At 47.2% G+C, this 69,297-nt stretch overlaps 4 protein-coding genes across 9 annotated transcripts; 1 reads left to right on the forward strand and 3 right to left on the reverse strand.

The window, feature by feature from the left end:
- Positions 1-9,089: 9,089 nt before the first annotated feature.
- On the reverse strand, positions 9,090-24,769 carry CLCN6 (Cl-/H+ antiporter 6). Of its 2 annotated transcripts, XM_086476020.1 has the most exons (23): positions 24,686-24,769; positions 23,743-23,802; positions 22,638-22,703; positions 22,019-22,084; positions 21,254-21,320; positions 20,733-20,839; positions 20,367-20,493; positions 19,688-19,755; positions 19,521-19,579; positions 18,731-18,863; positions 17,700-17,813; positions 17,272-17,438; positions 16,223-16,349; positions 15,737-15,863; positions 15,240-15,393; positions 14,980-15,139; positions 14,728-14,834; positions 13,934-14,120; positions 13,142-13,299; positions 12,151-12,307; positions 11,322-11,429; positions 10,539-10,664; positions 9,090-9,187 (listed from the first exon to the last, which is right to left on the reverse strand). In XM_086476020.1, the coding sequence occupies exons 1-23, from the start codon at positions 24,767-24,769 to the stop codon at positions 9,107-9,109; spliced, it is 2,610 nt and encodes an 869-aa protein (XP_086332146.1). In that variant the 3' UTR covers positions 9,090-9,106. The 2 variants fall into 2 exon arrangements, with proteins under 2 accessions (XP_086332146.1, XP_086332147.1); XM_086476021.1 differs by lacking the exon at positions 22,638-22,703.
- Positions 24,770-24,976: 207 nt separating this feature from the next.
- On the forward strand, positions 24,977-35,882 carry MTHFR (methylenetetrahydrofolate reductase). 4 transcript variants are annotated; one of them, XM_086475953.1, is made up of 12 exons: positions 24,977-25,007; positions 27,646-27,897; positions 28,994-29,232; positions 29,546-29,656; positions 29,841-30,034; positions 30,512-30,762; positions 31,461-31,595; positions 31,896-32,076; positions 32,468-32,650; positions 34,061-34,162; positions 34,394-34,513; positions 35,034-35,882. In XM_086475953.1, exons 2-12 carry the CDS (start codon positions 27,656-27,658, stop codon positions 35,229-35,231), a joined length of 1,956 nt encoding a protein of 651 aa, XP_086332079.1. In that variant the 5' UTR covers positions 24,977-25,007; positions 27,646-27,655; the 3' UTR covers positions 35,232-35,882. The 4 variants fall into 4 exon arrangements, with proteins under 4 accessions (XP_086332079.1, XP_086332080.1, XP_086332081.1 ...); XM_086475954.1 differs by lacking the exons at positions 24,977-25,007; positions 27,646-27,897 and adding an exon at positions 27,992-28,807; XM_086475955.1 differs by lacking the exons at positions 24,977-25,007; positions 27,646-27,897 and adding an exon at positions 27,992-28,807 and having other exon boundaries at positions 28,994-29,226.
- A 1,264-nt stretch (positions 35,883-37,146) lies between these two features.
- C20H1orf167 (chromosome 20 C1orf167 homolog) lies at positions 37,147-51,423 on the reverse strand. Its single transcript, XM_086476256.1, has 20 exons — positions 50,383-51,423; positions 49,801-49,844; positions 49,016-49,235; positions 48,664-48,839; positions 48,084-48,181; positions 47,529-47,715; positions 46,918-47,099; positions 46,402-46,588; positions 46,017-46,230; positions 45,245-45,426; positions 44,956-45,079; positions 44,437-44,579; positions 43,714-43,922; positions 42,806-42,950; positions 40,204-40,471; positions 39,524-39,632; positions 39,059-39,290; positions 38,815-38,950; positions 37,934-38,044; positions 37,147-37,206 (listed from the first exon to the last, which is right to left on the reverse strand). Exons 1-20 carry the CDS (start codon positions 51,421-51,423, stop codon positions 37,147-37,149), a joined length of 4,068 nt encoding a protein of 1,355 aa, XP_086332382.1.
- Positions 51,424-57,837: 6,414 nt separating this feature from the next.
- On the reverse strand, positions 57,838-66,560 carry AGTRAP (angiotensin II receptor associated protein). 2 transcript variants are annotated; one of them, XM_086476217.1, is made up of 6 exons: positions 66,534-66,560; positions 61,324-61,358; positions 60,999-61,110; positions 60,212-60,410; positions 59,938-59,985; positions 57,838-57,986 (listed from the first exon to the last, which is right to left on the reverse strand). In XM_086476217.1, exons 1-6 carry the CDS (start codon positions 66,558-66,560, stop codon positions 57,883-57,885), a joined length of 525 nt encoding a protein of 174 aa, XP_086332343.1. In that variant the 3' UTR covers positions 57,838-57,882. The 2 variants fall into 2 exon arrangements, with proteins under 2 accessions (XP_086332343.1, XP_086332344.1); XM_086476218.1 differs by lacking the exon at positions 59,938-59,985 and having other exon boundaries at positions 57,838-57,989.
- Positions 66,561-69,297: the final 2,737 nt, after the last annotated feature.

Consider the following 69,297-nt stretch of genomic DNA (forward strand, 5'->3'; position numbering starts at 1 on the left):
CAATCCACTGCTTATGGAGAAAGTGAGGACATCTGAAAGCTAAACGGCTCTCTAGAGCTATATTGATCGCTTTCTAAAGAGGGTACAGAAAGCCTGTGGCCAAGGGGATGCATGTAGAAAACATAAAAGGCTCCACTAGGAACTTGCTTTCAGTGAGGCCCGGAATTTCAGCCTGTAGGTGCAGAAATGAAGGGTCCTGGAGCAAGCTAGTGAGTGAGTTAATTTATCCCTTGTTTCCCAGAACAGCCACATACACTGTGACCCAGCAGTATCAATGGCAAGTGCCACAGCTCTGTTCTTCACTGAAGGTCAGCAGGCTGACCTTTACTGCAGGGGCAAAAAAGAGGCACAAGCAGTTACCCCAGCATGGGATGCATTACACCTTCATGCTCTACCTTACTTTGCAGCAACCTGGACTTGCGTTCATGGCGCAAAGATTCAAAGGACAGCCCTGTCGTCCCATACACACATCAGCTGCTAACCTGACAGCCTTCTATTTCTCCCACTGCTGCTGTCACTGCAGTGGATTTGCACAGCTGCACGTGCTATCCATGAAAGGATGCAGGTATTCCTTTTAACTAGGCCCTGCTCTTTTCCAGCAGTAGCCAGTTCTGCACAGACCCATGTCTAAATGTGAGGTAGCTTCCTTCAGATTTGTAGTGGATGTGCCTTTGGTGCCTGTAAATTTGGGAAACTAATCCTGGTAGAACTTTTTGGAAGAAAATACGGGATTTGACTGGAGGAAAACCAAGCAGTATCAGATATTTGTGAGGGCATGAACTGAAGATACGTTACTCTTCAGTTGTGCATTAATTCCTACTAAGTCTTCACACCTATCCAAGACACATCTCAGTCTTCTACAGAAACTTCCCCGAGAGGAAGGTAAGGTTGGTGACATGTCAATAATAGTGTAGGAAAGAGGCTAGTGGCCATGCAATCAAACAAGCGCTTCAGAGGTTTGCTCTAGGAACTGTGCTGTGAGTTGGCCCCAGGACAGGGAATCAGATTAGTTTGTAATTGTGAACAACTGCAACGCAAGAGCTGATGTCAAAAACAGCTAATGCAGGTTAGGTTCCAAGTAATTATTCAGCACTGAGCATGGGGCAGGGTCTGGAAATCCCACCCTGCCAGGCACCAGAATGCTTTATAAACCTTAATCAACCCCTCCGCAATACATGACCCAGGATGCATCCAAGTGCTGTCATGCTCATTGTGCAAAGGAAGAAATACCCCAGCGGGATCAGAGAAGGACCAGGCTAACATCTTCCACGCAGCTCTAATGACATTTGCCACCTCCTGCAATGCCAGACTTCATGCTCACTTCCTAACAGCTTCTGGCAGTAACCCCGAGCAGCAGTGTCTAATTCAGCAGCTTTGCGTCCTTTGAACTTTGAAATACAGTAATTACACTAGCACGCTTCATGCACCCTGTTAAGGCATGAGCCTCATTTGGAAAAGTGGTCTGGTTGGTGCGGGGTCTTTTTGCAAATTAGATTTGAGGGTTTCTGTCCCCCTCAGACACGGCACTATCCCTTTCCAGCTTCCCACTAGACGAAATGTTTCACTGAAATCCCAGTCTGCAGGCAAGAATGCCAAGAGGAGCTGTCACCGCTGCTTTGTTTCTCTAAGAACTCTTACGTGAAGCATAGGGCACACATCCTCCGCTGCTGCAGGGAAGTGTGGAGCTGGGCCAATTCGCCTAACAATCTGGCCATAACCAGCTTGCTCGACTTACTTTCACTGAAGCTTGCCCCTCAAAGGCCTTTGCTGATGGACATCTGCTTGATAGGCATGTCCCACTCATCCTGAGAAGAAACTCTTTACGGACAATAGTACATGGGCATCGTGCCCAAAGACAGAGGCTACCAGCAGGATGGTCATACAGTTCAGAATTTAGCAGGAAGCCTGTTGACAACTCTGCCGTGCTGAGGACGGCCTCTCCCAAATCTCCCGCGTGTTCACCCAGAGGAACAGCTCCCATTAGACAGTCGGCACCCAGTTGTCCAATACTTGTCTCAATTTTCACACCAAAGAAGGAAGAGTCCAGAGGTGTTGCTGAGAGATAAAGGAAGGGGAATCTTTTCTGGTGCTTTTCTCACACCTTCGAGGTATGAAACGTCTTGAAACAAATCAAGAATGTAAGAAACAATGTAAGGCAGCAGATGTCCCTGTGCTGTCATTCCCTGCTGAAGCTGAACCATTGCCACCCCAGTGACAGCTGCTACGGACAAATAACTTTAAAAGGGAATATTCTGCTAGCTCCAATCCCCAATCCTTTACCAGAGCAAATGATAGAATGCAGTGGGCTTTGTTCTTTGAGATTTATTCCTGCCATCACTGCAAGTATGAAGAGAAGAGCTCTCAAGATCAGTCTCACAGCGAGGAGACAGAAAACACCAGAGTGAAACAAGAAGGCAGGAAGAAACTTTTAAGATCACAGGGTGGGCTCTTGTACCTCGCTGCTGGCAACCAGAAACAGCTGCTGCCTTTAGTCCTTTTCACTGATCGCTGGTAACAGTTTCCGAGGCCAGCCTTCCCATCACCCCTTCTGAACAAAACAAAAGGAATTACTACGACCGGGGTTCCCAGTTCAAAGAATCCTGAGCACGTCAGCTCCCCTCTCAACAGCACAACTTACCCTTTGTAAACAGAAGTTTATACCGTGCCTGTTTTCTGTTTTCCTAGCAGCAGACTCTACCTCTCAGTGATATACTTCCACAAAAAAAAAGGAAAAAAAGGACACAAACAAAGCTTACAGTTGTGACCATGGTTTGGGGTCTTTTATGCGGGAAGGAAGGAGGATTTGTAAGACCTTTGCCCTACCTTCCCATCTCCTGAATGCTCTCTTGGAAAATGAGCAGGATCTCATATAGAAAAAGAAGTGGACTTGAGAGCAGGGGAAGTTTTAAGAAAACAGAACGCAGTGAGGAGGCAGCTAGGGTCAGGCCTGCTATGCTGGGAATTGGGAAGAAGCAAAAGAAAGATAAAATCAATGTGTAAAGTCGGCCATTCCACAGAGATATTCTCTAGTGAAAGCACCAAGAAGCTGCTGGGGAAATCAGCAAGGGTCTCAGGGTTGTCCTCTCTTTTCTGTTCAAGTCACAAGTTCTTCAACACAGTATTGTTTTCTATGTTCATCTATTCAAACTGGTATATATGGGTTCCAGTCTCCTGCTCCTAGATGCTTAAGAAACACTAAAATGAGCGTTAAACCATACAGAGACTCGTGCTTTTATTTCTGCAGTTTTCAAACAGCCTGCAGAAAGGGACATCCTGCTCACTATTAAACAATGATCTCAACGTCCAAACTTCCCAAACGGATACCCCTCACTTCCCAGATGGTGGTGGAACTCACCGCCATCTCATTGCAGCTATGAACATGCTTTTCCCACACACACTGCACTTGAAAAGCTACAAGTGGATGCTGAAGAGGCTGAGTGTATCCCACTGCCGCTGAAAACCGCTTCAGCACCCTGGACAAGAAGATCAGCTTCATTCTCTCATCTTGCACGCGAGCACAGCCAAAGCTCATGGTGGCCGTCCTCTGTTTCCTCCTGTGCATGCTGCATGAAACACCCTGTATGTGTATGCACACACGCTAAAGTAGGCACCTTGTATCCTGCCAGCAAAGCAAAGACTAAAAAAAAAAAAAAAAAAATCTCACTGTACAACACTAAATTCTTCTGCTAAATACAGTTTACAGGTACAGGGATCATGACACACAATTGGATTTAATGAGTCTATAAACCTTGGCAGAAAGTGATTTTAATCTAAACATGAAGTTGGTTGCTTTAAGCATGAATGTATCACACAGCTTTTCTAGTAACCACCTCTATCACCCATGATAAAATGCACAACAAACGACCACTTATAACTGGTTTTGATTCCTCCTCCTTCAGGCAAGAAACTTTACTGCTCTTATTCCCTGCAACAGGAATCACCTTGCATATAATCTTGACAGTCAAAGCAGCCCTAAAGCTGACAAAGGCTCTAACCAAGTGTCTGGTACCTGCGTCAGTCCAGCTGGCTGCTTTAGTAGGTTTGGCTGCAAGGAATGGCCGTTTAATTTCAAGCTGCACCTGTAAGCACGGACAGACACACCCCTCCCACCCCTTTTTTGAGGGGGTGGGAGGCAAGAAAGCGGACAAAAGACAGTCTGTTTCCTCCTTTACTGTTATGGTGAAGTGGTAGTTGATGTACCTCAGTTTCAGGAAGGAAATGCTTCTCTCATCCCCTCCTACGTTACTGCATTTATGACTGAAGGCAGCAGCAGAGCTGAAGCAGAGCTCCCCCAGCTCTTTCCTCCTGGTGACTCTTTTCTACCCCAATTCCTTGTTAGGAGCACAGCTTAATTAAGACCACCATAGCACTTCTTATTTAGTTCCCAAACACGAATGTTCCATCATCCCATAGATGCTTTTTATCTATTTCAGGCTCTCCCTGTCATTACACACATACCAAGCGAGAGAGTGAGGGTAGGAGGCAGATGAGCTGCTGGCTAACTTCCTGAGAGTGCATCAGGGAGCCGCTATGTGCATCTTGTACACACAGCCACCTGATCCAGAAAATCAGCAAACCTGGAAAGGCAGTGAGCTCTTGGGTCAGATATTTCTCCAGGGCTCAAAGACCATACTTGCTCACATTTCTGGCCTGTAAGCACGTGATGAAAGGTCAAAAATCATCACAAGTTCTTTTCTGTAAGGCAGACAGCAGGATAAGGCAGGAAAAATAGCCACACGCTAAATAAAAGCTAAAGATGAAATCAAGATTTTTCACATCCTGGAGAAGCTACCTGTAAAACAAGAAGTGCAACACCGCACTCTAAGTGTCTTTCACTAACTTACTGAGAGGAAGGTGGAAAGCAAGAGTTCTCAGGTAAGAAAAGCAGCAGTCACCTCTAGCACAACGTGCACAATTCAGCTCTTTTATCAAACATCTGGTAACTCCCTCCTTTCGAACAGCTGTTGTGAGACAACATGGGACTACAGTGGTCACAACCCAAAGGATTACATTAATTCCTATCTTTGCCCAGCCTCAGAGCACCTTCTACACAAACTGTTAGATCCAGACAGCTCATAAATAGCAACTACTCATCTAGCTCAAATCATGTTCTTGGATATCGCCATGTTCTATTTGTTTTATTATAAAGGGCAAAAATAAGACAACACTAGAAACATCAAAAGGCCTTGAAAGTGCTGAAGGAGACACACAAACATTTTACTTTCAGACATGTTATGGTTACATGAATACTTCCCAAGTGCCGTAGTTCAAATAAAAATATATTCATACAAATTTAAAAAAAATACAATTTATATACACTGTGGAATTAGCTTACATCATTTCATAACAAAAAAACAGTGCAAAAAAACAAATGGAAAGGTAAGTTGCTACCATTGGAACGGCTCACAGTAAGTTAACAATTCAAAACCGCATCATTAACACCGCACAGGAAATGAGGCAGGGGAGAATGTCCCATACTACCCCCTAACTTTTGCCATCAATACTAATCCAGTTCTTGGTTACTATTCCTTTAGTGTTGCTCTGAGTAAAAGGTTACAGGCACCTATGCTAGAATTAAGTTTCTCGGTAAATCACTAAACAACCAGAGCCAGAGTAGAAGCAGTTAGTGTGTTGTAGGAAAGGAATTAAGTGACCGAAGTGTGAGAACAGGACTGATTCAACACAAGCCCCTTTGCATCAGTCCTTAGCAGAAGGGAAGTGCTGCATTTCCAAACATCAGACAAACTTGTAACTCCCTTTCTGCAGGCTACACAACAGCGATTGCAGAGATTTCCCTTTAAAGCAGCTGAAAGGGTCACCCACCATCCTCATTTAAAACTTTGTTACTGAAGGAGCGAAAGGGGTGTGTTTTCCATCCGAAACGTTTGAATAAGATAGATGCATAGGCAGAGCAGACAGTGCTGACAGCAGGCTGAAGGCAAGCGGCCTTCTCATGGGGAAGCACAGCTGGTGCTCAGACAAGCCTTGAAAAAGTTTTTCAGCCTGTCTTGTCTGGATTGCCTAACTCCAGGCCTCAGCAGCGATGACAAGACATCCTGCAGCAAAATACACCGCTGCAGTTTGTGTACAGAAATAAAACGGGACACGACCAGCTCAAGGCAAACAATCTAAGTAGCCCTACTCATGCGTAGGAAGAGAAGGAACCTTCCACACACAATCACTCAACATGAGCAAGAGGAAAAAGATTTGTCATGGAGAGATATAGGGCATTCTTGCCAGCTGCTCTGACAATATGGGATTGCTCATTCCATGTTAGAGTGATCTGAAACCCCATCAAAAAAGGATTCCTGTGATTTGTAACTGCCCACAAGCACAGATCCTTTGAATGAAACGTAGGTTAACAGAAGCATATTTCAAACCTACCGTCCAGCTCCAGGGAATGCAAAAGGGTGCTTGGAGCTTTGTGGGATAGCTCAGTGCAAGACCTCAGGGAACACAGGCATTTTAGAAATCATCCACAGACACTATCCAGAGAGAACAAACATCCTTACTCTACTTACAGGGAAAGAACTTACATCCAGAGCAGTAGCCGATGCAAACTCATACACTCTAAGGAACACGCCACACCTGTCCGAGCTAAGGAGTCCAGGTTGATGGCATGAGATGGACACTGTCCGTAGGAAAACACCTTCGCTTTATTCTTGGAAGTTTAAGAGCTTGCATGCCTTACTTGAAACGGAGCCAGGATACTCAGAGGCCAGCAAAACTGTTCTAGTGGAGACCAGAGCTGTTGCTGCAAGTTCCACAGTAAAAAAGGGAAAAGAACTAACATATTCCCTGCTCTTTAGATAGGTCACTTCCAAGCAGCCCTGGGAAGTGGCCATAGTTAACAAAGTGTCCTGGGACACACAGAGCTTCCTTTGCAACAACTGCCATTGCATGTACCACAGCCCGCTCTCTCCTTTGTGGAAAAGGTCTAAATTCATTCTGGAAAACAAAGATCTGTCTGTCCTCTCTTAATAAGGCAGCAGGTGGGAAAGAACACTAAGTGGAAAAAAAGCCTACAGATGTCAATGAAGAGGAATAAAAACTAAAATCTAAGTGTTTACAACCAGCTTCGCTAAAACCAAACTTTCCAGCTGAGCCATGCCACACACTGTATGACAGGGACAAATTCTACCCTAAAATTTGGCCTCAGGAACCACCTGTAACACCAAGTTTTCTCTCATCTGCCAGACAAAATTCAAGAGCCTCCCATGAGTTAGCTGTCTTTATTGCAAGCACAGCCCGAGAATACATCTGTCCACCAACTACCAAGACTGCAAAGACTCCATGAACATCCGAGAGGCCCAGTGACTTAAAGAGCCCTACATCAAGACCATGGCTGGTGACCTGGGCACAAAACCTCCGCCTGACCCTAACTGTACGAGGGCTCAGCAGACAGCAGTTTGCCCTGGAACAATCAGCTTCCCCAAAATCAGTTAAAGAGGCTGTTTTAAGAGATTTAGTGTTTTGATACATGTAAGGAAAGGCTTAGTCAGGAAATTCTTCGCTATAGATGAGTTCCTGAATTCAGAATACAATAATGTCCGATTTCTTTCTGCCACAACTCTCATCTAGCTAGCGCCTTATGGCAGACAACAGGTTAACTGGAGTGCTCAGAGTCTGTGTAGAAGCTTTTCTGGGATACATTCCCCATGTTACTTGGCTCAGTCTCTTGGCTGAGAGAATGCTCTGTGCTTTATCAAGCCAATCAGCTCTGCAGCCCCTGGAGGCACAATGCTGGCTTCCCACTGAGGGTTATCTGTATGCAAAACTCAGGAGGGCAGGTGCCTGCTGGAACAATACAGGTGCTGGCCAGGATGGTACCTGCTAAAGCAGTGAACTGGCTGCAACTGGCTTCTAAGTGCTGATTTTACCCTTATTCAGCAGTTGCAAACACTATCCCAAGCATTTTTAGAACAGAGACAGCTCCACTTATCACCCTGCAGCAGATCTTCCCTGTTAGACACCAGCACCAAGTATCCCTCCTGTACAGCAGCCTGAAGTTACACCAGCTCCTCTCATGACACAGAGACAATTCAACCAAGCCCAGAGACAAGGTATCAGTTCTATTTGCCTCCAAAAAGCAATACTTCACCATGCTCTGAGGATGTGGGGTTCCCTGGTCTATAACCCTAGCTGGAAAGGTGTCCCAGGCTCTCACCGTTGGATCAGTACAAGGACAAAGTGCCTACAAATGCCAAGAAATGCAGGAGTGTCAGGGTAGTGACAAAGTATAGCGCCACAAAGTGCCTTAGAAGGGTCTCTTACAGGGAGATAATAGCCACAGCTAACAGGGAAAGAGATCTCCCTTCTCTGAGATGCTCTGCAAATGTATTAAATATTTATAATCTCAAACATTAACTGGAATTGAACTGTTTTGAACTCTTGGTTTGCTGAGCTGCTCTCAAAAACATCACAACAGGGACACTTCCCCATGAAAGAAGGAGAGAAATTAGGAACAAATGAAGCCAGAGTGGAAAAACATGGGCAACCAGGAGCACCGGCAAAGAGAGGTGTATTTCCAAAGAGTTGGATTTTTTTAATACTGCTTTTGAGAAAAGCCATCCTCCAGAGCAGCTATTTGATAACTGCAAACTTCAACATCTCCTCTCAGCCTTGACAGCGACCCCCTTCTCACGCTAATAAGGCAACAGTTGCAGGATCAAGGGAGGAAGAGGAAAAGGGAGACGTACAGAAGGGCAGGGAAAAGATGCTGCAGTTCTCTGCACAGGACACAGTGGAGCTAGATGGTTCTTTTTCCTAACCCTTAAAAAAACCCCAAACCAAAACAAAGTAGCAGAACAGTCAGTGTCAGGACAACATCTGATGAAAGGAGACAACTGGGGCACAGGAAAAGAAAAAACCTGGCTCAAGAGTGGTCAAACCAAGTGCCTGAGCCCAATCAACAGCTCTGGGCTCAGGCAGCTCCTCTAATTCTCTGGCTAGCAAGATGTTTTCCAGCTCCCCAGGCTTGATATGCACGTGAGAAGCCAAACAGCAAGTCTTGGGCCTTGTGGGGTCCAAGCAGAATGCGAGCGCGTGTGCAGGCTTGGAAGAGGGAGGTAGCCACACCGACAGTGGGGCAGGGTGGGCAGGTGCATCAAATGGTCTGATAGTGTTGTCTCAGTCTTGCCTGCAGAAATTCGTGGGTCAGGTTGTGCCGAGTGATTATCCCAACAATCTAAAAGAGGAAAAAAGATACAAGTCAGTATCACAGATGTGCCATTACGAGACGTGCATGGTAGAGATGTTGATCTTTCCAACCCCCAAGAGGAGGGAACCTGCAAGCAGTTCTTGACCCATGCTGAGTTAGAGTGGGTTCGAGTTCAAATCTCTCCAAAACAAAGCCCCTCCCTCTCCCAGCACTTATCTACAGGCAAGACACTGCTTTAGCTACACCCAAACAGACAGCCTAACTGCTGCTATCATGTCTGGAGACAGCAGTCGTTAACCCTGACTAGGAAGGGAAATCCTGTCCATGTTAGGCAGCATACAGATGTAACTAAATCCTTTGGAAAGGGAAAACTGTAATTGGAAGTAACAAAGCTGTCTCTTAGGGCTTATTCAAAGCCATTTCTGGTATCCCACATGACACAACTGCAGTTTGCTGTATCAGGTATGTTCTAGGAAGCTCTAAAGACCGAAACAGAGAAATGATAAAGAGTAGCTCGGTGGTGGCTGCACACTGGCCATCACTAGCTGGCAGGTCACAAAAGGGAACCTCTCCCAGCCTGCTGAGGGAACAAACCACATGTTTCAGCTGATGAAACACCTCAGTGATTTTAAATATTGAAAGAGTTTAGAACTACACTGATCTCTAGTACTGCAAGAGCATCTTCTGTTAAACATGGAACGAATCAACATGTCTTGCTTTCAACCAGCAGTCTCTGCAGAGTAGCTATTGGGAACCCCAAGAGGCAGAAAAAGCACTGCTGTCTCATTGGGACAGACCAATTCAGGCTTAAGGGAAATAGTTTCTCATTATGTTTACAGGAAGTTACTGACACCTACTGACTATTCCTGATCATTGTAGATGGCAAAGAGACAAGTACAGTGAATCAAGCACAAATCATTCAAAGACTCCTTTATTTTGCTGCTCCTATGAGCACGAACAGAATGCAAGTTCCCTTCCAGCAGAAAAACCTCCTGCCCCAACACACAGGAAATTCTGCTCTTGGCCTTGAATAAAGCTGTCAAAGTGGAAGCCAAATTAGTGGCCCCTGATGAGCTCAAGGCCTCTCAACAGGTACAAGACGGTAAGAGCTTCCACATGCTGCCAACCCGAGACAGGAGAGAGGCTGCATGTCCTGCCCTTTGCAGGGAAAGCAGGAAGCAGGCCTGGGCACAGCAGATAGTAACAAAGTCCCAGTAATCAACAATGCTTCAGGGCCTTAAGAAGATCCCATTCTGACCTCTTTAAAGCATTTTTGTTTGACGTTAAGAGATTTTAATTCTCCCAAAAGTGGAAAGCGTTGCAAAAAACCACAGTGGCTTCCTTGCTCAGCCAAGACACAGTGGAGATAAGGACTCACCTCTCCAACTGCGTTCACAACCGGTAAATGTCTGAGTCCCATTGTCCTGAACAGGTTGAAGACTTGTGACACATGCATATTTGGAGAGACAGCAAAGGGTGACGGGTTCATGTATGGGGTGACATCCTAAGAAAGAAAAACTGTATTATTTACAAGAGGCATTTTCACTGTCTCTGGGAATCACTAACAAGTAATTCCTACAAGTCCTCCAATGCACTGATCTCTGGACAGGGTATTGGACTGTGGGCATCTTCATTTCTCCATAAATACGAAATTATTTCAGGAACCTGAATTTGTCGGTTTGTTTGAACACTGCAACCCACGATCTTAAGAGCCCAATGCTGCAGAAAGCCTCTGAGCCAGGTAAATGCAGGCCCATGAAAATAAGAATGGCTTTTAAAAAAGCACTTTGGCCTCCACAGCAATGTTCCTGTCACAAAGACAATGACGGGCCTGCCACTGACTGAGCTGCCAGCACACAGAGTTCCAAACAGATCTAAGCAGTTTGCCTGTCCAATCTCACTCAGGCAGGAGTCTAATCTAAAGGAAGTTAAACTAGACAGGCAGCGTCTTATTCTGAAAGCAAAGCACACGCGTGACGTTCCCTCACAGCAGGTATGAGGATTGATTTCCACGTGCAGGCAAGGCTGACCAAACACATGAGAAGTACAGGATGTTGGTCACTGCCCCCAAGGGTGCACTTAAACATGCTCTCAGCCTTTTTTAAAGGACAGTCCTAAACATAGATCAGAAAACACTGCCACGCTGCAGTGCATCTCTTACCACTATCATGCGAGGGTTCAGCAACGTGAGGTCCAGGTCATGGATATCTGGGTAGCGGGGGTAATCCTCTGACATCTCTGCATGGGACAGACGAGGCTGACTTGCACTCTACAATTAAAACAAATCCCACTGAACCGATGTGTCACCATCCCAGGCAGTACATGGGCCGCAAGCAGCGCAGCAAATATGCCTCCCAACCGCCCACCCAGATCTCCTCCTCCTCTCACGCCCATACACAGAACTTCTGCAGAGGCACTCCGAGCAGCTCCTCTCAGAATGCAGCAGTGCAAGCCCAAACCTACACAGGCACTTAGCTGAGAGCGCACCAGATCTGCTCTCCAACCTCGGACAGAGTGTAGACTCAACACTGGAGGGCAGCAACAAATCGGCCTCGTGGAAGACGGGCCTCAAACAAGTGCTCCCACTGATCTCAGTGATACAGCTGACACTCCTCTGGTAAGACCTTGGCACGCAGCAGTAAAAACACACGTATACACTGCTGGTTGCTCTATCTCTGCTTAATGTCTGCCCTCCATTCGCCCTTTCTGACAGGACTGCACCTTTATACAAACGGGTCTGTTGGTTTATTTTTTTAAATAGCTGCTGTCCTCTTTTCCTGGGGATACTCAAACAGAAATTCAATTCTCTTTATTCTAGAGCTGCAAGGGAGAATCCACATTACCCCTCTGCAGCTTTTAAAACTCGGATGCATTCCTTAAAGTGTAAAAAAAGGTAAATTCTTTTTGGCGGCCCATAAATACTGTTCCCAGCCTTCTCAGCTGAGAGGGTAGGGATGTCTCTGCTACAATCCCTCATTAGGAAGACTCACCGACTGGGTCTCAGAGTAACAAACACCCCTGACAAGCAGGGTGACCAGCTGTGAGCGCAAGATCAAGCCATGGAAGGTCAAAGGTCTGAAGCGCTCCTCCATGGTCCACTCTTCACTGGGAGACTGGTCAGGGTACAGGTTGGGGTAGGGAGTGTATCTGTGAAAGATTTAACACGACATGTTATGAGCTGCCTGAACTTAAGGAAAGACACATACCCTCGTCCCCAAAACAAAACCAGCTATTTCAGTTCTTTGCAACCTTCTGAACATTTCAAGGACTCTTACTAGAGATAAGCAAGTGTTTTCTCCACCAAACGAAATAGCAAAGAGAGGTCAAGAACTATTACCACCGACAGAGTATGACAACAGCAGCAGAATGGAGACAGTCTCCTAACTCTCAATTTTAAATCACTTGCTACTAAAGCAATTGTTAGTGCTAAATTATTCAGATTGTAATAAAATCTGAAGCATCTGGCAAAACATCAGGCTCAGGACTCCACTCACAAAGTCACAATCACTAGGTTAGAAACGGATTCACTAGACTGAGCTTCTGCTTGGAAGCAACTGCAATACGAGCCTAGTCATTCAGCCCAGTTACCAGAAAGGTGGTACCAGTATTATGGCACCGGGTCACTAGCTTCTCTCTTGGGAGAAGTGAGCTTTGCCGAGTTTTTGCAGACAAGAGGGCACTGATTTCTACAGACAAGACATTTCCCCAGGTGTTCCATCCTCTCCAGGAAGTATTTCTGGATAGGTGTTTGAAGGAAAGTTCACAGGTTGGACACCATCAAGCCATTAGCCTAGGACCTGGTCACAGGTGTGAGCCCCAGCACTGGCTGATGAGACCTGACAAGTCACCTCCCCTAAAACACGGACACTAGCACTGTTCCCTCTGACATGTGGAATGACGGGGCCTGTATGAAGCACCACAACACATCTCAACATATGGAAACACCCTGTTTCCAGATGTCTGTGCCTACCCGGATCTCACCTTCTCTCTAGCATCTGTTGCAGCAGATCCTCCTTTTCTGGTGGCTCCTCCGTTGCTATGTGCTCATCACACATGTTACGCAGTTCACTTGAAGGGTAGGATTTCATAGACTGACTACGCCTGCGCTGCTCTCCGGCTCGGGTGAGGATGCTGGATTTCTGGATAGAGAAAACAATTTTCAGATATTCACTAAGCAGGTCAACAGTTATCTAAGAGCGACTATGAACTATTTGATCGTAGCTTCATGTCACCAGATAAGGTGTTCCTTAGTCAGGGCTGCTGCAGTACCTGTAAGAATAGCCAATAGGACTGTACTCTCTCTGGACAGAGAACCTGGAGTTTAGGAACTTGGGCACCTTTTTTTGCTAGAGCACAAGTATGCCACAAGCACGTTCATTATTCATTCTGACCTTAAATTTTAATTTTCCCAAGGGACTAAAGCATCTACTCCACTCCCCTCCTACAAACGAGAGAAGCATTTAGGCATCTACTACTGATCTCAATGTTGGGTTCAGTACTTCAGTGCCAAATGCAAACTTTTCCCATGTCTATTCTAAACAGGTTACCTAGTCCTCTTAACTTTTACATCTAGAAATGCAGCCCACTCTTCTGCCCTTACCATGGCCCAGAGAATGGAATGAAATTGAGTCTTTGAAAATTCTGTATTGCAGTAGGTGTTTATCTCTGACCTGAATTCTACACAGACAAAAGCCTAGATAACAAAAGAAAGGGCCTTCCACCTGCAAAACAAAGCTCTTTACCCTTCAACTTACCAAACAAGCAACTTTTTACCTTGAATTTGATGTTGTTACTTATCAGCTGATTTCCCTTCATGAACTCCCTCTCATTGCCCCGGTTCTCAGTCACTACAGGGAAGGCGTGATGGACAGTTGTGCGCAGGATGCTAACAAGGGACTGGATCCTGGTGTGTGGGTAGACGTATGTCAAGTTGGGTTCCATGATGTCGCTGGCTCGTAGTCTGAGGAAACAGAAATCCAAGATTCCTGCGTGCATCACGTCAGCGACAGAAGGCTGGTGATGGACAAACAAGGAAACAAGCCAGCCCCAGAACGAGATCCTGAAGGAGCCTGCTGCAGTTTAGCTCTGCCAGCTCCCTGTACCTGCGTGCTCATCTTCCCGGTGCTATTAGCAGTGCCAGCACAATAGATTTTTGTTGTTGTTTTCAACATAACATTGCATCAATGACGCACTATAGGCAAGGAAAAAGGTTCCAACTTATAACATAGAAAGTGTTTAAACACTACTGGGAAAAGACGACAGGTGGGAAGAAGATGAAATTCTGCAAGAAGCGAAATCCAATGGAACATTTCCACGGAGTTCTTGCTGAACCTCACAAATCTGCTCCTCAGATCTCCACCTGGCCAGCCCTCCTCAGAAAAGGCTCCAGCACCTCTCTCCTGCCACAGGCCTGATGCACGACTCAATTCCTCTCACAGCTGCTCCTCTCAGAGCAGCCAGGTTTGTTGGAGATGAAACATCATCCCCCTGCATTACAGCATTCCTTTCTGAGCAAGAACCCTACCACAGACTCTAACCCACAGCCCTGCCAAGAGGAGCAGCCTTACTTATCCATTTCCACCTCTGTTTCCCACTCCAGAAGAGGCACTCCTCGCAAGTTCACATGGATGTCGTAGATGCCTTTGTTGAAAAAGTCTCCTGTCCATTTGGCTACCTGCAGAGCAAACGGAAGGTCTACTGAGTTGTTGTTCCAAGTACGAGACTCCTTGGCTTATCACAGCCCTGGAAGGAACAGAGAGTTGGGGCTGGCAGATGTTCAAGCAGTGTGCAAGAAGCCAGAGCGAGGACCCTGCACTCACCATGAGGGTGATCATTATTGGGAGCCCATAGGTGATCTCGTTGGTGGATTCAATTAGGATGACAGTCAGGCTAATTGTCATGCGGACCACTCCTCCCAGGAATGCCGCTGCCCCAATCAGTGCAAAGGTTCCCGAGTAGATGTGATCCAGGCCAATGTAGCTAGGGCGAAACACAGAGCCCCCAGGTCAGAAGAACGAGACTGAGAGCTCAGCGTGCGTCTGCAGCACCTCTCTCGCACACGTACGCACACTCAATGCACCTTTTGAGGAGGTTGGCGACCAGGCGTCCGAAGGCAGCCCCACAAAGCAGTGATGGCACAAAAAGACCACTGGGCACAGAGATCCCATATGTCCAGCAGGAGAGTAAGAAATAGAGAAGGAAGAACAAGGACAGTGTGACTGGGCTGAAAGTACCTGCAACACAAGAAGAATCATGACTAAAGGGGCACAGGTCTGTCGGACCAAGACAGTAGTGTTGCACCATCCACCCCTCAGCTCACAGCAGGCTCATTTCACATCAGCTACTTAGTCTCCCAGTCCACACACACATGAAAACAATGAATAAATGAAAAAGAGAGGAAAAGCAGGCCTTTCTTCCCATGGAGGAGGCTTTCACCTGTTGTACTAGCAGGATCCCAGAGCTATGAATGCCCTGAGGATGCTTTCAGCCTTGTGGTTCTTATGACAAGGCTGTTTCAAGCAAGATGAAGCTCTGAAGCCTAAGTGCAGGATGAGGCACTGTCTCCTAGGTACTCACCGTCCTGGTGGAAAAGCTGCAAGATAGCTGACTCCTGAGGGTTGAAAAAGAGTGTGGCCATGTCATTGTAGGTTTCATTTGGGCAGAAAAAAGTTTTGATGCTTGAATTCACATCCTCTGACATACCCTAATGCAGGACACAAAAGACACTAACAGTTAAAATCCACTCTCTCCTACATTAGCCTTTGGGCAGAATGGGAACCCTCCTGTATAGGGCTGACAGCTCACACTTTGGGAAGTTCAGAGCAAACATCAGCAGCAGAGACGGGGCCTGCAGCATCAATTCACAGCCAGAGCTGCTTTGCCAAAGTACGAAAGCACAAAGGGTAGCTTTCATTACGACCCTAACCTCCTGCAACTGTCCACAGGCTTTCACTGAAGTTCTGTTATGTACTGCATGCTGTCAAAGCCTCATTATGTGCCTGTGCTTCTCTGGAGGGTGAACAATATGATCAGGACATATGATCTCCACATAAGATGCCTCACCTGCAGGCTCAGAGTATCATTGCCACTATGACTGGTGGAAGACTTCTGCCGGCATTCCCCCAGAACCATGGAGGCTACAAAGACCACGACTGTGGTAGTCAACGACACCAGCAGGCTCTCCAAGACTCTGCAAGTACACAATAGAAACCATGCACCGAAGCTGCGCTGAGCCCTGTAACCCAGTCCCAGCTCTGCACACAACTTTGATAAGGCTGCAAGAAGCAGTAGTCACCACAGCTTAAGATCAGAAGCAGGGGGCTCTGCAAGTCAAGCTGAACTATGACTTAGTTGCCAGGGACTGAGTTAGCTCCCGTTTTTAATCACCCACCCCAAAAAGGAGCTATTTCTGCCCAGAGAACACACAACAGTCACTTATAGAAAGCCACAGGGAAGGGTTCAATGAGGAGGCTGTTCACACGGAAATGATGTTCTGTAGGTCCTTACACGGTAAAAGGCTAGACAGGACTAGACAGGTTGATGCATAGTCTCTCAATCTCCCTTTTAACTGCTGAAATATCCTTCTTTTTTTAAAACCTGGGCTTCTTAGGTAGGAAGTGTCTAGAGCAAACAAACGGCTATTTCCAGAATTACATGGCAGTTCCCTCTCTGAATATCACAGATATTAGCTCGGTTCTGAATTTAATTAACCAAGTAGTTTAATATTTTTTTTTTTAAAAAAAGAGTGGGATCAGCTATTCCTCCCACATTTGTTTGGAGAAGACAAAAAAAAAAAATACGGCATGGAGACAAAGCTCCGGTTTGTTCAGCTGTAGCCTTTATTATAAAGAGCTCCCTTCACGGCCCTCGTAACGGGGGTTGCAGCTCTCTCTGTACCACCAGAGTAATCACAAAAATGCACAGGGACTGTAACATCAGGTTTCTGGTGATGACTTTTAAGTCCTACGGAGGCTTTGTTTTGCGATTTCAAAAAGAATAGGTCTGGGATTTACTCCAGTCCCACTCACTGGGTCTTCTAGATTGATGCTTTTGTTTTGAGACACTGAACACAGATCAGAGATCCTGCACAAACTCAAAGAGAGCACGAATACCTGACCAGCTTTGGCTTGGGATGCACATTCCGCATGCGGTACTTCGCAAGTCTCTTGTTCAGGCAGTTGAAGGTGGCTCCGAGAAGGCCTCCTACAATCCCCATCAGAATGAAGAAGCCCAAGTCCACAGCCGTCCAGAGGTGGCATTTCTTATCAGACTCAGAGCACTACATGCAGAAAAGGATTTAAAAAAGCACATTACAGTAGTTGCTGCAATTTCCTGCCAATGCTTCTGTCTCCACAGCAGGAGACTTTCAGCAGCTATAACCAAAGGGGAACAATTCTGTCTTAGGCTGCCAATGTATTGCAGCTAAATAGCAACTGTCCTTCACTGAAATACAAGCACGTGTCAAAAAAACCACAGAAAAATACCCACTGAACTGACAAGAGACTGGCATGGGATGAGAAATAACAGCACTAAATCTTACCTTAAACTCCCCAAAGTTCAGCAGCCCAGGAAGCTGGAAAGATCCCCAACTTCCAAACTGAATCCCAGAGCGGAAAAAATTCAGAGTGAAGGTGGCAGCCATGGAACAGAACAGCTGAGAAAGTACAAAAAAAAATAAAAAAGGAAGTAAAGACTCCCAAAATTACGATTGACATAGTCAGCTCTTCCTTGAGATTTATGCCAGGGCAAGGGAACCTCAGAGCCTTCTCAGGCTTAAGGAAAATAATCCACTAAGGTTTAACACCCATTCCCTCCTGCAAAAGAGAGCAGGGCTAGAATGAACGACTATAATCATCCAATTTGGTTTCCCACACAAAAAGTTAGGAATTTCACCTAGTAATTCTTGCAGGGAAAGCTCTTTTTAATTTTTTTCCAGATATGCTAATTTGCAGTTGCAAATCAATTACAAGAGACTAACACAGTTTGTTTAGAGTTGGAATTGAGGTCTTCATTGGCTCTAAGAGAGTCGCTATCTTGGCAAATCCCCTGGCTCCTTTTATCGTTTCTGAGAAGAAGCAGACTAACCAAATCCCATGAACAGGACATTTGACATAAGAAATGCCAAAAGCATCACGAAACCCATTACGTTTTTAGTGTACTGTCAACTTCAGGAAAGTAGACATTACAGGCAGAGAAATCAACAACCTGAAGGCATAGGGCATTGCTGCAATACAGTTCCCCAAGGCAGAGAAAAGTAAAAAGAAATCCAGCAACTGCCTACTCTGTCTGCTCCCAACGGATCAGACAGCAAAGAGCCCAGGCACAAAAGCCCCTTCTCCCAGGTACACTAAGTCTGCTGCCCCACAGAGTTGTCCCTTAGTTCCAGATAGTACCAGACTCATCCCTGCCCTTGACTCTAGTAACTCTGGAGCACTGATAGAGCAGGCAATCTCTCTCTGGCCAGGAAAGCTCAGGAGGAGACAGGATAATCTAAATGCCCTCATGGACAAGCCCCCCCAAAGGTGCAGCTCAAGGAAGACACACACAGAAAGAGCTGGAGGCATTACTCACCACTTTCCATGTAAGTCCTTGGTTCCAGAAAGAGGAACCTTCTTCCAAGCTGAAAAGAGTGCCCCCAATTGGGGCTCCAAAGGCAGCTGCAACCCCTGCAGCAGCTCCAGCAGATACAAAATCCCTTTTATCCCTGAAATGAAGAGGAAAACAATCTCAGTTTAGCAAAGTAGAGCTCTGGATGTGTTTAGGTTCTGTAAAGTAAGAGACCATTCCCATTTATGGACATATCCCAGGGATACAGGAATGACACCTGGAAAAAGTGCTGGCCATGGCAGTCAACCCCATTTATTCAGTAAGTCACTGCAGCATCATGCTCTTTCTCTAGAGCACCAACACAGAGCAAAACTCTAGCACTACACAACTGCCCAATATATGAGGAACCATTCCAAACCGTGAGACTCCAACATCACTTGAAAGAAGTACAGAGAGGGAAGGGCAAGATTTTGTTCACATTCAGGTGAACCAGCCTCCTCTGTAGTATATCTTGGTCGTAAGTGGTAAGTAACCGAGCTTGTTCCCAACAATGAACCCATTTAACCATTCAGATTAAAGGTTTTAAAGGGCTGGAGAATTGCTGAGTAGCACAAAAGAACATCAATGAACATGGAGACCACAGCAGCATGGAAGAGTCAAGTCCTAGTGTTGTCTTGCTGCAGAATGAAACTGCAGGACACTAGGGAGAAACTGAAAAAACAACTAGTTGATTCATCCCAGCCCGCCACCCTTCTCCCAAGGAAGTCTGCTCACTCATCCTCCTCTCCCCTCCTCCACACCCTGGGTACAGTACCTGTCACTGCGGAAATAGGGAAAGTGAAATTGGATCTTCCTCAAAGAGATGCTCTGGAACTACAAACAAAGTAAAGATTTAGAAACATAGAAGATGGAAACTTACTCCTCACAGCACTCTTAGAAATCAGCGGTGTGACCAGGACAGAGATCCAGACCAGCACTAACCTGTGGCAAACCCGCACCCACGACGGCACCACTGTGAATCATTGGACCCTCCTTCCCGACAAAAAGACCTGGAAAACCAGCACTGATGAGGCAACACACTCCCCCCACAACCCCCCCCCCTTGCTGACAATGTCAAGAGAGATCAGCTCACCACTCCCGTGCCACGGCACAGTCCCCTGTCCCAAGCCTGCAGCTCCTCCCTCTCCCCTCAAGCTGAAGGAAGGGGCTGACCCCTGCCCCCTCAACCCCCCAAACGTTTGTGAAGACTTGCACAGACTTGGCACTCCAAGTGGGTGGAGACATTCAAAGACAGCCATTACAAGACTCTAAACTCTCCGAGCTACTCTGTCCTGCTGCCTAGAACACAGCCTCCTTCAGGCTGCTCTAGACAACGTGTTCTGGAGAATTCTCAGGTCTCCCTTTTGGATTGAGGCACAAAGAGTCACTTCTGACTAGCCCACCCAGAAAAGTACCTGTTCCCCCAACAGTCCAGATCCCTCTGTCTATTTTCTACTCTACGTATGCATTCAGGGCTCATGACTCTGCTCCAGCTCATCAAAATCATTTTACTGGAAAGGCAGGAGAAGCCTTTTGTGCCCTGTGTACAGAAGGGACAGCGTTTTTCCCCCTTCACTGATTCCTTACCCCAAGACAATCAATACACCACAGCCCTGCTTACCTCCTGCCACACTGAAGAGCACTCCCATAGCTTTGCACACCACCGTCCGGAGACGCACAACCCCTGGAACCTTTACCCCATTGAGGTAGCACTTAATTTCAGGAATTCCTGATCCAGCTGCTACAGGCTGTAGAAAAGAAACACTGACGCTGTGCTGCATCGATTTCATAGCTGACCAACAATATCTCATCAGAGAGCACAGCAAGGGATCGAGAGACCCTGCTTAGCTAAATCAATTAGCACTGTGAAGCTAGTCTGACATATTGGGGCAGAAAGTGCTTTTGGCTAGAAGGATACTTCATACTCAGGACCTGTGTGAGAGGAAACGGAGGCTGTATAAGCAGCAGCAGTGGACCTAAGTCTTACTTGGATCAGGACCAGAAGACTGGCAAGAAAAACAAAGGTCACATTGAACCCCAGCAGCTCCAGCAAGGACAACGCAAGGCAGCCTTTCTCAGTGCATTCTTCCACCGCTGCAGGGACGGTCAAGGAAAACAACAATGGTCCCCCCACCAACACACAATCATTCGGGACTGTCTGGGGGTCCTACTGGCAGCAGGAGCCAAGCCTGTGCTTCCTAATCCAGTCACAGCAGCTGACACAACACATCAGGAAGACAGGCTTCCTTTTCAGAGCTCAAGACTGAGGTAATAAGGAAGGGAAACCACTCGTTCTTTCAGGATTAGCCTTTGCCTACATACACAATACTGGTAACATCTCTTGTTTTCAAGGGCTGAATTACATAGGCAAGCTGAAAACTTGATTAATCATCAACAACGTGACTGATGGCAGAAGTCTGAGAGTCAGCTGTTCTGAGGAAAATATTGCAACAGAAAGGAAAAGGTCACCTGAGCCTAACAGGAACCCATAGGCTAGGTAAAAGATACAGCTTTGTACCACCCGGAACTTGAGCTGGGTAAAGAGCCGTACGAAGAAATCCACAAAGAGGCCCACCTATGAAAAAGAAGATAGATTTGCCATCAGAAATTAGTACATACAAGTAACAAAGACCGCCCTCTAACTAGTCCTACCAGAAGTATGCACACATGGGAGAACACAGGATGAAGAAGGCAAAAGAAGCATTGTTCAGAGTAAAGTAACTTCGGAAGCTCAGATTTGTTGCCTTCCTTTTCTCACTGGGACAGATCCATCCCAGAACTATTCTTGAAGAGATGCATTTCAGAGTACTAATCTGGTAGCATTTTTTCACACCCACAACATACTTTGGGCTACAAAAGAAAGCTGGTGTTTCACTGAGGCATACAGTCAGCAGAGCTAATTTCCAAACACTCTACAGAAAGCACATGCAGTGATGCTACTCTGCCAAACATAAAAAAATACAGTTCAACTGTAAATTGGCATCCTTTTCTATTAAGTGCTCACTTTAGACAAGTTTTCCCTCACGCAGAATTAAAGGATTTGCCAGAATATTTGCAAAGAAAGCACAGCAAGTTCTAGAAGAAAAAGAAGGCTTCCTGGAAAATAATTTAGCAACGACGTGCTATAGTTCCTAAAAGATAACTCCAGCTACTAAGCTCTCCACTTCATAGAAGAGAATGTTTCCTCCTCTTTACTCTTCAGCCACTGACTTCTAAATTATTCCTGCTTAGTCTCCCAAATTTTCCTCATTCCCCAAACAGCATGACCCTTACCAGTCCTGTGCAGACTCCAATAGCAAAAACCATCACCCACTTCACTGCTTCGTATCTCTGGGCTTTCTGCTTAGGAAGAGGATAAAAACAAAGAAGCCGCCAAGTCAAAGCAACACAGAAATGAGGATCAGAAAAAGGCAGTTTTGGGCTCCATAGCTTAATTACAGCTAGAGTGATAAACCAACAGAAGATGGTGATAACAGCAAACTGAAAATAGGGAACTGAAAGTGCTGAACATCTTGCTCACTTTAAACCTGAGGATGAGAACAGATGCTGGGAGCTATAATCTCTGCACACATTTTTATTCTTTTCATGGAAAAATCAAAAGAGTACAATAAAAAAAAAAAAACACAAAAAAACCCAACACAAAACTTCCTGTACTGGAGTGTATTTAGAACCACAGACCAGTTTGGGTTGGAACTTTAAAGACCATCTTGTTCCAACCCCCCTGCCATGGCAGGGACACCTTCCACTAGACCAGGTTGCTCCAAGCCCCATCCGGCCTGGCCTTGAACACTGCCAGGGAGGGGGCAGCCACAGCTTCTCTGGGCAAATTTCTCTGGGCAATTTCCACAGTTTTAGCTCTCAAGCTAATGAAAAAGAAAGGAAAAGGTCCTACCTTGTTGTCCATGCTCTCCAAAACTTCCAAGTATGGGTCATTGATACAGCGATCGTAATCCAAGCTCTGAAAGAATGCCAAAAGGTCAACTTAAAATAATAGCTCAAATAGATTGTGCAAAAAACTATGTCTAGAAAACCTTGTTAAAGATTACAGAAGGAATTTCTACCCCCACAGTAGATTTTTCAAACAGTAGGAGAAAAAACTCCTGGAAACTTAATTTAAACATTCCCAGCAGAGCCGGACCCTGAGAATCAGGAAGTGAAAGAACAGACCAATTTCACTGCCCAAGCTGAGAGATAGGGAACCAAACAGGAGCACGACTGATTAATACAACTTTAAAGAAGCCACATTGTACAGATTTAGACATTACTTCTTTAAGTGCCTCCAATTTGACAGTGCAGGGGATAACATTCGATCTTTATATTTAACCTTTCACTACAACAAGAACACTAGATAGGAATTCCTCGCCAGATGAACAGCATCAATTCTTAACCTTATCACACCAGCGAGTTTAACAGAGTTGCCCAGTCATACTCACAAACTACCAGTACATCAACTTCACCTTTTCAAGCCAAGCAGTAACAGGCTGAGCTGGCAACACCCACACTGACAACAGCTCTAAATAGCTCAGGGCCACCATACAGACATACAAAACCCAAAAATCTCCTGTAAGAAGCAGCATCTGATAGAGGGGAAGATCTGTTCCAAGCTAGCATGACATCAGAGATGTAAGGCAACAGTAGATTGTAGACCAAGTAGATACAGATGCTTTCTACAGCCATGAGGAAACAAGACCACTGGAGCCTACAAATCCCACATTAAAAAAGAACAACGCAGTAGAATCTGAAAATGAGTTTTCTCAACAAGAATCTGACTTAAGCAGTGGATGCTCAAGCTCTACTCACAGGGCTTTAAGCCAGAAATGTATAATGATGAGGGGCAGCTCTTTACAAGTGCAGCAACTCTTGGTATTTCTGCTGGTGCCAACGCAATCTAACTAGTGGTGCATTCTGAGTGCCTGCCCCATTGCAAACTCAAACAGATCGAAACTTGTCTGCAGTTCTTTCCATATTTCACAAGCTGCTATCAGTTAATTTCCCACCTCATAGTCTTTGCGCGGAAGGATCTCATCCTCCTCTTCATGAGTTTCTCCTAGGATTGTCTGCAAAACAAACAAATGTGGGAAAGGAAAAACATCAGAGGGATGAATGCATGTAGAGGTGTTCATGAACATTGGTAGCAGAGCCAAAATTAGCTAAGGCCTATACCACTATTGCCTATAAAGTCAGACTACGGATATTCAGACTATCACTCACTTTGGTGGAACCGTACAGGGCCTCACCTTAAAGTCTGCCCCTCAGCGAGATTTCACTACGTTACTTCTACGTGGGAGCTCCTCACAGCGAAGTAAAGCTGAGTACTAAACCCACAGCCCAGCTCCCTTCACAGCAACAGGTTACAGGCAAGCACAGCACAAGGCGCTTGCACAGACAGCTTCCCCCTATGCCGGGCTGAGCTCCCGCCAGAGCCACCCACAGCAAGAGGTGCTGTACCCGGAGGAGGAGCGGCAGCGCAGGCTGAGCACCGGCCCCAGGGGCTGGGATACCAGGCCCAGCAAAGCAAACGTTGACAGGGGCACCGGGACAGTGCGGGCCGAGGCATCGCCAGTAACGCCTGGGGTACCGGGCTCAACATGAGGCAAAAGAGCGGGAATGGGCTGAGGCACCGGCTGAGGCACCCGGCCGTGAGGCGCTGGGCCAAGCGCGGGCTGAGGTACCGCGCCCTGAGGCGCCGGCACCAGGGGCGGAGGTACCGGGCCCTGAAGCCCCGGACCGAGCGCGGGCTGCGGCGCCAGCACCTGGGGCGGAGGCACCGGGCCCAGCGCCATAGCAACGTTCAACGCCCCCCACAGCCGCCCGCCCTTAGGCGCTCCCCAGAGCCGGCGCGGCGGCAGGGCGGGGCCGAGCCGAGGCCCGGTGTCGGGGCGCCGCCAGCAGGCACAAGGCCGGTGGCGGCCGGGGTGGGGCGCGGGGCCGCGGCCGTACCAGCTCCTCGGGGGTGCGGCTCTCCCGCTCGCCGCAGCAGCGCGGGCAGCAGCAGCAGCACAGCCCGGACCCGCACCCCGCCATCTTCCGCCGCCGCCGCCGCTGCCGCCCCTTCCCGGCCCCACCCGCCGCGCCGCGCGTGACCCCGCCGCCTCGCCCTGGCCCTGGCCCCGCCCCCGCCGGCGCGGGGCGGGGCGAGGGAGCTGAGGTTGCGGCGCCATGTCGGAGCGATGTCGGCGCGTCACGTGACCCGCCGCGGCCGCCTTTAAGGGGCCGCGGGATGGGGCCGCCCGCAACGCGCCGCGCCTAACGCCGCCGGGAGGTGAGCGGGGCGCCGAGGGGGGGGGGGGGGGGGGAGGGGGAGGGGAAGGGCCCGATCCCTGCCGCCTGGGGAGCCCCCGCGGCGGGCCGAGTCGAGCCGCGATGTCAGGCCAGGCTGCCGCTGCGCCGCGGCCCAGTCTGCTCGCCGGCTGCTTCTGGCGCCGAGCCGCGCTCCCGGCGGGTTCAGCTGAGGTGAAGGAACGATCGCGCTGTGGCTTGATCTCTGCCTGGCCCCAGGCTGCGGCGCCGGGGCTCCCCCGGCAGTAGGGTCCCCCCGGCGCTGCTGGCGCCCCTTCTCCCTTGGCAGCCCCTGAGGGTGCCGGGCTCTCCCCTGGCCTTTTCCCACCGGCCTTTCCGTGGCCGTGCCGCTGCCCCGCTGGCCAGGCAGCGGACCCAGCCGCGGGCCCCTTGTCTGCCCCGTAGGGCTGTCGGCCCGGTGCCATGGCCCAGGACAGCAAGGCCCTGGACAAGTCCCTTGCAGGCGTGCACGCCCCATGCGAAGCCTATGTCTGCGCAGCCGAGTCTAGCTTGGGTGGTAAAACTAAGCCTAGGAGGATGCAGACCTCCGCGCTGCGTGTGTCAGCTCCAACCCAGCGAAGCCAACAGTCACCAGCACCATCGCATAAACACAACGGGCACATCCACGGTGATCAGCATCAATGTGCTGGGCCACAGATCTTTGCTCTGAGCTCTGCAGCATGGTACAGACAGGGGAGCAGGAGTGCTGACCCCATGGAACTGATGTGTGTTTAAGATTGTCGTATTTTGCAGCTGTTCTTGTTATTTATAAAGTCTTTTTGCAATAACTGCAAGCATCTACCAGCAAATCTGTGATGCATCTGATGGTAAAGAAACTGCTCCAAATGCTGCCTGTAGACAAAATTCAAGTGGGGCCTTTCTCCTGTCTTCATGGTTCTGGATTGCCAGTGAGATAAGGGCCTTTCCTCAACAGCAAGTCTCATTTTACAGAGACATTAATACGTGAACCCTTCTCTTGTGATGCACGTTAAAAACAGAGGTCCTTTGATTTGCCTAGTGCTGTGGCATGCTTGCTAGAAGTGAGAGCTGACTGCATGTGATTTTGTGCCACTAGCTAGATCACCAACATATGCTTTGAGATTATTTTCCCAGATTAATGCCACGTGGATGTTGGGCAAAGTCCTTTGAGAGAGCTTGGTCAGGGCTGTTGCTGTGCACCCAGTTGCTTTTCCTTCACTTGTCAGTAGGTCTGTTCTGCTGATTTTTACCATGGCCTGCTATGCTAGTACACAAGCGATTTAAGCCTTCCTGTTGGCAGCAGAAGGCTTGTGCTCCTTTCTCATATCTCCTGCCAGCTGGGGAGGTCCCCAGGTGATAAAAGTAGACTTTCTCCCAAACTGGTATTGCTTCATTGGCAACTCAGTGTAAACAGCAGAAGATGAGTTCAAAGTCTTCTTAGATGACCTAAACGCACAGAGCTTATGATAAGGACAAAGTGTGCACTAGCTCACAGAGCCATTTCCTCCAGAATGGGCTCCGATATTACATAATGCTCAGACAGCCTGGTGCTTCCCAGTGACAATTTTAAGTTTTGGCAGGTACGTAAGCAAACAATGTGGATACAGATTGTATGGCAGCTCTTCTCTAATTATCTGTAATCGCTACCTAATTTTAAAGGCATAGAGCAAAACACTTTTGGGAGTTAAGTGGAGCTGGGCATCCTAGACCCACTCATACCACTGACTTGCAGTGCTGTTTTCCTTTCTGTGAAGCCAAACAAACACAGCTGATGGTGTTGCAAGGCAGGGAGAGGGGATGGTCTCTGCTGACCTTGTTTCCAAGCAGCCACAACTGGTGAGGAAAGGAACATGAACAGTGTATCTGGTAAAGGAAGGAGCCAAGTGTGTGCAGTGGTATTGGCACAAGGGACAGTTGTCTGTGGAGATAGTGTGTCTTGTGGAAGAAAGCTAACAGTTAGAAATACAACTGTCTGGTGCCAGGAAAGACAAAAACAAAGGATGGTATTTGAAGGGGTGGCCTGATCAGAGAGGATTCTTCACTTTTTTTTTTTCTGACATAGGAATAGTTTGTGCATTCTTGTGTACCTGCCCCATTAGCACTTGTTCTTCTACCTACACTGTAAAAAGCACTACCCTTAGGGAACAAACACAGAATGGAAACTCTGAAGATGCATACAGTCCAAGGAGCAGGTAGTGTAGGGAGAAAAAAACCTCTAAACATCTGCTGGCACATCCAGCCCAAGGCCACAAGATTAAAGAGGCCCTCACCTGATGCACATGAGTATCGTGGCTTGCTAAGTTGTAGTCGGGGCAAAAGCAATGTTGACCTGACTCCTGACAGCCAAATTTGACCCAGCAGGCACAGAAGAGCTGCATCAAAGTGGCGTGAAGCCATCTGCTGTGTTATTTCTCTCAGCACTATCTAAACACGTGCTTTTTGTTGATTTTTCACCAGATCCCCCACTACAGTGTTTAGCGAGGGCTGGCCTGGCAAAAGGGACTCCTTGATGATGATTAATGTTGGGTCTTGGCATAGGCTTCCTTTCCATCATCTGCTGCCCAACCCACCAGTAACTGCTCCTTGCTGAGATCTGTGCCCTGTCTTGTACCCACTGTGCTCCTTCTGTTCCCCTCCTCCAGAGAGCTCACCATGGTCAATGAGACCCAGCATACCTGCAGTACCAGTTCCAGCTCCAAGTCTGATGCTGGCAGCAGTAGCGGGAGTGAGAGCTCCAAGGACAGCTCACGCTGCTCCACCCCTGTCCTCGATGCTGACCGTCATGAGCGGCTGCGGGAGAAGATGCGTCGACGGCAGGACTCTGGAGACAAGTGGTTCTCCTTGGAGTTCTTCCCTCCACGCACAGCCAATGCTGCTGTCAATCTCATCTCCAGGTGAGGGCTGCAGGGTGGGAGAGGGGAGAGATGAAGGGTCTTTGGTGGAGGGCTGGGAAATAGCTAATGAGGCAGGCTCTGCCCCATGCTCTGTCTCCCCTTCCAGGTGACGAAGCAGGTAATGGGGCTGTGCTTTCCTGCTGAGGAGGGTAATGGACACCAGGTAACTTGTCTTCCTTGGAGGCCCTGAAGAGTTAAGTGTCACGGTGGGGTTACTGAGGGGGCCAGACTGTTTCCCCTCTCCCATGCTCTGTGAAGATGGAGCAACCCCACTGTCATACTCTGGGGCTGAAGCAGAATACTGGGGGGCAATAGAGCAGAAAAGTACCTATTAAAAGCAGAGAATATTAACTGATGGACATTTTGCCCAAGTCTTTGGAACAGAGACTCCCACTTGTTTTCAGAGTCATCCAGCCACTATGGTTTGTGCTTCTGTTACTGAGGATTACAGTTTTAGCCTCTGAGATAGATGTCCTCAGAGCTAAAGGTTATCCTGGAGCCCTGTGGGCAGCCCCAGGAGCCACCATGTACTCACCTGGAGGAGAAGAGGGAGTTTCATAACTCTTTGCTGTATGCCAGTGCCAGGTTTACTTAAAACAGAAGAGCCTGTTCCAACCCAGAGCAGGAGAGAGACAAGTTAGGGGAGGCTTTGTTTCTTCTGTTAGGCACACTTGGGAACACAACAGAGATCTGGTCCGTCTTTTCATATTTGTGGCCTTTACAGTTAAAGCTGGGAACAGAAGGTTGCAGCATAGTCTCCCGTCTCAAAAGGAATGGGACTTGCATTGCTGTCTATCAGAAGACCTATCAGTCTAATAGAGCATGCTGAGAGGAAGTTTATTCTACAGAGAGCACTTGAGTTGTCTGTTTTTCAAAGAGATTGTAAGTTCCTCCTCATACGCCTTAAAAGGTTAGTTTCCTTATTTACATTGGCCACTTGCTAAACTCCTAGTTCAACACTTTTCTTCGTCTCTCCTGCTGCTGTTATCCAAGCTTGCTCTGTCTGTTGCTGGCCATCCAGAAGTGAGCAAGATATCCCAGGCAAAGAGAGAGGAGTTGGCTACATGGTAGGCTAACACAGCTTTAAAATCCACAGGTTTGACCGCATGGGAGCAGGTGGTCCACTCTTCATTGATGTGACGTGGCACCCTGCTGGGGACCCAGGCTCTGATAAGGAAACATCTTCCATGATTATTGCCAACACTGCGGTCAACTACTGTGGCCTGGAGACCATCTTGCACATGACATGCTGCAATCAGACCAAGGATGACATCACAGGGCATCTGCAGAAGGCCAAGCGGCTTGGGTTGAAAAACATCATGGCATTGCGTGGAGGTGAATCCTTTTGTCCTATGATGTGTAAGGCCGAGGATCTATTGCTATCGCATTCCATTCCAGGGTAAAAATGGAAAAATATGATTTAGAGGCTCCTTTCGCTGCAGGAATTAAAAATTGAGACTGCATTTGACCCGATGGCTTTGTTAGCAGTCCTTCCAGCTCAAGGGTAGACAAAAGCAGTCCATGGGTAAAACTGCAAACTTGGAGGTTTCATCTTGTCTTCCTTTTGATAGCAGGAGGTTTTCACAGCACTAGCAGATCGGAATCCAGCAAACAGTTGGAGAGAGCTGTGGGTTTGTTCTCTTTTCAGATCCTGCCGGTGAGGAGTGGGAGGAAGAAGTAGATGGCTTCAACTATGCTGTTGACCTGGTTAAGCACATTCGCAATGAATTTGATGATTACTTTGATATCTGTGTGGCAGGTAAATGTTTTCATTGCAGAGTGTGGGGTAGGGTCTGAGATATGGAAATGAGCTCACAAGTCCCTCTCTAGACCTGGGCTGTAAGTGACAGTACAATCAGATTGGCTGCTTTCTAATTTCTACCATGTTGTCCAGACCACCAGGGTTTCACTTTTTTTTTTTCCCCCTCCCCTTCCCCCCAAAGGCTACCCCAAGGGTCATCCTGAAGCAGAGAGCTATGAGGCAGACCTGAGGCACCTGAAGGAGAAAGTCTTTGCTGGGGCAGACTTCATCATTACGCAGCTTTTCTTCCAATCAGAAACCTTTCTCAAGTTTATGAAGGACTGTCAAGCCATTGGCATCACTTGCCCCATTATTCCTGGCATCTTCCCCATACAGGTGAAATGCAGTAATTCTGATCTGGGGAGGGAATAAGGATCCAGGATGTTAGGTGTTTGTGGGTCAGGGCCTGAGTGTGGTCTGTAAATATCCTCCACAACATTTCTGGGAAGTGAGAGTGCTAAACATGAGAAATCTGTAGATGGTTTGCCAAATTAAACTCCTAGGCACGTAATAACAAGCTTAAAAAGTTTTCTCTGCCCATATGGCAAAAAGGGGTATAAAGTACAATGGTCTTCCAGTCCTAAGATGTTAGTCATCACTGTCAGTATGCTGGCCTCAGGCAAAGAAATGGGAAGAAATCCCCTGAAGTGGCATGACCAGACTGTGTTACCATGCTAGAGATGGGGCCTAGGAGTAGAATCCTGGAGCCCCAGTTCTAAATCTTGTGCCACAAAATTGAGATCAAGTACCTGTGTTACTGGGATATGAGAAAAGGGCCTTGGAAAAATGAAAATCCCCTACATCCTCATCCAGGGTTACCACTCCCTGTGCCAGCTGGTGAAGCTCTCCAAGCTGGAAGTACCTCAAGAAATTAAAGATGTGGTTGAACCTATCAAGGACAATGATGCAGCTATCCGGAACTACGGAGTGGAGCTGGCAGTGTCCATGTGCCGGGAGCTGTTGGATAGCGGCATGGTGCATGGGCTCCATTTTTACACCCTCAATCGGGAAGTGGCTACTACTGAAGTCCTTAAGCGCCTGGGCATATGGAAGGAGGACCCCAGGTAAGCAGAGTATGCTGGCTTCTGTTAGTTCCTCTTTCACATACATCCATCCCATCTACTGGAAACTGAAGCAACGGATGGGTTGGCACCTCTCTGCTGCCTCTTTAAGCACCTTTTTGCATTTAGAAGTTCACACTTCCTGCAAGTCTCTGACAAAAGCTAGAAGGAATAAAGGGGACAGCTGAAGGAAGGATTTGTTTTAAAGTAGCCTGTTCTTGAACTTTAAAAACCTAAACTCTTAGAGCTGCCACTTGGAAGAAACATGTTTTTTGAGGTCTATCAGAACCCCTCTTACAGGCTGGGTGCTATGTAAGCTCCCGTTGTGGATTTCTAGGGTTCTCTGCAGCTGATAAAGGGAACGTGGACTTCTGAGTCCACAGGCTTCAGCATAGACAAGAGAAAGCAAAGGAAAATGGATAGCTGTTTTCTTGCTAAAAATCTCCCCTACTTCGTATAATTTCAGGTGTCAGTCCTGTACTCAACCATTTAATAGACACCTACTGAGCATCCTGTGAGGGGACTGAGTGGGAAAAGATTTTTCCATAAAGGAAGAAGAGTTTTCTGTCTTACTTCTTGACAAACAGAACTCTTCTCAGCCCTGTTACTTGCTCTCCCCAAAGTTCTCCAGGGGAAGGGCTTCCAGCCTTTAGTGGAAAATCAGCAGAGGAACTGTGTTAACATCTGCTCCTCCCATGCAGGCGGCCTCTGCCCTGGGCAGTCAGCGCTCACCCCAAGAGAAGAGTTGAAGATGTTCGGCCAATCTTCTGGGCCTCTAGGCCAAAGAGTTATATCTATCGAACTCAAGAATGGGATGACTTCCCCAATGGCCGATGGTAAGCAATGGCAGTGTGGTAGAGGTCTGGTATGAAAGCCTGCTCCACAGTTGGTCTCTGTCATTACTGGGTGCCCTGGGCATGCTTTGGGCTTGACAGAACAGGTGGCTTCTTAACAAAGTGGTCCCTGGTGGCTGGGACTTGAATGAGGTGAGGAGAATGACACCAGGATGTCGAGGCTTTTTGTCTCTAAGTGGATTTTGCTGGATACTTCTCTTCCTGGGTGGCTGTTTTCCTGCATCACAAAATCAGCTCATCTTCCTCAGTGGCATGTTAATCCTGTGCCTGCTCCCCTTACAGGGGTAACTCCTCCTCTCCAGCCTTTGGGGAGCTGAAGGACTATTACCTCTTCTACCTGAAGAGCAAGTCTCCCCGGGAGGAGCTCCTGAAGATGTGGGGAGAAGAGCTGACTGGTGAGGAAAGCGTCTTTGAGGTGTTCACGTGTTACATCACTGGAGAACCCAACAAGAACGGGCACAAGGTGAGTGATGGCACAGGAAGGGATGATCAGCATGGCACAGACAATAGTGCGTATTTCCTCTTGCTCCGGGTTCCACATTGTTCTTCTAAACAAGAGCTGGTACTTCCCTGTCTGAAAGGACTTGCAGGTAGTGGCTGAAGGGAATCCAACAGCCAGAGCTAAGGCTCAACACAAAAGGAAAGCTGCCACAGTGTGACAGGACCAGTACCAATAGACTTCAGCAGTAATTCTTAGAGTTGAGGATATCCTGCCCCTTGAACCAAACCTGGAAATTCTGTCCTGAAGTAAGTGTGTTTGAGACCATTAGGGCACTCCTGAGCTCATTCAGCATCCAGATGGTAACAAAAGGGTTGTTATATCCATTGTGAGCCATCTTTTCTCCTCATGGTAGGTTACGTGCATGCCTTGGAATGATGACCCCCTTGCCACTGAAACCAACCTTCTGAAGGAGCAGCTGGAGAAAGTTAACAGACGAGGAATCCTGACCATCAACTCCCAGCCAAACATCAATGGCAAACCATCCACAGACCCCATTGTAGGCTGGGGACCCAGTGGGGGTTATGTCTTCCAAAAGGTACTGCACTACTCTGGGCTAGGCAGCAAAGTTATGTGACCTAGTTTGGTCTCTGTTAGGTAGAGAGGTCCTAGGCTTTCAACCAGATAATCCTTCTGCTTGCTCCTTATCTTAATGCCTTCTTGCTCAAATAAGGCAAAGCTCCTTTGGTGTCTTAAGAGACAGATTATGTCATCTCTATGGCTTACTTCATAGTTGTTTTCCCCACCTCAAAACTTCTGTTGAACACCTATAGTTACCAGCAAGTAACTATTGGTAACTTCTTTTTAGAGCAGGGCTATGGAGTTTAGATACAAACACGTGCCTGCCCATTGCATCTGATCGCATTCAGTGATGCAGGATGCAGCCAGGTTTTTCATAAAACGGGAATCAATGAGGTAGTATCTCTCCCATCCAGCTTCTCATGGTAATAACTGAGCATTTAAAAATTCCCCTATCTGTCCTTCTCTAAGGCAGAGTTTTCCACCAATTGCCCCCACCCCACAGCACTACTACTGTGCTGCTCAGACAGCTGCCAGGTTCCTTCTCGAGCCTGCGATCTGTCTTATCTGCCATGCCTGCCTCCTACTGGCACGCATTTTCAGGCCCTAGAGCCTTGCCACTAATGGCTGTGATAGGAATCTCCCATCAAGGTAAATACCAAGCAAGTGGCTCATACTAGGAAACAAAGCAGCCTTGTTCAAAAGCGATCCAAACCGCTAAAGCCATGAGACCAGCAGATGGCAAATGCAGTTATGTTTTCAAAGGAAAAAATTCCCCCGAGGTGAGGGGAAATCCATCATCTTGCACAATAGCCAGGAAACGGGGGGGAGGGGAAGCAGTTGTTGGCAGCAGCCAAGCACAGAGCAGCGGTAGATGGAGCAAGTACAGAATTAGGTTGTATAAACACACCGGGAGAACTGCGAACAAAAGATGAGGACAGGGCATGGTAGGGTGCTTGGGAGAGCCCAGCTGAGACTCCCGCCAGACTGGGCTGCCTTGGCAGCACGCTGCTGTTCATGGGTACCATGTGAAACAGAGGTCAGGCTCAGGCCTTTTCTGAGCACTCTGTCTGGCTTCCCAGGCACAGCAGTTGTGGCTACATTCTCTGGAGCTTATTCCAGCCTGTCTGCTTATGTGGGTGCAAAACAGGAAGCTGGTAGCTTTCCTGAGCTGGCTGCTCCTTGGCTGTTACCTCTGCTCTCCCCACTTATTTTTTTTTTTCCCCCCAGCTCTCTTACTAATTTGCTCTGCCCTTTGCTCAAGCCACCTCTGTAGTATGTTTCTGGGAATGGACATACAAGTCTTAGGTTGCCTGGCTTCCAAGCAGCCCAGACTGTACAGCTGTTCTCTTGGTTGTCTGTATATGTCCCAGCCCTGCTGTGAGTAAAGGCTCTTACTCTCTTTGCCCTTCCCCATCCCTCCCTGTAGGCATACCTAGAGTTCTTCACCTCCAGTGAGATCGTCACGGCACTGCTCAAAGTGCTGAAGAAGTATGAGTTGCGAGTGAACTACCACATTGTCAATGTCAAGGTAGGCTGTTAACTGGACGTTTTCCTTTCACCACCTTTAGAGAGAGGCAAATACCAAAGATTCAGATATCACTATGAACAAAGTGGGACATTAAGGCTGATGAAGGGGAAGGGAAAGTGAAGCAAATCAGCTGTCTGATCTCTTAACAAGGAGAGGGTAAATGCACTTGTTCCAACTCACTCAATCCCTCCTTGAGCAGTTGCTTCATAAAGGTTTTCCTTCCTTTGGCAGGGCCAGAATATCACCAATGCTCCAGATCTGCAACCCAATGCTGTCACTTGGGGCATCTTTCCAGGCAGAGAGATCATCCAGCCCACTGTAGTGGATCCTGTAAGCTTCCTTTCCTGGAAGGTGAGTCCTCCTTCCTGCTGGATACATTGCTGTGATACCCTGGGAGTTCAGTGTCTGGTTTGGTTTTAGCTGTGACGCTTCTCGCAATTGAGTACTGTTGCGATATTAGCTTGCGGAGGTCCAGGTATTCCTCCTCCTGCTCACTTACTGTAAGGAGAACTTTGCTCCATCAAGAGCTCTTCACAGACACCGAGTGCCCAGTAACAGGAGGATTGGGAGCTACCAGTGTCACTGTACTGGGCCCCAGAGCTCTGGGCAGTAGCTCTCCCTCGCCTCTTACACACACAGGGGCAGTGTTGAGCCATTTTACTGCAAATACGTCTCCTTTCAGCTCTGGGTACTTCCCACTGACTGGGAAGCATGAGGCTCCTTGCTCAGCTCTTGTAATGAGAAGAAACAAGCCACAGGCTGGCCAGGCACCTGTGACACGGGTTGTCCTAAATGAAGTAATATGAAAATGCAGCTCTGTAACATGTGCGTTACACCACTGCCAACGTTTGGGTTTTTTTCCCCTTGGCAGGATGAAGCATTTGCACTGTGGATAGAGCAATGGGCCAAGCTCTATGAAGAGGAGTCACCCTCTCGTATGATAATCCAGTACATCCATGACAACTACTACTTAGTCAACCTGGTGGACAATGACTTCCCCCTGGAAAACTGCCTCTGGCAGGTTGTGGATGATACTTTTGAGCTGTTGAACTCTCAGACTCAGCAGTGAAAACTCTAATCCCTTACTTCCTCCTTCCATCCACTGACTGCAGGGAGAGAAAAAAGCAGCTCCTGTGCTGATAGTGGACCGCACACTCCCAAACACAGTGACCAAGCTAGCTCTCTGATCTACTAACACTATATGCTCTTCTATCCCCTGTCCCCTTCTCACTGAACAGTAGCCAGAACTACATAAACCTCTGAGCTGAGGCTCTAGACTGAGCTTGAAGGCCAGCTCTGCAGGATGAATAGGTGCTAATCATGGCTATGTTGATTACAGGAGAAGTCTTGTGCATCAACTCGATAAAACTCAGTGGGATTCTGGTAACTTTGTCATGCCAGAAATGCTGCCTTGGGGGCAGAAACACTCCTGTCAGCAGTGCCTATGCAAGGAGACTATTTCAGCAGTCACCAACCCTGAAAAAACACTCAAGTTGCTTTACATTGCACTCCTAAGATTTATTTCTTCATAACTGATCATATCATGCTCTTTTGCACTCACTCCAGAAGAAGGTTCAAATTTTCTCCCTAACTTTTCTTTTATTGTATTTCTTGTTTTCTTTTTAATAGGAATATGTGAATTTTACTTCTGGATGAAACTGAGTAGGAATCACACTCCTCCTTAGATTAAGTACAATAAAATACACAAAATATGACTGTCTCTTGTACTAGTAAGTAGCAAAGACTCATGTTTGCAAACTAATGAGCCTGGCACAAGGGAAAATTTTAGAAAGAACACTTGTTTATGGGGCAGCTCTGCCTCTACTTTCAACATGTGCCCTAAGTAAAGTCTGGGCAAAGGACCATGGTAGAGCAGAGAAGGCTTAAATCCTAGAATTTACCTTTGGCTCAGTTCTGCAAGGTCACAGGAATTTTGGTGGTCCTTTTCCACCTATCTTTCCTGACCTAATGACTCTGAACAGCCTTAGGCCCCACAGCATTGAAATAAGGTGTTGGGGGAGCTACGGAGGCGGCTTTGTGTGCTTAACAATCCTGCAAAGCTACCACAAACTAAGAAAACAAGACCTTGGGGCAGTTCCCAGTGGAATTTTGTGATCCCTGCCACGCTGTGAGCACCTCTTTCAAACAAGCAAGGAAGAAAAGCTTTTTCCAGATTCTTCAGACCCTCTCATTACAGCTGTCTGAGACTGGGCTCATATATCCAGGGTAATTACAGGGCATCAATCACAGAAGCAACTAATGGGAAGGTTGGGGGGTCAGACACGCCTGTCTTGCCTCAGCAAAGCTTTTGGTGCTCAGCTGTTCCCAGCAGGTTTCTTCATCCCTAGCCCATTCAGCACAGAAAGGAACCAGCAGGAAGCAGTCAAGGGGTTGGCCACCCACTGAAAGGCTTAATGAAGAGCTGATCGACCTAGACAGGGGGAGGAGGTGGGAGCCATGTGGGAATCCCCAAATCTAAAAGTAAACACCTGTGTTCACACCTACCAAGGACAGTCCAGACTTTGGAATCAACAGGATGGGGTGTCTGCACAGGCAGACTCCTGCTCATCTCTTTAAGACTGGTGTATTTGCTTACTCTCCCCTGCATGACACTAAAATCCTGTCCAGGAAAAAACACTGAGTAAAGGGAGAGCCTATAAGATGAGTTTTTGACCTTTAATCATAACTCCAGCAAAATCAGGGCCCGGAGGAAAAGGGAATGCAACCTCAAAACAAAAGGGAATAACTTCTCAAATTTGTGCCTCTAGGGATGTAGGAGATGAGTCCTTTAAAGAGGAATTTTCACTAGGTACCATCTCTTCCTGGTTGTCCTTTGGCTATCCTTTGGCCTGCAGCACTGCTGTTACCACGTAAGCAGAATGTTCGCTTTCTTGATTGTGCAGGACCAGCTCTTTGTTGTGACAGCCAGCTGTATGCTCCCTGTGTCCCGAAATGAGCAGCAGCTGCAGGCAGGCCCCCACCATTCAGCAGCATCCTTTGTCCTTGAGCCGGAATGCTGTTAGCTTGCGCCACCTTCCAAAGGCCTTAAATAGTAAAGTGGACAAATCAAAGACTTGGGTTACCCTTGAGGGGTTGCACCCACCCTCACAGTACCCGTAAACACAGCTTTTCCTCTAGCAATAGCTATGCCAACTGCCTCACCAGTCACCCAGAGCTCTTCCCAGTCTCCCCTATGTTCCTGTAGGCAGTAAGTCAAGTGCAGAGTACAAATCAATGTGAAAAAAGGAAGACGAATGCCCCCTCTGGCCTCTAATTTCAGTACTTGCTCTCACCTCTTTAAAGGAGGACCTAATCCTGCATGGAACTTCAGGAGGCAGGCAGAGGAACACACTGGCTATTTGAGCTCTAAGGTTTTGCCTGCTTGCTCAAATTTATAGCAATTTGCCTGCCCCTGGGTGCAAGTCAGCACAGTTCTCCTGCACCAATGTGGAGCCTGTTTCTTCCCTGAGTGGGCTCTTGAGAGGCAGGGGATTAGTGGATTAACATCTCTGGTAACAGTGGTGAAGGGGGCACACACTGGGGAAATTGACTGCTGACACAAAGCTTTGAAAAGCACCCAAAGATGAACCCATGTAAAGCTGGAAGCTATTTCCCTTTGTTATAGGCAAGTACCATTCCGTGATGTATTCAACTTTTCCCTAAGCAAGTGCTTTGTAGAGGGAGATGAGACACAGGGAACACCAGTTGTCCCTTTGGGATGCTTTTTGCTCCACTGAGGTCCACAGAACTAAACCAGTCATAAATGCTTACCTGAGATAGCAGGCTCCTGGCTTCCTCCTCCAAAAAATTCTGCACCACACGGCTTTGCAAATATCGTCGTCTCCACACACTCCAGGCCTTTTCTATCAGCCGCTGCTGGTCCTGCCAGGAGAAAAGGCAGTGAACGGATTAATTGGGCTCTGGCAGGCAAACTACCTCACTTGCCTCTAGTCCCACCTTGCTTCCAGTTGCTTTCCCGGGTCCCTCTGGAATGACTTTGCATTGGTAACGAACAAAGCTGACTCCTAACAAAGCTCTTGCTGAACTACTGTCTCCTGCAAATATTGTGGCTAATTAAGTCACGGTACCCTGGGGAAAAGACAGTGCCCCATCAGCCCAGCACAGCTCCTCAGGGACTATGGATGTGCTCACTATATGTGTGTCATCTCGTCCCACGGGCAGGTCAGAGCACCTCTCACCCAGCTAGTGCCCAGGAAGCCAGACAGAACACCGGTCTGTTCCAGAGATGGCTAGGGCCTGAGCAGAAAGGGAAGCCAAACGACAGCCCTTGGTAGGCTGCGGACACCAGAGGGATGTATCAGAAACACAGATGAGAACAAAGATTGTAATACTTGCTGTGAATTTTTGCACAGGCTACAGACAATCTATAAAAATCATCCTGTCTCAGCTTCCCATCTGTAAGATGGGGCAATGCACAACTAAATATGTGGATATGCCAGTCTGCCATGCTGGCATTTCAAAGAGAAAGATGGAAAAAAGTAGCCACAGCAGCAAAAGGGGATTTCTGGTGCACTTGATACTTGTCAAATCCTCAAGTCTCATCTCCCAGGACATATGTGAGGCTACAAGCAGAGCACGCTTGCCTAGTAACACCCATCACTGCCCCCCTGGTGGCAGTACCAGACACTCACCAATGCCTGAGCCAGTATTGCCACCCTGCTGGTTTCTTTCCACTGGTGCCATAGCCTGGCCAGACAGCGCAGTCTCCTGTCACGCTGGCACCGGCGAATTATCGCCGTGCGATGCCACCACCTCAGGTACTTCCTCCTATACACAAGAGGGGAAAATAAGCTTTATCAGCCCAACAGCCCTACAAGGGAGTCCTTCCCTGATGACAGCAACAAGAGGAAGCCCAGAGCCCTCCATCGCACTTACCCAAGCCGCTTCTCATTCCACTCCTCCAAGTCCACCTCTGCTTTGTTCTTCTCAGTCCTTGCATGTGCAAGAGAGGGTCCTACCACACCAGGTCTCTCTAGCAGGTGAGGGAGCAGCAGTCTCTCAGCCCTGTTTTGGTTTCTGTAGATCACCAGCCAGCGGTGAATAGCACTGGAAAAAAGCCCAGAAGCGGCAGCTGGTGCTGAACACTTTTCTCTGCTTCTTCTGCTTTCTAGGAAAGAAAAGAGGAATTGCACAGGAGCTAACCTCAGAGCACGAGAGGGAGAGATCAGAGCTGCCATAAGCCCTTAGTCCTTTGGCTCCTGAACACAGAAGCAACCCACAGTCAGACTGCCACAAGCACCTACTCCACAGAGGAATCTGGCTGGCAAACACTACTCCCCTCCTCACTTACACTCCCCCCACGGCCCCAGAAAAGGAAGAGAGGAACGGGCATCTTCTTACTCATGGACCAAGACAGAGATATCTTCCTGCTCTTCCTAGCACCTATCAGGGTACTGCACTGCCGTGAGCACTGGGAAAAGGCAGCTGCTTTTGTCCAGTAGTTGCAGGCCTGCAAACAGAAATAACACGGCTGCAGCCAAGACTGAACACAATGCACACAGACAGCAGACATACAAACTAGCCTTACAGATACATTTATGTCCATATCCCTGCAGGCAGTTTAACGTGCTAGACCCCAGGCTGGAAACTCCACAGATGAGATCCCAGCAGGACTGACTCAGCCCTTCCAAATCAATCGACCTCTTTGTGGTTTGCTAGCTGGGAGTCTTTTGAAAAAAGCTGCAACTCTGACAGCTTGGTCTGCTCTGCAGGGACAGTGATTATCCCATCTCATCTTTGAGCAGAGAGGAAGGAGTGCTCTTGTCTCTCTGGTCAAAATGTCCCCATTCCTTATAGCTGTGCTCCAGATGGTTGCTGCAATCAGTGCCAGATTATGGTGATGAAATTGCAGGCACAGCCTGTAAATAATTTCAAGGCAGGGACTAAGCAGTAACCACAAACCAGACTTTTTATACAAGCCTTGTCACTGTAGCTCAGTGCCTAGTGACCCAGCTGAGGCCTTCGTGAGAGAACAAGCAGTTAAGAATAACTCTGTCATAAGAACCTTCATTTTTTCTTACCTGTTTTACCATAGCCACAGATCCCAGGTGCAGGGCTTGCTGTCCTCTTGAGGCCAATCGCCAGCGGTGACAAGCTTTACCCCGAGAAGGTTCCTGCCACTTGTGGTTTCTCTCTCCCAGCACATGCTGCTCAGTTCTCAAGAATTTCACCCTCCATGCAGTAAAGCTCACAACTAGGAGACGGTGCTCTCTGACCCTTTTAAAACAAGAGAGGGCTTCGTGCTGCCTCAGTCTACAAGCAGTGACCTGGGCCCAGGTGACTAGGCACCTGAAAAACAATACAAGCACAGAAAAGCAGCAGATGCCTAAAGTCGCATTTGCATGTCAGCACCAAACAGGCTATAGACCAAATTCCACCTTCTCACCCCACCCTGTAGTGTCACATTTAAGTGGTCAAAGCAAGCGAAAGAGCACTCAGCAAGAAAAAAGGCTGTTCCTACTATTCCTTCTGCAGGAAGGATATTCTAAGATTTATCTATCTTTCTCCGAGTTACTTATTTTTCCAGTGCCTCATCCTTGGGAGGTGTAAGTTCAGGCTCCTCACTATAGTTTCTTTCTGCTAAAAACTTCCCCTTGTTTTACTTCAGATCCCCAGCACTGTTACCTCTCAGCTCCTCAAAGCCCAGGAGTATGTCTGCTTCCTTCTGGCCATTTTAACATTTCCTCCTCTTCAAAGGCCTCTGCAAACTGAATGCAATGCTATACTATGTTTTAACTTTGCCTACAAAAATTGCTTTTCCTAGGCTGCCCTGCCACTACACATAGTTGATCCCTCAAAGTAAGAAAGAAATTAAATTAGTCAGTCTTCAATCTTTCTCTGTGCCAGCAGCTGCCCTTTAGGATGATGCTTGAGGAAGGCTTTTTCCTCACAGGATGAGAATAAAACTGCTACAATCTCCTTCAGTACAGAACCCAGCAGACTCCTTAAGTCAGCTTGCTGCAGAACCAGGCTGGATTTAAGACAGTAGCTTGTTGTCAAGATTCAGATTTTAATTTTTTTCTTGGCTGTTACAAACTAAGGGCCTACATATATGGGATGTACGGCTAGAATAATACAGCATCTTTATGGAGACAATTTTATTCCAAAAAATCAATGTCTACAGGCATTACTATAAACAATGCTGTAAATCTGCACCCACAATAATCTCTCTGTATCTTGCAGGCTGATGCACAGGAGGCCAGTCTTCCTCTGCAACCCCAGAAGCCAATCTGCTTTTAGCTCCTTGCTTATCCTTTTGGTTCCTTGTTCCACTTGGACTTTCATTATGCAAATCACCCTACTGCACCATAGGGCAGAGGTGTAAATATCCTCTGCCTGGCAGGCTTCTCTGAAGATCAAGAGACTCTATTGCAGGTTATTCTAGCATGAAAAATGCCCCCCTCAGAAGAGACAGAGCTCAGCCTGTACCGTATCCAGGTGAGAAATTAGAAGCGCTCTCTCATCAAAGGAGAGCTCAGAAGGAAGATTAATGGTAGAGACACACTCTACAGGAAGAAGCAACATTAAGGACTTCTCTCAAACACACTTCCCACCAGGGTGCCACCACACAGATTGATTTGCAGTAGAAAATGCAATTGGGTGGAGTGAGCACGGAGTCTAAGCATCACAGCCACTAAGGTTTTACTGGGTTTTTAGTTGCTCTTTCCTCTGCAGATCTTTGTCTCCTCTCAGCCTGAACCTGCAATTCAAAAGGAAATCTGCTAGGGCCAAACCTGCACTTCTCATGCCTTAAATGAATCCTTGGCATAAATAGTCTTATTCATTCTTATCCTCCTGAATTATCTGAAAGAGAAACACCTGAACAGTTCCTAGTTCACTGCAGCTGGACCCTTCGCTGCGTTTCAGGCAGACAGTAGCCTCACACAACATAAGTCAGAAACAAAACAGATTTCAGTGAGAAAGCTACTGAACAACAGCTAAGAGAGAAAAGAAGTTGTTAATGATTGGCAGCAGACACCTTGCTTTTCAGATTAAATTCTCGAGTTTTCAGGATCTGCACCACAAGATTAGACTCCAAAACATACTATAGCTTCACCTATATTGTAACTAACACCGAGATGAATTGAGTATCATGGTTTTCCCTTCACAGGCTTTACTAATACTGCTTTTCTGTAGGAATATATTGAACGCAATTTTTCACATTAGTCTAAATTAAAATCAACACGCTGTGTCCAGAATCTAAAAGATTCATGTTTGTGAACATCGGATCTCTGTAAGACCTCTGCCCAATATTCCTTTCAGCAAACACTGAATAATTCCAGTGGAAACAGGGCTTTCACTTTTTTTAAATTACAAAAGTGTTTGCATCTCCGTTGCTTAGTTTACAAATACCACACTGCATAACTAAGACTGAACAGAAGTTCTGGAAAGAAAAGAAGTTTTGAACGAGAGGAATGAGATGGTGAGTGTGAGGCTACGGGTAACAAACCCCTTAATGTAGAAGCACCCCCAGGAAAGCACTCCTACAGAAGCTCCCTTTACACACAAGTTAGCTGTACTTTCAAACCCAAGCTCTGGTCTGAATACACTGAATTCTCTGCTACATAAATTGCTCGTCACTCAAAGCTTCCCTTGGAAATGCTTTGAGGGCAAGAAACAAACCTGTGCAGGAGAAGACGTTTCCAAAATAAAGCAGCGTATTTCTGCTTTCTTGTTTGGCAATACCACGTCTGCAGGACCAGCCTCTTCTTCTCCTGGCAGCTGTGCTGAGCCCATCGCTGCTGCAGCTCTCTCACAGCACGCTTCCCTGTGAAAGAACACAAGAGCTTGCTGAGCTGAGCCCGAGATTTTTTTTTCCATTGCAGAGTCCAGACAAGAGCAGAGAACACATCTGCTGCCAACACCAAATGGGACCAGACTTTCTAAGATTTCCTGTCCTCTCTCTAGCAGCTGAAGAGACTCTTAGTTTTTTGTCTGCAAGGCAGTCAGGCCTTTTTCTTTATTTTCCCCCTTGCCTTTCCCCAAGCAAGGATTACAGATCACTCCCAACTTTTGACGGAAAAATGCCTTGCAGATGAGAGTGGGAGTGCTCCTTCCCTGGCACAGTGTAATTACTTAGCATTTAAAGCACTTGGAATCCCTTGAAGGACTGGATCAGGACTGTTAAGCATCCTCAAAAGATATAATGTGCTCCCACTGAAGCAAAGCCTGACTGTTGGGTCTGAGGAGACATGTTCAAGCTCAGAATGCTGCATCTGAACTCCACTTAATTCACCAGCTGCTAAAATGCACTCCTTTGGTAGCTCAGGTAAAGTGAGTTCCACCCACTTTCCAATCAGCTGCCACAGGAGCATCTCCCCTAGCATAAAGCACTACAAAACAGCAGGGCACGTGTCCTGCTTGTAACCACAAGACAGCAGTGACACAGGCACTTACTGACCCCTGGACTAGGCCATTCCAGAGGAGCAGCGCACAGTTACAACCAGAAGCAGGACTTTCTCCACCCCAGCCGTTCCCACAGCATCCCTCTCCTACAGACACAAGTGCTGCTGTAGGGTGCGGTAACTCACTTTGCCAGCAGGAATGCCAACGCCTCAGAGCATCAGCAGCCATCTGGTGAATGTGACATCTCAGTCTCCGGTCAGCTTCCACTTTCTGGGCCAGTCTCTTCCTCCACAGGCTGAAAGCCATCTGGCAGCAATGAAGTCGATGTTTTAGGGCTGCTGCTGCTTTTTGGTTCTTATTTTCCATGACCCAGTGGTGCCAGCTGAGAAAGGCTCTGAGAAAGACAAAGGTCATTGGACCAACTCTAGCAACAACTCACACAGATTCACACTGAAACTTTAACAATAAACATACACACGATGGAGTTTGGGAAATACATCTGATCTGGTAACATGCTTTCCCCATTAAATGTCAGGGGAAAGGATGGACAGGGCAAGTTCTTGGGACTAAGGTGTTCTGTCTTAGCTGTGCCAAGCGTGTTCTCTTCAACTTCTGAATGAGTAGAGATCAAGGCCAGTTCAGTGGACAGGAAGTTACCAGGGCTTGTTATCAGCAGGGCTGGGCTTGCTCTAATTTGTGAGGCAGCCCACCACACCAGAAACAATTGTATTCAGATACACTAATTTTGGAGCAGGAAAAAAGACAAAATAATGGGCTGCAAAACTCCTACTGAAGACAGAAGAAGATAGCTAGAGGAAAATTTTTTTTTAAAAAAAAAAAAAAGGAGGCAAGTGTAGAGCTCTCAAAACAGACAGCTTTAGGAAACTTCTGGAAAGCACAATACCTACCGAGACAGCTGAATGAGCCTGCAGTACTGCTGGGCCTTTATAAGTTGCTGAGTTTGAGCTGACCAGACAAAGAAGTACCTCTGCAGGCAGCGTTTCTCTGCTTGGTGCCAGAAACTCTTCACCTCCTTGTCAGAACTGCAGTCCTGTAATCCAGAACAGCAAAAAAGGGCCTTGAACTGCTGCTGTAACACAGTCACCCCATGCAGCTCAGCCCTTTCTCCTTGCTACTGTGACTTCTGTGATTGTCTAACTCCCTGTTGCTAACCCACGCACACCATATGAACACCCAGACATGAGGGTCTAATACAACCCTTTTAAATCCTTAACACGTGGCAAATTTCCAACTCGGCTGGTAAATGGCAGGGAAGAGTTAACCTGAGAAATGCCTCCATCTCCCAAACCTTCTGTCTGAGAGAGAAGAACAAAGAGAGAACAGCACTGAGACCTTCCATATGCTGATAGCGAAACCCAAAGGCTCTCCACTAAATTGGGCTGTGCAGAAAATGCTTGTGTATTTACATGCATTGCAACAGCTTTCAGCATTACCTCTTCCCATGCAGGGTAACTGGTGAGAGGCTGAACATTATTGTCTGGACTCTGCAGTGCCAAAGACTGGAACTGACCTCCCACAAACCAATTTGTTCTGCAAAACAAAAGTGTCAGAGGAAAAGGGAAAGAAAGAAGAGGATAAAGTATCCGGAAGGATGGTGTGAGGTGACATGAGGGACTATCCAGAAGGAAGGAATTCAGCCAGACCAAACAAGGGGCCACTGCTACCAGCATTCCAAAGAACCAGTCTCCAACTCACCCAGATCCAGTACTCTGTGGAGGAAAGGAGGCCTGCAAGTACAGCTCCCCACCCAGCTCAGCTGGCAGCTCTGCACGTTGGTGTAGTTGCAGGAAAGGACTGTAATACGGCACGTGCGTGACATCCTCAGCAGGCAGAATGCAGGAGCAGCTCTGCTGGCTGCTGTCACTAAAACTGTATTCCTGCAGGCATGGAGGGAAGAACATGCTGTGTGGTAAACGTCCTTGCAGTGGAATCACTCAGCTAACAGTTCTGACCGTGCCATTTACTCCTCTTTTTGGCAAGGATTCAGGGAAATCCAGGATACATCCAAAGGAACTGTAGGCTAGCAAGTACAGCTCTGGAGTGCAAATGTGTAACTGATGGGAAAGTTATTTCTATACTAATTATTTCTGTACTGAATAGTTATACAGTTATTTCTATACTGAGAAAAGGGGAAATGGGCACATGCACTTTCTCAGCAATGAGGCTTTTTGTACCTCATCCCTACCACCCTGCAGCCACAAAGAGGAGCAAGTGCACAAGAGAACCTCACTAGCTCAGCACCTCCCCGTATCACTAAATAATGAACCAGGAAGGACAGAGAAGTGACTTTAGAATTTCTGATTACAATTACACTTAAAGTCCAGGACCCTACAGGTTCAGTGCTTTTCAGGCCTAAATACTAAGCAGTTTGCTGATGACAGCATCATGTTGAAGCAGAAATTTTTCCCCTAAAAATCCCAGCAATTTAATACCTCAGAGCACTCTGGATGTATCAAGATCTCCTCACCTTTTCCAATGAGCTCTGAGAGGCCAGAGTAGCTGGAGCACTGCTGCCAAAGCCAGATGATGTTGAGAGGTCCTCAGAAAACAGCATGGCAAGAAGTTCTTGGTCAACAGTCCTGTGGGACTGCTTAGGACTTTGTTCAATTGTCTTCAGCTTTTGGTGCCATAATTTCAGAGCTTTTCTGAGTCTACACTGCTCCAAAGTCTGAGAGAAAGAACTGAGACAGAAGATAATCAGACAGTACAGTGACTGAAAAGGGATACCAGAGGGGGACACTAGTACAGACATGATGGATGATGGTAAAAGGGGTTCTTCCAGAAGGACTGGAAAGTCAATTGGACACTACTAATAAGGGCAGGGCTCTAGGAACTGGCTCTTCTTCACTCACTCAGCTCTGTGATGCTCGCACAGCCTTGCTTTCCACAGCAGATATACTCTCTGGAGCTTCACCTTTTGGCAGAAGTCATCAAAAGAGTAGCCTGTTTTCCTCGGAAACTGTCTCTCCACAGTCCACAATGGCTGATCTTCATGCCTCTTTGTTACAGTCTTGTCAGCTACTGAGCTTATAACTGGTCCTTAACCAGTTACAGAGAGTGACAAGAGACATTTGTCAGAAGGCATTCTGAAAGAAACTCAGCCCAGCCCAGCCCTCAAATCACTTCTTTTCAGTAAGGTTTAACACTTTCTGCTAGGTTTATGAAGCAGAGCAACAAATCCCCCTGGAGCTTCACTGACATGTTCAGAATAACTAGTCTTCTGCCCACTCTGGTTTGTTAATACCATGCATCATCTGAGCCTCTCTGTTATTGGGCTGTTTTCAGCTGTTTTTCACCACACAAGAGGAGGAGGAAGGAGCCTAAGGACCTCCACATCTTAGATTCTGCACAGATCCCAAGCTGCTCACCATAATGCTGCCTCCATTGTAGGAAGAAGTAGTTCACCATTGCCTGCTTATCGCCTTCTCTGACCTGCAGCATCTGAACCCACTGCTGGAAGTATTTCCTCAGTGATACTGCTCTGAGATGGGCCAGGTTGCACCTGTAAAATGCCTTCTGCTCAACAGTCTCCTTCCATGCACTGAAGCACCTAGGAATACCAAAGGAAAATAAAACCACATCGAAAGCCACATGTACAAGCTTGTGTCTGCTCCTGAGACTGGGTTTAGTTCAGGAAAGACAGAAGCTGTCGTCTTCTGAACATCTATTCATTTACTTGACTAAGAAGCCACTGGCATGCTTAGAGCACAGCAGCACAGTGGGTGCTTTTGGGTTTGGTCTTTAAGGACATCAAAGGTCAGGACCAAAAAGCTTTGGCAGTGCACAGCAGGCAAGTCTTAACATCTCTCATGGCCTTTTCATGTTTCTATCCCTACTTTCATCTTTATTAACTCCTAAAACAAAAGAATAGATGGCTTTAAGATGGGACCACACATCACTGTCTGGGTTGGCTCTGCCATTCCTTGGACTTTCAGAGCAAACAGACTTTTCACGTGAAAAACAGACCTCATCAACTTACCGGGAGACCAAGTTTCTTTGGACCCGAGCCGTCAGTGCTAAAATCTGCCCCATTTCCAAGCATCGGGAACGCCACAGCCAGAAAACGTTTCGTAGCTTCTTCTTTTCCAGGAAAGCATAGGCTTCCAAAAGCCTGGCTTCCTCTTCGCTCAGTAACTCTTTCTGCAGGCGCCACAGTCTGAAAGCTGCTGTGTTGCAGGGCAGGAAGAGGGTGACAGAAAGAAAAGTAACTTAGAAGAACTTGAAACAACTTAGTGTCACACAGCAAACATTCCCTGGCTGAAGTCCAGCTGTCTGAGAAAGGGCACTTAAGGGAGACAGCTCATACTGCTGGAGCAACAGCATCTGCTGCAGCTGAATTAAGTCAAGGAACAAGGCAAAAGGTGTATGACATGGCGAGTGGGCCACCCTCCACCATCACAGATGCTGGCCCAGCTACTTGCAGGATCAGGTTCTGAAAGAGTCCGGTCAAAGCAACAACTAGACACAAATCAAGAAACATGGTGAAACAGTGATTACCCCCAGGCTGTTCCAAGGCTACGGAACGTGTGCTTACCAGCTAGCCGCCTCATATCTCTGATTGCTTGAGCTCTCCAGCAGAACTCATCTCCTCTTTGCCTACGATGAAGCTGTGTCCACAGTCCTCCCTCCACCCTGAAAGAGTCACAAGCATGCTTTAACATCCACCTGTCCAAAGAGGCACTTGGAGAACAGAATCCAGAGCCTTTCTTCTCCCTAGGTAGCTCTCTCTTTTTGTCTGGACTTGTTCTTCTGCCTTCAGAATCAGAAGACACAACAAAAGGTTTTTCTTTTGACACCTCTACTGTCCTGCTAGAGACTGTAGTATTGCCTCACTCCAATCTCATTTACGCCTGTATCAATACACAGGTGATAGCTGAACTCAAGAAATAGTACAGGAGTATTTCTGTCAACACTCAAATCAGACTGAAAACACTAGTGCACAGAAGCTCTGGAATAGGATTGTTTAGTTCTTAAAACTAAATTACTAATTCTTCAAGTGCTTATTTGCAGCAATACATTCAAGGACCTGGAAACAAGTTTTGAGAAAAATTTCTCCCTATGTTTGTAAACCTCCACTTGTCCAAGATAACAGAAAGAGAATGCTCTCAGCTTACCTACAAGCCTGCTCAGCCTCCTTCAAGGATCCTACTGTAAGCTGCTGCTGAGCTGAGGTTGTCATAGTTGCTAATCTTCCTACTTCAAAAAACCCCACTGATGGACTTCGGGTATAAAAATATGGCTCAGGCTTTGGAGCTTGCTGCTTGCTCCGTTTTGCCACAGCTTTCTTCCACTGAAGGAGAAACCACATGATTAGAACAAACTGCAGGCAGAGTATCAGAGTCTACATCACTGAATTTCACACAGGGTACCCCTTCCTCCTCCCTATCCAAATAGGATTTCTGCCTTCTCTGACTGCACAACAGAAAACTCAAGGCACCACTTCTACTGTCCCCAGCCAATCCTCACCCTGTGGAAGCTGACAGCTAGCAGAGCTGAGGCACGTCTCTGTTGGGCTACCTCCAGCTGCATTCTCCTCTGGTGCACAGCCCACTGCAAAGCATCAAGGCCTTTCCGAAGTAGTTGCTGTCTGTAAAGCTGCCTGGCTGCAGCCCTCTTCCAGAAGACGTGTCCCCTCCAGGCTTGGAAAAACCTAGTTAGCATTTGTCTGTCACACAAGTGCTGGAAACTTAAAAAGAAAAAACAAAAGTGAACTCCAGTTAAGAGAAAGGAAAGTTAAACACAGCCAGGAGGTGGCAATCAGAGTTCAGCCATCAAGCTGAAAAGAGATATTTCAAATCATCGAAAGAGTGAAAAAAAATGCAGCCTCACACCAAATTAAGGTTCTAAATTGGTAGCAACCTGACACACATCTTATCCACAGGTCACAAATTTGAATCTCATCTCATGGATAAGCCCAGTTCCTTCATTAACTATGCAGTGAGCACGCTGGAATTTGCTGCACTGAGGAGTAGCACATATGGTACCGATGCTTTTTCACTGTTAGCACCAACCAAGGTTGAATTTAGAATCTAGAATTTAAAAGAAAGACAAATTATTTTTCAGAGCATGCTCCGTTCTAGATGACATCCCTTTGAAAAGAAACAGATGCAGCCCCTGAGCCAACCATGGCAGAATAATGTAGGTTAAGTCCTAAAACAAACATTCCCAGGAATGTGGCTCCTTAGCCACTTTCCCGCAGTTTTTCTCCTGTTAACTACCAGCATACTCACACAAAAACACAGTCTTTTTACCTTTGCTCATTCACCTTCAATGACCAGAAACTGTTCTCCAAGACCTGCAAACAGACAAAAGATAGTAACTCACACGATTATTCACACTACTCTACTCTGTTGAAGAATTTTATGTGTGCCCAGCATGGCATTTTGGATGGAGACCAGAACAGCGCTGCCTCAGGGTAGTGCATTGTCAGACGCCTTTGACACTGCCCCCACCATTGTTCTGTGAATACTCTTCCATGCTTCAGACATGGAAAAGTACAACAAAACCGAAATCACGGGGCCCTGCAACTATGCACAGAGTAAAAACCAGTTTAATGCTTTCCCTCTGCATGTAGCTCCAGAGAATATAATCAGGTGTTTATGTTCCCAAGTTAGCAACCTGGTCTTTAGGAAGAAATATGTGAGACAAAAAGATGCATATGTTGGGATGGAACAGGACCATAAGAGAGAAAAATCTGGCCATTCAGTGCCAGAAAAAAATACAGGACAAGCATCCCCATTACTGTTGTACCTCAACTTTGCACTTCTAGCATGAAGTGGAAACAAGCACTAGTATTTGCGAACAGGGATGCTACACATTGAGCATGCTCTCACCTCTCTGGACACAGCTTCCTGGGTCTGGCTCCCTTCTTCACAGCACTGTGGTTCTTTGGCATTCCTCTCCACAGAAAGTTCTTCAGACTGGGCGAGCTTGGCATCAGCTTCCCAATTCATCCAGCTGCTTTGGTGGGAGTATTTGTTTCTCCTTCCTTCTCTGTTCACATTCATACAGTCTATGCCAGAATATTCACCAAAGCCTTCTTTGACCTCAACACAGAAAGGGCTGGACTGGTTGCTGCCCACCACAGCCATTCTTCTAGCTGCTCCTGATCTAAAGTCACATACCTCTTCTGACTCTTTGCTGGACTTAACATGAGGTTCAGACTTGTTGACTTCTACAGATTTAATACTAAGCTGCTGGACTGGTCTAAACTGTTTATCTCCAGGAGGAGAAGTGACTCTCACACACACTTGTCTTGGAGTCCCATACATGGCTACACCAACGTTCATCTGAGCCCCCCCCAAATCTGTCTCCAGTGACACCTGCAGACCCTCTGGATACAGACTGGCTGGAAGGTCTCTCTTCCAAGATACAGCACACGGGGCTGCCCTATTATATGTCTCTTCTCCTTTAAGAACCTTTTCAGGGGAATGACGTTTTGCGTGAACATAAAGACTACCAGTTTCCAGAGTTGGCTTTGCCTGGGACTGGCATTTGAAATAGGGAGAGCAATTGTAGGAGGAATCTACTTCTGTATCTGCTAGCCTGCCACAGCCCACACCAGAAGCGAGGGTTTCTGGTTGGAAGTCGCCTGAAATTTTGGTTCTCCACGCATTCAAGTCAACATATCCATATCTGTGAGAGACAGAGAGAGGTTCTGCATGACTGAAGTCCCTTGTCACTGCACTAAGGCTCCAGTCTTTAGCAAATGGGACACCCCATTTCAGTCTTGCCTGAGCAGCACCAGTCTTTACTCCAGCTAGCTCTTCTCCTGTGCTCAGGATACTGGGAGGTGAATCATCAGGGGAAAAGCACAAACTGCCACTGACTGCGGAAGACTTGGGCTCCAGGGGGAGGGAGCCCCATATCCCCATCAAAGCAATTTCTTGCTTAAGCCTCTGGACTGAAGAGTACAACCTAGCAGAAATCTGTGAGGATTGCAGAAGAGCCTGAAAGGACTCCAAATTAGATGGACCGGGATCCCTCAAGGTCGGTGCTGAACTATGACAAGCATTCACACTTTCACTTGAGCTCCTGGAAGAGGGACACACCACTAATTCAGGCCTAAGAGGGGAATCTACAGCATGAGATGACGAACATGCATTGACCAGTGAAGGGTTCACAGGATCCATACAAGAAGCAGCAGGAGGCTGATGCTGTTGTTCTTCCACTGGATAGTCACTATTCCTGTTCCTGCTTTCTAAATAGCGACGGCAAGCAGCGTGTATGGAGCAGCCACCAGCTGCCTTTGCTTTCTGATGGTGTGGTTGAGGAAAGCCAATACTCTCACTCCTTCTCCCTTCTAAACCATAAGCCTCAAGGCTTGAGTGTCTCTGAGGGAGATTCACAGCAGGGAGCACTGACAAAGCAGGATGGGGAAACCTATGACCCACACACTTAGAGCTGTGCTGCTGCAGCCTAGAGCAGAGATTATTCTGGTGCAGGAAGCAGGAACTGGAGAACTGACTGGTGGTGTCCTGGAATGGCTGAGAAGGGCAGGAGAGATTAGTCTGTCTCAGACTGGGATCTCTCTTCCCAGCTGACAGAGGTGCAGTACACAGCCAGCCTTGTTCCACTGTCTGGCTGGGAGTTACACTGAATGTCGCAGCCTCAAGCCAGCGATGAGAAATGTCTACCCGACCTCTAGTGCCCAAATACAGATCAACATTCACGTTCTTCTGAATGTGTCTTTGCTCTGAAGAAAGAGAAGAAGAAATATAAACAAAGGAGCATGCATATTTCTCATCATATCCTCCCTAGTTCGCCAGTGGCTTTGGGTACTTCCCTTATGAATCTCCTGTCTCCAATCCACCAGCCTCAGTCCTGACAGTATTACAGACACTACTCTTTCCCTGTTTCTCAGCAGACAATCACGTCTGGCAGAGCAGGAATGATTGAAGGGGACAAACTGAGTTCTCAACAGAAAACGTGGAAAACAATGACTTCCAGCACTATGCAGGCACCTGCAGCCTCAAAAAGAACTTGTTGCTAGCAAGGCTGAATTATCCTGCTGACAAGACAAGGTAGTCTGTAGCTACTTTTCCAGAGTGCTTCACATCCAACCAGATATACGTGACACCAAACAAGAACATATCTAAAAGAAAACGTTTTCACAGAAGTCAGAGCAACATGGTTCCATGGAGTACAACACTTACCCCTCCTCGTTGATTGGAAATCCAGCTCAGATCTCCCCCACACTTGTAGTTTCTCAAGGGCTGATAGGAAAGGTAGTGCCTCGACTCAAGGTACTGTTCAACTGCTCAACAACTGAAAATTTGTTCATGTATCACACTACAGCCCTGCAAAGGTTCAAGGCCAATTTCTTCTTGTCCACACTAAAGGATGAAATCACACTTAGACATCCAGAGAATCTACATTGTCCCCTAACCTGGAAGAGTTACAGCATAGATGGGAGACCTAATTTGCAGTCTAGCCACTAAGTCAATTGCTTATACATGTAACACTCACGCTCAGCACAGATTTGTAAATTGCTGTTAACAGGTAAGTGCAATTTGAGGGGTCTGTGCTTTCATTCCCTCAAATTTAAAAGCAAGTTGTCAATCACTTGTCATTCTAACAACCACTCTTTTCCACCTCCCTTTTAAAAATTGAAAATGGTATTGTGAAAAGACACACACACCTATATCATCTTAAAAAAACCCTAGTCAATCTGAAAAGAGACAGTACAACCTATGAAATCAATGCTCATTGTCTTTTTCAAACGTACCTGAATACCAGAAAGCCTCTTGTCAAATTGCACTCTCGTTCCAATCTGTTTATCTCATCCTCTTTAAGAAAGCATAGGAGCCTCAGTCATCCCTGTTTGCAAACAGCCTGCTTGTCCTTCTCACGTGCAAACTCAGTAATCATCACAAACTGGGGAGTAAACTCGATTACTAAAGCAACACGAGATAGTCATGCAGCGTTGCAATCATCCTTGGGTACTGCTGTTACTGCTGTTCATACATCACCAAGTGCACCATGAACAGAGAGATCACATTATTTTTTCCAGACAAGTAGAAGTTGGCAACTGCAGAGTGAACAAAGCATGGCTGCCATCTTTAGGGTGTCTATCACTCCATGAAGTATAACCACAAAATGCAGCGGAGTGGTGTTCCATAGAACCCCAGGAATATCCAGGCAACTGGTAATGTATCACGAAAGGGTGTAATACAGAATTTGGGTTGTGAAACCATGAAACCATCATGTTTATCTCCATGTTTTGCTCCATAATATCTGGAACCTGACACTGGACTACTTTATGCTCAAGGACCTAGGCATAAGCTACCTTCTTGGTAACTCCTGTGATTTTTTTAGCTCTCTGTTACACTTCTTTCTGCCAGGTAGAGATTCTCAACACATCGCCATGATTATTTTAGGCGGTGTTCTTCGCCTCACTCATTCCTAACTTCTGTCTGATTGAGATCAGGAAGAGAGAGCGTCCTTTAAAAATCACATTTTCCTGCCTTTCCAAAATTGCCATTGAGGACTTTAGTGTAACCGCTTTTAAGCAGTAGTTAATCTTACTCAAAAGGCAACAAGCTTTTATTAAGCGCTTTTTGAAAACTTCTTCTAAGGCCAAAAAAGATACTCAAGGCAAGCCGCATATTTTGTGAACAGCAAAATCCATGACTAACGGATTTCGTATTAGCTTTTATGTTTCCAACTAAAACATTTAACGCACGCTCACTATATACACTTTGTAGCAACACACTAACACATTAAAACCTGAAACAAATCCAATTAAGCAAACAAAATTTAAGCTGATCAAGGTACTTCTGTTACTTTTGCTTATAACAGCATCTTATAAGTAAATCGCACAGTTCACTAAAAATAAATCAAGCTCTTTCAAGCGAATGCCATTTTAGCATTATGGTAACAATGACAGACGCATAATAAACACATAAGCACTGCACAGACAATGCTGATTTTCCCATCCCTGCAGATCAAGGCTGATGCATCCCATGTTGCAAGTTGGGACCAGCGGTTGGTCCAAGATGATGCTTCATGTGCCCCAGAAACAAGGCTTTTCCCCGACTGCTCAGTCTTACAACCCGAACCATCACTGCCATCGCATGAGCCTCTCATCGCCACTGCCATGTCCAACAGGCACACACAAGTGGCCTTCCCTTGGCCACAGAGAGGGCTTCCATGACCAACAGGCACACACAAGTGGTCTTCCCTTAGCCGCAGAGAGGGCAGTCACTGCTCCGGCAGCTGAGGAACACCTTCACACGCTGCCATCCAAGAACGAGCCGGTCAGCCCCAGCCCGGGGGAGCCATTTCAGGCCTGCTCTCAGCTGGCACAGCCAGGGCACCGGCCCCAGGCCCCCGCTCAGATCCCCGACAGCTCTCCCCGGGTGCGGACGCACCTCTCTCCTCGCAGGCACTTACTCACTCTGAGAGCCGCTGCCGGACATGCCGCCGGACCTCGCCAGAGCCTCAGGGACGGGCCGCACCCCTCCGTGCCCGCGCCTCCGAGCGCAGGGGCAAACCCCTCGCTTTGTCCCCCCTTAATGCCCGCAGCCAGCGCGCTCCCGCTGGGTCGCTGTAAGCAGCTTATCCCCCGCGATTAGCAACGCCGCCCGTCACCGGGGCTGCAGATGGCCCCGGGAAAGCCGCTCTCGCCCACGGCTAATTAAAGCGGCGTCCCGAAGGCGGCCCAGACGAGGCGGGGCCCGGCAGGCCGGGGCGGCTCACCCGGGGGGCGGGAGCAGCGCCTCAGGGGGGCGGCGCGTTCTGCCCCTCCTCAGCCAAGGGGCGCCCCGACTCCGCCACGTCCCGGCTCCTGTCAGCGGCGCTGGGCGGCACCGCCGGGCCCCAGGGCCACCAAGGGACCGTGGGCGAGCCCGGGCCGGGCTGGCGGCGGTGCCGGGGTGCGAGGCCGGGGTGCCCCGTCGGTTGAGGCCGGCCCTCAGCCTCGCGGGCAGGGCCCGCCCGCTCCCTCGGGCCGCCTGAGGGTGTTCCCTGCACCGGGCGGGTTGTGGGTGGCCCTGGCGAGCTGCTCGCTCATCACCAAAGCACCCCGGCCACATCAGGACCTGAGGATTTAACAAAATAAAGCAAACACACCTGCGCAGCGTATCGCACCTGCTGCACGTCTGGGTGAGGAGACCTTGCTGACGAGCTACGAGGAGCCCCGCCATGAAGCCAGGCTGCCCGGATCAGCAAGGCTGTGTTCCCGCACCCCAGGCTCGATGAATCCCCACACGCCCTACTAAACCAGGTACTGATCCAAGAGCGCGTTGGTGCTTATTGTATGCACTGTCAAAACAAACACCCTCCTCCTCAGAAGTCAGGAGAGAGGCCTCGTTTTTGTCATCACCTCTCTGATTTACTGCCCAAAATAGGTATCCTTGAGGCACAGTAAGCCTAGCACAACTCCTGCCTTGCTTTGCTCCCCTGAGCTCCCAGCTGTGACGAATTCTCCACAGAAAAGCTCACACAGGTCAGATAGATGAGTATTTTGCAATGGAGAATGGCAAATCACTAGATATAACTGTTTGTGCAAACACCCCAAAAGCATTGCATTTAAACGAGTTGTTTTCAGTCTGTGCTTCACAGGTCTAGGGAAGAAAAAACCTGAGTGTTAAATGCATTATTCAGGGATCTATGCTGTCACTGTACAGTTCTGAACAGCTGAAAAAAAAACCCCACCATTAACTGAACATAAAGGCCTGCTCTGCAACTCCACAAGCCCCAAAAATTTCCACCTACCTATTCTTTCTTCCCCATCTAATCTCAAGAGCAGACTGATTTCTATTCCTATGCTTGGCAGCCTGCAAAATGAATGCACAATACTCGTCTCAGGAGAGTAAACCAGACTATTTCACTTTGATGGCATTTATCACATGCTTGGTCCAAGCATAAAGGATGATGGTCCAGGTATAGCAGCAGGTCACTGTAGCGCTTGTGCAGCATAGTGGAGGAAGTATCTGCTTATGTTTAAAGTGATCAAACTTGGGAGAAAATTACTTTTTTAAAATTTAAAAAATACAAATGGTATGGTTCTAGAGGTTACAGCAAAGTTAACAGGGCTCATGGTCACTGAACAATCAATGCAACAGCAGGTCTTGTCAAGAGAAATGCAATTGTAGAGTAATAGATGTAAACTGAAAATGAACCTGCTTCAGAAAAACACTGATGTTCCTAACACTAGTATTTTCATTCTGCCAACGTTGACATACTCTTTCTCTTCTGAAAGAATCCTGTTGAATTTCTATTTTTTTTTTAAGGATTTTACCTGAAAGCCACAGCAAGGCAGATTTATTGTACATAAGATTATAGTTTGTCACACCCCATGGAGCTCACCGCTGCCGTGTAAATAAACCCATCTTTTCCTTTCCCCAGCCCTCATTTTACTAGACCGCCTTCCCACCCACATATTTACAAGCAGTACCCTCTACTTGTCTGAGTAAAGCTTAGACTAAAAGCCATTGAAGCCCTGGAGACCTTAATGACCCCATAATGGCTCTCCTGGACTACTCTGCTACAGTCTCATACCCTCAGGAATATGTACATTTTCAAATGAGACATAGGTGACCAGTGTAACTTTTTCTAACACAGAAAAACTGTGTTCATTTTATAGTTTTCTTAGAAAAATGTAACATTTCAAGTTCTGTTAAGATAAGCAGCTGAAGGCAAAAGGACATTTCAAGGCACATAGTATCTATAACCTACATTCAACAGCCATTTTAAGTATCCTGAAGGACATTCAACTTGCATAAAAGCATCAGTGAATAAAACTCAAGACTAGATACTGGGAGCACATGCAGCTCCCTGGCCCAGTAAGAGCATTTTATGTCAACCCAAACCACCACAGCTAGCACAGGGAGTTATGGTCATATATCACAGTTAAATTAACACCATCAAAAACAGCCGTCAGGAACCTCCAGATGTTTCCTGGAAATGTATCTGCATAAAAGCAGGCTAAACTGTACTGTTTAAGGGCAGTCCATAAGCCTTTTAAAGATAGCTTGCCCAGGAATATTTTGAGTGGTTCCCTTACTTACAGTGGAGAGGATGCACAATACAACACTTGGAAGACGGCAGAAGGTGCATCCACTCACACATACAGAGGAGGGATTTAGGGGAAAGGAGGAAAGGAGAGTACTGGGATGACAAAGAGTCACAGTGCTTAACACGACATCTTCAAGATCTTCTGGACTTACTGCAGGAACCCATCTGCCTAACCTTCAGGGAGGCAAAAAATGAAAAATCAGATCCTCTCCCATTTGCTTAGTAGCAGGTCTTGCTCCATCAGAACAGACATGGGAAGACCGGAAGGCTGGACTGCGCGAGGGAAGCGTCCATTCTGTGTGGCAGAGAGGGCCTCAGTACGGCTGCTGGGCTGTCTTGCTTGAGTCAGGCCACTGCGGAGGGACATCCTGCTGATCAATCGGCTCATAGGTGCTGCGATCCTGGCCTGCACGGGTGAGACCTGAATGGAGATGGAAAAGAACACGCTTGGGAAAAACCAAAAAGCACGAGAACTGAATCCTCCTGAAGAAACCAACAGCTCAGGAGCACACTACATTAGCTGCTTTACCAGCTCCCCAGCACCTGTGTTCTGTGATCCTCACTACACAGGCAGGAGGTAAGAAAACTCATTCTTCCAACAAAGGCAAAGTCACTGAGATGCATTTGAACATGCCTCTTCATTCCCCGAGAGCTGCTCTCTTAGTAGCCGCATGGCTGTGTGGAAAGCAAGACCCACAATACTACACAGCAGCGTAACAGGCTCCTGTAATAGAATATTTCAGCAAGATCAAGTTTATGAGATCTAGAGGAAAAATGAACAGACAAAACCAAAAGCAGCAGGAACCATGGCTAGCTGACAGCATAGATTTAAGAGCATGATTCATCCATGAACCACTGTTCCCAACAACACAGCTATGCCTCGAGAGTGCCACACCACGGCACTAAATTTGAATCCAGCAGTGCTGCCAATTGTACTGTGAACAATTTGCCTGTGGTACAAGACTGGTACAAAATCATGCTACTGTCCAGGGGACGAGCAGGGAAAGAGGAGAGACAGACAGACAGAGAATGAGCATGAGGCAGCTCTTTATCTATAGGTCAACCAACTGGCATGGCTAGGAAGCAATCTGAATCAAAGGTGGACACAAAACCATACAAGAGGTTTGTTCTATGCAGAAAGGATGGTGCCAAGCAACAAAAAGGGATTTTGCATGGAAAGAAAACAAGACAGAGAAGACCAGAAAAAATTGAAACACTATTAGATTCAAAAGGAAAATGCCAGACAGCAGGAAAATGAGAGAGGAAATTTGTCAACCACATCTGACAAAACAACAGCACACAGTTTGTACTGAAAATATTGTCAGAAAGACAGGTCAGGAGAGGATATGAAACTACAAGGTGTCTCAATTCCAACCTGTGCCTGAGAGAAGACTCTCAGACAGTATCATGCCTGGGTTGGGACGGTGTGGTTGAAAAGGAATGCTCCCAAATTCCAAGCAAAGGGATGAACTCACTGATACCTACACTTTCCATGGAATACAAATGTCAAACCTCAGTTACAAGCACAGTGAGCAGCTCACAAAAATTGGCAGAAACATGGCCCACAGCAAAGCACTGCAAATTGACTCACAAGCCTCCTGACCCAGTTAAGACAGCTGTGTCCAGCACTTGCACAAGCAGCTGATGGAGAAGACATCCACATTCCACTAGCAGAGAGATGCAAAGAGCATATAGTGCCCCAAACCGTGGGTTCCTTCCATGGCCTCTCCTCTGCAGGTATCCACCTCCTTTCACAGGAAGTGTTTTCTTCTTTGCTAGCACCCAAGCAGCACAAGTGACAGCTTTCAAATATTGTAATACAGTTATACCACCTTTTGTGCTGCACAGCCTTCTTAGGAAGGCAAAAAGATAATTGTGCCAGGCTGCTGGCTTTGCCAGGGTTTGCCAGCAAACAATCCCTGGCAGCTGCCCTGGCATGAACTAGCACCAGGCATGCCTGGCAAAGAAGCTGAGTGAGACCCAGAACATCCAGCCACAGCCCCTTCTCTCTGGCAAGGCTGCCACACCATCACTAGCTAGTACAATCAGGAGAAAAATGAGTGCCTCCAGGCAAAGTCCCATGAGGTAAACACCAGTCCCACTTTCCAGGTGAGGAAATGGAAGCCCAAAGCAATAAAGGCAACTAGGACATGTGAGGAGGCCCAGAGAAAGCATGGAGTTAGAAATCCAGATTCTCTCCCTCTCATGCGTAATCCAGCTAGAGGGGATGCTGCCTCTACTTTCCCCCAGAAGGAAAAGAAAGGGTTGGCAAAGAGAGGACACCCAAAGGCTTCCAACAGCACACACAAATGCAGGAGGAAGAAGAGAGGAAAAGCCTCTCGGTCATATTGAGTAAGAGACAGCAGTGGTATCAATACCATTGTAGGCAAAATGGCTGTCGGACGAGGACTCCAGGTCTGCAAAGGAAGAGAGGAAGAACATAAATTTAAGGCCTAAGACACACCAGAACCACACAATGGGAGAACGGACATGAGCAAGAGAGAGCAAGCACCCCCCTCCCTGGAGAGGGGCACAGAACCCAGCTGCACAGAGCACAGGCTGAAGGGTCCAAAGCGCAAGGTGGTCTCCCTAACACCAGAGGAGGTGGCCGACGCCGACATGGAGGCAGAGGAAGCATCCTACCTATGTTAAAGGTGTACTCTCCTCCACGCTCCCGATACATTCGATACACCAAATAGCAGGACATAGGTTTGAGCAGGAGGCTGAAGATGGCCATGCCTATACTGAAACGCTCCACGTCAGGGAGATGCTGGTTTGTAGGGTAGAAGACAGAGATGTGAATGATGTCTGTGAGGACTGTGAGCAGCAGGCCAGTCAGGAACTGGAAACAAAGAGAGAATGGGACATGAACCGAATAGGGGATTAACCACTACGAGTAACAGTCAGTTACAGCCTCTATTTCCTGCGAGATCTGTGTTCACACAATCATGCCTTCACCCCAGTATCACACATTGCTAACCCTTGACACTGCCCCAGGTAAACAGAGATTCCTAAATGCATGATCTTGTATTTCGTCTATTTTCTTCACATCTGTCAGACACCTTCTTAGGATATTTCTTTAATGCTCAGAGAAGGGTTTTATAAAGCCCCTCCAACTCAAGCATATTAAACGCTTTGAGTCCTCCTCTGGCATTACAAGCCACAACAGCAGGTAAAAAGAAGTAAGAATCAAGTATGCCTCACCTCCGAGAAGCAAAATAAGTGATGGTGAATGCTTCTCATCATGGTTTACAGTGTTTAGAGATTTACACGCTCTCTTAAATATAAACAAAATAACCCAAACAGGGAATTTGACTTGTTCACTGCTGTATTGGGAACAGCTGAAAATCATCACTGACTCAAAGAAGCTGTCTCTGCCCTCCACCCTCTCCCTGAGCAGCCTGCTGGAGGCCAACACCCTCACACTCACCATCATGATGGCATCAAGGGAATCTCGCTGCACAATGGCCCAGATCCCCACTGCAAGGACACTGAAATTTCCCCAGGCATAGGAGGCTGGAAGCATGTAATTCATGCATCCCCTGCCAAACAAGACAACAAAAAATACCCAGCCCACATTCACAATAAGCTTGCAACAGTTTGTTTGCATTCCCTTACAAACACCTCCCTCTTGGACTTAGGATCTTCTTGCACAGAGACAGGCACAAACAAGGAGTGCCGATTCCCTGAGAACATCCCATTCCTAGTTTGAAGAAATACCCTCTTTTCCCCCAGGCCAGTTAGCAATCACTCACCACACTGTGAGCAGCCAATGTACCAGAATGATGGCCTATGAAAAAAAAAAACAGAGAGGAAGACAGGTCAGCAAGTTGGGAGAACTCTGGGAGGATCGATGTGAAATGACACTATCTTGTTTCTGAGGGATGGGTGGAAGAGTGCCCTGGACCCATGAACCAGTGCAGAAAGCTGGTGTAGCACCTGGGACAGTGAAGACACAAAAACATTTTTCTCTGCTTTTGTTGCTGAGTATTTCCTCTGGTGCTACACTGTAGTCATTCATTATTGTTGTCATCTCTTTCAACAGTTGATTCAGGGCCCACTTAGTCTTTTCTAAATGGGTTATTGATTTTGGAACTCCAGAAGAGTTTGTACAGAAAGCCAGGCAACCTGATTCACACTATGCTAGCACAATTTACACATAACCAATCTGGCACCCCATGACCAGGAAGTCCATGGATAATCATGCCTGCAGCTCCCAGCAATTTCACCCCAGTCCTCAGTAAATCCTCCTTTGACCTCCTTCCAATCTGTCCAGAGCAGTGGTTTGACCTCACTGCAATATTAACAGACCTGAAGGCATCTTCTAGGAGTCTGAGAACCCGATCCTGCCATAGTACACAGCTCTTTTCACTCCCAGTGAAGCCACCAGGGCCCAAATGCTGGCAGTGCCCTAAGTAGCAGCGAGATAATGCTGTCACAGATTCTGTACTTTGCAAATGTCCTTAATGGTCCTGATCCTAGTGATCCCCCAAGGGGACAGATCCAAGAAGAAAGCATCTTACTGTAACCAGTGACACAAGGATTCTCTTCACCAGCACTTGACATTTCTGTAACCAAGGAGACATACTCTACATGTTTATTAAGACAGCAAATGGGAACAAGAACATACCAATCCAGTCTTTTTCTATACCTATAACCATGCGCTCACTCACTTTTGAGCCCGCTGGCCAATCTCAACAAAGATCACTCATATTCACTCTAAACACTTGTGGAAAAAAAAAAAAAAAAAAAAAAAAAAAAAAAAAAAGAGTATGGCAGACATGCTCTATTAGCAGCCTCATAAAAGAAAGGCTGAACCTGGACAGATCAGAGGATCCATGGGAAACAGGCACCCTTCCATTTTTTCTAGCTGTGAGAAAGGCTCCAATCAACAGTTATAATGACCGTGGTATGAAAAAAAAACCCACACTACCAAAACCTCTCTGAAGCACAGCCCCCCCCATACTCCCACCAGAAAAAAAAAAAAAGAATTGGGAGATGAGTAAGCAGCAAAAGGCTAAATTACTCAGTTGATACAGGAAAGCTGTATGTAGATAGCAGCATTAAGATGCTAAAAAAAATTAAGATCTTCTGAGATCCTACTACATTCATTGACTTAAAACGCCTATCTGTGCTCTAACTTAACACAAAACTAGTTGCTTGAGAAGAGAGTTAATAACCAATGAAGCTGTGACATGAGTGAAGCGCAACCAGGAAATCGAGTGACAATCTGCTGTGGCTCACACTGCTCTGCCAAGACACCACGATGCAGATGTCTTACGATAAGACAGCTCTTGCTCCACTGCGGGACCCTAGCACATCTGCTGAGCATTCACCCTGTGCAGCCTAGACTTTTGTCGTAACTTCAAACACTGTTTAAACAGATTTTTATTAATGATTTTTTTAAATTGTTCATGAAAGCCTATGAAATGCTTCACCACCACCCCCCACTTCCCCTTCTCCCAAATTGTACCACAGAGACCAGGCAGAAACTGCTAATCAGTAAAATACAAGACGTTCTTGCATAAGAATGGAGACACGCAAACAGCCTTTACTCAAGAGACTACCACAACATCGGGGAAATTCATAATTAGGTAGTATTTAATTGCATGTTACATACCCACAAGACCCCTCAAGGCTCACCAGTTAACATAATTAGGCAGGGTGGCTTTTTTTTTTTTAAAGCTGTCTAGATCAATATTGCAGTTATTAAATTATGAAGCATGCTTAGTCATCAGCATAGAGTCAGGTAAACTAGGGCTGATAGTATGAGGGACTGCTGAAATAAAAACAAGGCATTCCCTTCCTGGTTATTAGTCCAATTTACCTGACAGTTCTTCAGGGCACTATGGAATTAGCTGGTGGTCTTCGTATGCTTTAACATAGAAAATGTGGTGTTAATGAAAAACATTCTTTACAGCTACAGTCACTATGTGAGATTAGATAATTTGCAGGCAGTCTCCTGATGAGACAGCAGAAGAATTTAATTTTTTTTCCATCTGTTCAGGGACTTAAGTCTGTACCTAAGAAAGGCATGCTTTTCTTCTTTTGAGAAAATAACTCCTAAGACTTGACATAGTGCTGAGAGCAGAAAATAAAAAAGGTGGGACCTTTGTCGCTATCCTTTCTGGGCAGAAGAATGATCAGGTGATTAAAAGCATCCCATTGGACACTGGGGAGAGCTCAGGGGAATTCCTATCTCCTCTGCAAATCCCAGCATGTGATGGAACTAATTGCCAAGCATAAAAAGAGCCTGGCTCTACCTGGGTCTCATTAGATGGGAAACTCTTTGGAACAGGAACTCACCCCTTTAAACATGCTTCAGCAGAGAACCTGGCACATGGTTGAATTTTGTCTAAGTTAAAAATTACATGGTTCCAAATTACTATTATTTTCTTGTAGTATCTAACTTTTTTAATTTAATTTTTTTGGGGGAGTGAGCTTATCTGCTCCGTGAGTGACATATTCACCTGAGGATATACTGACCAAATTATAGATCTGAGTGGCCGCCTGTGAGCGAGCCACCTGTGAGGATGCTCCTCATTATTATAACAGAGTGATAATAGGCAGTGGAACAGGCTGTCCAACAGGGTTGTCATGGCTCTATCCTCAGAGATTTTTAAAAATCAGCTCAATTTTGAGTTGAGCTATTTGATTTAACTTTGAAGTTAGCTTTGCTTTGAGCAGGAGGTTGGACTAGATGACATACAGAGATCTCTTTTAATCTAACTTATTCTACGATTCTGTGACCTAGCATTAAAAAATGCCCAAGCACAAAACCCGTGTTTCCAGGCACATGGACTGTAGAGCATTGTCCAGGCTTGATCAAACTCAAACTTCGTATTTCAAGGCTCTGCATAGTTACTGCAATAATCCTGGGTGTAAAGTATTCACTGCAAAAATATGGCTATGCTGCTTCCCACACGCTTTGCTGAGCATTACTATGGGAGCTGAGCCAGTAGATGCTGTTGCCTGAGCATGTTACTCATCCACTCTAGGGTAAAGCCTGCTACATTAATTTTACAGCTCTGCAAGTAGCTTAAAGAGACACCTCAGGGCTAAGACATTGCTATGTTCTGGCACAAACACAGCTCAGTCATGCAGTTTTCTCAGAGCTACTTCTATCACAAGGCTCATCTTTTAATCTCACAGAAGCTGTAAACAGATCATGCCAATGAATAGCAGTAGTGTGTGTTATTTCCAGTCCCTTTCTGAATAAGGGCCTTCTTCCCACCTTTGCACTATGTTTCAGGGAAGCAGGCTCTAACTCAGGAACAGTACAAAGATGCAGGTACAATTATTAACTCCGTGTTCCCCAGAGCCATACAGGCAGACTTGACAACACAGAACTCTTAATGGTGAAAACAGTTTGCCCAGGACAAGCTCACTCTTATCTAGCAAGAGATTTGGGTTGTCTGAAACCGGAGAAGAGAGGCAACATTTTAGTTGTTATCACAGTGACTGATTCACTCCAGAAGACTGTTTTTCAGCTCCCCTATCTCCATCTCCCAAAGTAGAACATGTATTTCAGGTTGGCAAACTTTTTAATTAAATGTCCTTATTTTTCACTGTTGTTTTAGCATGGGGAAAAAAAAAAAAATCAAACCAAATTAGAAAACAAAGCAGAAGGCAAGATCTTTTAATCTTCCCAGTGCCCTGGGAATCACACAATAGTCCAAACTTGTCAGAGCGAAGTATCAGCTAGCTTCCAGAATGCAATATAATCCACATGCCAGGCCTTGAAAAATCCATTTGCTTACTTGCCTCTAAAAGGGGAAGTTGCTTTTCTTAGTGAACTAGTAAGAGGGTGAAACATCATTGTATGAATGCCAAGCTTTTATTTAGCAGAGCCACGTGAAAGCCTTCCTGTAAAAAAATGAATCCATAACGGTATCTGAAATAATACTATCCTCCCACCCAGCCGGTAGGCAGCCTGCTCCAAGGCCACTGCTCATAGCTTCATGAATCAATAGCAGAAAAACCCTGATGTGATCAGCGGTGCTTTCATCCTCTGCACAAAGTTTTAACCAAAGAAAGCACCTGAAACTTGCTGTACCAAACAAGACACTGAAGTAGTGAAGCTGGAAAAAGGCACCTAGAAACCTCATGGCTCTGAAAATACAAAAGACAAAAAAAATAGAGGAAAATTTCATGTGTCTGTCAGGGAAGGCTTCAATACCAAACACCAACATCAAAAGCAAAAAAGTCATTTTAGCATCCTCCAGCTTCTCCACACGGATATGCTTCTTCCCAAAGTGGAAAGCATAAGGTAACTGTGATTAACTCCCTTATTTCCTATTTGTCTAGTTACCAGGTATTCACCATATTTTCCAAATTGCCCCCAACTGAAGCCCCCCCAACAGAGAAGTAACTTCAATTATCTACTAGATGATAACCCCAAAGGAAGTGGGATCATTTTTCGAAGCTATTTTGCCTGACAAGCAAAAGCTTTGCCTCCTCAGGATCTTGCGTAGTGTTTATCCTGGATTAGCTCTGGTCAGCTGAGCTGGAAACCTCCATGGACACAAGTTAATAACCAGCTAGTTGTCCCAACCCAGTCCTTGGCCACCTTAGCAACTGCCCTGAAGAAAGAGAGAACCTTGAAGTCATGGCCTGCCCAAGTGCTTTTGCAACGGTTACCCATGTGGCTTAAAAAGTTTAGGAACACCAGCCTTTCCTCCGCGGAAGCCTCCACAACTCCTCACCAGGCCCCCAGCCAGCTCCTGCACCAGGCGCGACGCTGGCCAGCAAGCGACAGGGGAGGGAAGGCCAGGCCGGGCCAAGCGCCGGCTCCCCGGGACGCCATCCCGCCGCCCCGAGCCGCGGCCGGAACCCCCTCACAGCCCTCCCGCTCCTCACGGCGGGGCCTAGGCCAGCGCCGCGCAGCCCTCGGCCCCGCGGCGGGCAGCCTGCTCTCTCTTCCCGCCGGGGAAGCCCGGGAGCGCCTCGGCCCCGCGGGCCCTACCTTGAGGTTGACGGCAGGCAGCTCCATGGCTCCCGCTCCGTGACTCCCGGCGGCGGGGCCGCCTCACGTGGGGCTGGGCCGGGCCCCGCCGCCGCCACGGGCTGGCCCCGGGCCGCCCAGGGGAGGGCGGCGGGGCGGGAGGAGCCGGGACACCGCCCCTCCGCGCCCGGCCCCGGCCCCAGCCCCACAGCAGCCCCTCAGCCGCGGCGGGTCCTGGGGCGCTGGCGGCAGGTCGTCGGGTCGGGAGGGAGGTGGAGGCCCGGCCCGTGCCCTGAGCCGTGCCCTCTGCCGCCCCAGGGGATGCACGGTGGTGCTGGAGTGGGCCTTTGTGGGCTGGGTGGCAAGTGGCGGTTTCTTGCCAGCCTGCCTGTTCCGGGCGAGGGAAGAGTCTGGACACTCCAGCTGCCTGATGTGTGTTGCACAGCACCTGTTTCCGAAATGGAAAGGCACCACTACGTTGAAAGTGTGCCGGGATGAGTTTGTTGACTTCAAACACCCAGCCGAACGGTTCTTCCTGCTGCTCACACGCATAATGCGGCTGTGGGAAGGTTTGACGTCATACTTTGACTGTGGTCAGTGTTCAGGAAAGGCTAATGGGTGTATAGGACTTAGCAGCTTTCTGGAGTGAAAGCTTGTGTGCACACATCGGTACCGTGACACAAAGGTGAGATGTGACAGACTCTTGATAAACAACAATAAAAAAGCAATTGCAAGGTGCTGGGTGTGCTCAGCTGTGTCACACAATATCTGAGTCAAGCTCCGGTCAGTCTTTGGGACTGAGCACTGGAGTCTCTATCCATGTAGCTAGAATGGCTGGCAGATACTTAATTGCTTCCCTGGGCCCTAGATGACTGAACTCTTTGCACCAAAGCCTGGTACAAATAAGGAGTTCTTCATCTCTTGTTCTGAAAGAAAGCTTGTCCCATTTCAGAGACAGGGAAGTTGGTAAGTGATCACCCAACCGCACACAGCACAACTATAGCTTACTGTTTCCTGCCCAGTTCATAATAGCAGTTGTCTCCCCAAGTATGGCAGGTGAACTAACAGACCCAAGAAATCAGGAGGACCTCTCTCAAACCCTCCCTTCCTTGCCCAATGTATGCTTTACCTGTCTGCAGTGTAAGACTACAATGTTTTACTGGGTCAGTTGCTTTCTTGCCATCATTTATTCTTACAGAAAAGATGGGGCCTCTAAGGGATGAGCAAGGAGTCAGAAGTTCATTGCAGAAGCTAAACATGGAAGTGCGTGAGTCATCCTTCAATCTCATTTCCAGTTCAAGCAGTGCAGTTCAAGGTTACGCATGAGGATGTGCCGTGCTGAACCAACCCTCCGATATTCTCAAACAAGCCACAAACATAGCCCTATCTAGCCTGTGCTTCACTGCACCCTGAGTGCTACTGACTGCCAGTATGCAGCAGGCTTGAAGATCTCCCAAGGCAAAGTATTAAATTCCAAAATGAAACAACCTGGAAAATGCTAACCAGAGGCAGCAGCAGAAGAAAACTGACTGGCTGCATAGCTCAGAACAGCAGTAAAAAAAAAAAGGCTGCGGAAGTCCCCCTCCAGGAATCTCTGAATGTGCCACTTTACCAGATAAAAGATTGAAATATAACTCATCTGTTGCCACAAGACACATCAGCTGTGACTTCATTTCCATTTCTGTGTCTTGCAGGGAACCCCTGCCTCTATTCACAGAGTAGTGGCATCAAATGGGATCAATGCTAGTGGTCCCAGTAATGTCAAGGACCAGATTTTACCCTAAATGAAAAAATGATGTGACACCTGGGGTGGGGGAAAAGATAAAGAGAGACTTTGAATAGCCACATTGCAGGCTCAGTGTTTGGGTGCAAAACGCAATGGGGATGCCCTTCTGCCAGGATAGGTATCTGTCAAAGGAGAACTGTTTGTTATAAAGACAAATTCCACTGTCCCAGTTTAAGTATAAGCACTGTTTGGATGCAGCAGTGTGTGGGCGTCTTTGCTCCTTTCAGCATTCTCACTCAGTCTGAGACAGTCTCATTACCATTTGTGCAGCATGAGCCATAATTTGGATTGCTGTGACTGCTGTTTAATGCAAAGCATTCGTTTCCCCTAGTACAATAAAAGCGCTTTACTTCATTTTGTTCATCAATGTATCGTGCAATTAATTCAGCCCTGCTTATTATTTCCTGGGCTTGCATGTCGTGGACTTAAAGGACTTAGAAATGTCATAATGATCTCATGGATATGAAAACAATGAGACCTATGATAGACATTATGCATTTGCACGTCTCTCTATCTGATCTGCGGGGTTGGTTGTTTTTTATCTCTGCTTTGCTTTGCTTGTACCTTGTAAATTGCCTCTCTGTGTAACCTGCTGTCTCTGTTCCCTTCCCTAGCCTTGATAACTGAAAGCAACATGGTGGGAAAGATAAGCAGCAAGTTAAAGAAGACCTGCAGGGAGAAGCAGATGACCCAGGAGATGAGAAACAGGATATGGAGATTTTCCTGACTAGAAGACTGGTCCAGGTGAGTTCAGCTCACTGCAACTGATATCCAGCAATTACCTGCTTCATGTCAAATATACTGGTAGTATGCCTTGTGCAGACTGAGTAAAAAGCTAATACACGGCTGGCTCCCTTCCTGACAGCAGAAAAGTGAGGCTAATAAGGCAGAAATGCTTTCCTTTGCATTTTCAGGGCGCTGTACCCTTTGGTGGGTAAGGTAATAGCAATTCCGTTGGGAAGTAGAGGAGCTAATACAATTGCTCCTGCTGTCCTTATC

The sequence above is a fragment of the Leptosomus discolor genome, chromosome 20 (genome assembly GCF_034619465.1).
Source record: "Leptosomus discolor isolate bLepDis1 chromosome 20, bLepDis1.hap2, whole genome shotgun sequence".
In the NCBI taxonomy this organism is placed as follows: Eukaryota; Metazoa; Chordata; class Aves; order Leptosomiformes; family Leptosomidae; genus Leptosomus; species Leptosomus discolor.

Coding starts and splice junctions, on each gene's coding strand:
- CLCN6 (XM_086476020.1), bottom strand. CDS start 24,769: ATGGCGGGGTGCGGGTCCGGGCTGTGCTGCTGCTGCTGCCCGCGCTGC. Junction 15,864..16,222: donor ATGATACTCTGAGCCTGCAG/GTGAGGCATCTT, acceptor GTCCTGCATTAG/GGTATGTCAGAGGATGTGAA. Junction 10,665..11,321: donor TGAACCCTCGCATGATAGTG/GTAAGAGATGCA, acceptor TTTCTTTCTTAG/GATGTCACCCCATACATGAA.
- MTHFR (XM_086475953.1), top strand. CDS start 27,656: ATGGTCAATGAGACCCAGCATACCTGCAGTACCAGTTCCAGCTCCAAG. Junction 27,898..28,993: donor GCTGTCAATCTCATCTCCAG/GTGAGGGCTGCA, acceptor TAAAATCCACAG/GTTTGACCGCATGGGAGCAG. Junction 30,763..31,460: donor ATATGGAAGGAGGACCCCAG/GTAAGCAGAGTA, acceptor CCTCCCATGCAG/GCGGCCTCTGCCCTGGGCAG.
- C20H1orf167 (XM_086476256.1), bottom strand. CDS start 51,423: ATGGGGATATGGGGCTCCCTCCCCCTGGAGCCCAAGTCTTCCGCAGTC. Junction 45,427..46,016: donor CTCAGAGCTCATTGGAAAAG/GTGAGGAGATCT, acceptor CCATGCCTGCAG/GAATACAGTTTTAGTGACAG. Junction 40,472..42,805: donor AAACGTCTTCTCCTGCACAG/GTTTGTTTCTTG, acceptor ATTGTTTTTCAG/GTGCCTAGTCACCTGGGCCC.
- AGTRAP (XM_086476217.1), bottom strand. CDS start 66,560: ATGGAGCTGCCTGCCGTCAACCTCAAG. Junction 61,111..61,323: donor CATTGGCTGCTCACAGTGTG/GTGAGTGATTGC, acceptor CTTGTTTGGCAG/GGGATGCATGAATTACATGC. Junction 60,411..60,998: donor CCCTTGATGCCATCATGATG/GTGAGTGTGAGG, acceptor CTTTGTTTCCAG/TTCCTGACTGGCCTGCTGCT.